Raw genomic sequence first — 72,089 nt, 5'->3', positions numbered from 1 at the left:
TCCTATCGTACTCCCCTCTGTTCAAGCAGAGGACACTGGTTTGGGACCCTACTTTCTCACCCTCCATCTGTATCAGAAATTCCACCATATTATGATCACTCATCCCAAGAGGATCCTTCACAAGAAGATTCTTAATCCTACCTGTCTCATTGCACAGAACCAGATCCAAGATTGCTCGCTCTCTCGTAGGTTCTGTAACACACTGTTCAATGAAACAATCCCGACAGCATTCCAAGAACTCTTCGTCAAGCCCTTACACGTCCAATTTGAGTCGACCAATCAATATGTAGGTTAAAATCCCCCATGATTATTGCCGTTCCACTTTTGCACGCATCCATTATTTGCTCGTTTATAGCCCTCCCCACCTCTAAGTTATTATTTGGGGGCCTATAGACCACGCCTACCAGTGTCTTTCTCCCCCTACTATTCCTTATCTCCACCCACAACGATTCCACGTTTTGCTCCTTGGAGCCTATGTCGTCTCTCACTACCGTCCTGATATTATCCTTTATTAACAAAGCTACCCCACCTCCTTTTTCTACCTGTCTATCCTTCCTAAATGCCTGATAACCCTGTATATTCAGTTCCCAGTCCCGGTCACCCTGCAACCACGTTTCTGTGATGGACACTAGATCATATTCATTTGTATGGATTTGTGCCATGAACTCATTTACTTTGTTTCGAATGCTTCGTGCATTCAGGCAAACTGTCTTTATGCCAGCCTTTATCTGGACCCGGTTTGTTGAAGCGCTACTAACATCTCCCAAGCCCTCTCCTCCTTTAGCTAGTTGTTTATTCACTATACTCCTGGCATTCGAGTAGACACATCTCAAACCTATGGTCTGACCTCTCCCCTTCTCTGTTCCCAGTCCACCTGCCCTCTTGCACTGCCTATAACCCTTCTCTGTTTGCGAACTACCTTCCTCACTCTCAGTCACGTCACTTTGATCCCCTCCCCCCAACCTATCTAGTTTAAACTCTCCCCAGTAGCCTTAGCCAACCTTCCTGCCAGGATATTGGTCCCCCTGGGATTCAAGTGCCACCCGTTTTTAGTATACAGGTCACACCTGCCCCTAAAGAGGTCCCAATGGTCCAGGAACCTGAATCCCTGCCCCGTGCACCATTCCCTCAGCGACACATTCATCCTCCACCTCACTCCATTCCTTTCCTCACCTTCCCGTGGCACAGGCAGCAATCCCGAGATTACTACCTTTGCTTTCCTCCTTCTGAGCTGTCTCCCGAATTCCCTATACTCTTTTTTCATGTTCCCTTCCCCCTTCTTACCCACATCAGCGGTACCAATATGTACCGCTACCTCCGGCTCCTCTCCCTCCCACCTCAGGATTTCTGGGACTCGCCCAGCGACATCCTGGATCCCAGCCCCAGGGAGGCAGACCACCATGCGAGACTCCCGCCTGCCTCCGCAAAATCGCCTGTCCGTCCCCCTGACTGTCGAGTCCCCGATTAATACCGCCTTCCTCCTCCTTTCCTTTGCCCTCTGAGTTACACGGCCGGGCTCCACCCCGGAGACACGGCCACTGCTGCTTCCCCCAGATGGGCTGTCCCCCCCAACAGTACTCAGACAGGAGTACTTGTTATGTAGGGGCACTTCCACCGGGGTGCTCTCAATCGCCCGTGTTTTATCCTTCCTGGCTGTCACCCACTTGGCCTCCTCCCGTGGCCTTGGTGTGACCACCTGATGATAGCTCTTGTCTATCACCTCCTCATTCTCCCTCACCTGCCGAAGATCGTCAAGCTGCAGTTCCAGCTCCCTAACACGGTCCCTCAGGAACCGCAGCTCGACACACCCCTCACAGATGTGGATGTCCGGGAGGCCAGGTGCCTCCAGGACCTCCCACATACTGCACTGCGATCAACACACTGGCTTAACACTCATATTTCACCCTTTCCTCCAAGGTACACAGAGATAAGTAAATTATAAATAAAAAAAATAAGAAACTCACCCCTGCTCGCCCTTTCTGCCTGAACCCGATGAGCCAAAGCCCCTCAGTTCTCACTCAGCTCCCTCTCACTCCGCTGCCCGCTCCCAACGCTGCACGTTAGATAGTGGGGCGTGCCTTTTAAACCTCCGGTGCACTAAAAAAAAGTCAAAAGACCCTTCCCAGTAAACCCCGCTGCCACTGCCGGATTCGCGCCAAAATGTAAAAACAATTAAATAAATAAATAACACCCGCGAAAAAGTACTTTAACTTAAATCTTACCCCAAAAATCCTGTCACCATTCACACCTCTGCCTTTCTCTAAAGCAGTAAGAAGTTTAACAACACCAGGTTAAAGTCCAACAGGTTTATTTGGTAGCAAAAGCCACACAAGCTTTCGAGGCTCTGAGCCCCTTCTTCAGGTGAGTGGGAATTCTGTTCACAAACAGAACTTATAAGACACAGACTCAATTTACATGAATAATGGTTGGAATGCGAATACTTACAACTAATCCAGTCTTTAAGAAACAAAACAATGGGAGTGGGGAGAGCATCAAGACAGGCTAAAAACATGTGTATTGTCTCCAGACAAGACAGCCAGTGAAACTCTGCAGGTCCACGCAACTGTGGGAGTTACAAATAGTGTGACATAAATTCTGATTCTAGGATCGCATGATAAAGACTCAGGAGGAAAAAAGCAGAAATATTTATGTGAAATAGTGTGACATAAACCCAATATCCCGGTTGAGGCCGTCCTTGTGTGTGCGGAACCTGGCTATCAGTTTCTGCTCCGCGACTCTGCGCTGTCGTGTGTCGCGAAGGCCGCCTTGGAGAACGCTTACCCGAATATCAGAGGCCGAATGCCCGTGACCGCTGAAGTGCTCCCCAACAGGAAGAGAACAGTCTTGCCTGGTGATTGTCGAGCGGTGTTCATTCATCCGTTGTCGCAGCGTCTGCATAGTTTCCCCAATGTACCATGCCTCGGGACATCCTTTCTTGCAGCGTATCAGGTAGACAACGTTGGCCGAGTTGCAAGAGTATGTACCGTGTACCTGGTGGATGGTGTTCTCACGTGAGATGATGGCATCTGTGTCGATGATCCGGCACGTCTTGCAGAGGTTGCTGTGGCAGGGTTGTGTGGTGTCTTGGTCACTGTTCTCCTGAAGGCTGGGTAGTTTGCAGCGGACAATGGTCTGTTTGAGGTTGTGCGGTTGTTTGAAGGCAAGAAGTGGGGGTGTGGGGATGGCCTTGGCGAGATGTTCGTCTTCATCAATGACATGTTGAAGGCTCCGGAGGAGATGCCGTAGCTTCTCCGCTCCGGGGAAGTACTGGACAACGAAGGGTACTCTGTCCACTGTGTCCCGTGTTTGTCTTCTGAGGAGGTCGGTGCGGTTTTTCGCTGTGGCGCGTTGGAACTGTTGATCAATGAGTCTAGCGCCATATCCTGTTCTTATGAGGGCATCTTTCAGCGTCTGGAGGTGTCTGTTGCGATCCTCCTCATCCGAGCAGATCCTGTGTATACGGAGGGCTTGTCCGTAGGGGATGGCTTCTTTAACGTGTTTAGGGTGGAAGCTGGAGAAGTGGAGCATCGTGAGGTTATCCGTGGGCTTGCGGTACAGTGAGGTGCTGAGGTGACCGTCCTTAATGGAGATGCGCGTGTCCAAGAATGCAACCGATTCCGGAGAGTAGTCTATGGTGAGCCTGATGGTGGGATGGAACTTGTTGATGTCATCATAGAGTTGTTTCAGTGATTGTTCACCATGAGTCCAAAGGAAGAAAATGTCATCGATGTATCTAGTGTATAGCACCGGTTGAAGGTCCCGTGCGGTGAAGAAGTCTTGTTCGAACCTGTGCATGAAGATGTTGGCATATTGAGGTGCAAATTTGGTCCCCATGGCTGTTCCGTGTCTCTGGATGAAGAACTGGTTGTTGAAGGTGAAGATATTGTGGTCCAGGATGAAGCGGATGAGATGTAAAATTGCATCTGGAAACTGGCAGTTGTTGGCGCTGAGCACTGAGGCCGTTGCAGCAATGCCATCGTCATGGGGGATGCTGGTGTAGAGTGCTGAGACATCCATTGTGACGAGGAGCGCTCCTGGTTCAACTGCTCCATGTGTGCCGAGTTTCTGTAGGAAGTCCGTCGTGTCGCGACAAAAGCTGGGGGTTCTTTGTACAATGGGTTTCAGGATGCCCTCGACATAGCCGGAGAGGTTCTCGCACAGGGTCCCATTGCCCGATACGATGGGACGGCCGGGTGTGTTTGCCTTGTGTATCTTCGGGAGGCAGTAGAGATCTCCAACGCGGGGAGTACGTGGGATGAGAGCACGGAGGGTGTTCTGAAGGTCCGGATCAAAGGTCTTGATCAGAGTGTTGAGTTGACGGGTGTGTTCTTTGGTCGGATCTGCAGGTAACTGTCTGTAGTGTTCCTCGTTGTTGAGTTGTCGGTACACTTCTTTGCAGTAATCCGTTCTGTTCAGTATGACGATGGCCCCTCCTTTGTCTGCTGGTTTGATGACAATGTTGCGGTTGGTCTTGAGAGCGTGGATGGCGTTACGTTGTGCTTGGGTGATGTTCGGGGCTGTCTTGTGAGTGCGGCTGATGAATTTGGTGTTGACGCACCTCCTGACGGCTTGGGCATACATGTCAAGTCGAGGGCAGCGGCCTTCCGGAGGAGTCCAATTCGACTCTTTCCTCTTCGGATGCACTGCGGATCTCTCTGTCGGCTGTTCCAGTTCATTGGCTGTCTCATTGTGTTCTCCAAGGCGGCCTTCGCGACACACGACAGCGCAGAGTCGCGGAGCAGAAACTGATAGCCAGGTTCCGCACACACAAGGACGGCCTCAACCGGGATATTGGGTTTATGTCACACTATTTCACATAAATATTTCTGCTTTTTTCCTCCTGAGTCTTTATCATGCGATCCTAGAATCAGAATTTATGTCACACTATTTGTAACTCCCACAGTTGCGTGGACCTGCAGAGTTTCACTGGCTGTCTTGTCTGGAGACAATACACATCTTTTTAGCCTGTCTTGATGCTCTCCCCACTCCCATTGTTTTGTTTCTTAAAGACTGGATTAGTTGTAAGTATTCGCATTCCAACCATTATTCATGTAAATTGAGTCTGTGTCTTATAAGTTCTGTTTGTGAACAGAATTCCCACTCACCTGAAGAAGGGGCTCAGAGCCTCGAAAGCTTGTGTGGCTTTTGCTACCAAATAAACCTGTTGGACTTTAACCTGGTGTTGTTAAACTTCTTACTGTGTTTACCCCAGTCCAACGCCGGCATCTCCACATCATTTCTCTAAAACAACAAAGAGGACTATCCCCCCAACTAACTGACTTTTATACAACTTTTGACCCTCCCAGTAAACCCCGCGGCCACTGCCGGTTTCGCGCCAAAATTTAAAAATAATTAAATAAATAAATAACACCCGCCAAAAAGTACTTTAAATTAAATCTTACCCCAAAAATCCTGTCACCAGATCACACTCCGTCTGCTATTTCCGTGCCCATGTCTCCAATCTATCTATATGCTGTTGCATCTCTGACAATTCCCGGCGCAAACCTACTGACCAGACCACCCACATTTTACTCCAGATCCTTTATATATTTTGAAAACAACAGAGGTCCTCGCACTGAAACTTGCGGAACACAACTAGCTGCAGATCTCCATTTTGAATAAAAACCCTTCCACCACTACTCTCTGTCTTCTATGTCTAAGCCAGTTCTGTATCCATCTCGCCAGTCCATGAGATTTCTTGCACTAGACTGTCATGTGGGGCCTTGGCTAACACAAATTCTGAAACATAAGACAGATTTGGCAGATATCTTCCTTCACAATAGACTTGAATGCATTGCTATGAACAATAGATTGAAATGTATCATCCATGTACTCCTGCAGTAGATTTTGATGTGTCACTATGAAAAAAATGATTTGCATAGAAAACAGAAATGTTCCTCTGCAGTAGAATTGTATGCGTTATTATGGATAACATCTAAACATGGAACACAGAGATCTTCTTCCAAAGGACAAAGGAATTTTATATTGTGAAAAAAATCTTCTGAATATAACACCTGCAGGCCCTTCTCAAATGCAGCTAAGAATGCAATTGTGGACAATAATGTAGATGGATGCATAAATACATATCCAACTGTGCTCCAGATGGTCGTGTAATTGTGAACAATAAACTGCAATGGAAGGCGCACATGTTCTCATACACGTTGTTATGGAGAAAAAAGTACCGAAGATGTTCTTCGTTCGTATGGCTGGTTGCTTTATTGTGAACAATGGAGAGGAATTTAAAAACGCACCAATTTTCAGTTGTTCCAATGCATCTTATTCTGAACAATATAATGTAATATGACACGGAACGATTTTGCATATTAAAGCTGGAGGTGAAACGATGAGAAAAATAAAGTAGAGAATGGAAACGGAAAGCTTATTCTATACTACTGACAGATCTCTTATTCTGAACAATCAGTGCTTCGAAGGTAATGTAACATTAAGGCCGTGTCGATGATCCGGCACGTCTTGCAGAGGTTGCTGTGGCAGGGTTGTGTGGTGTCGTGTCGTGGACAACCACGCAACCTCAAACAGACCATTGTCCGCAGCAAACTACCCAGCCTTCAGGAGAACAGTGACCACGGCACCACTCAACCCTGCCACAGCAACCTCTGCAAGACGTGCCGGATCATCGACACGGATGCCATCATCTCACGGGAGAACACCATCTACCAGGTACACGGTACAAACTTTTGCAACTCGGCCAACGTTGTCTACCTGATACGCTGCAAGAAAGGATGTCCCGAGGCATGGTACATTGGGGAAACCATGCAGACGCTACGACAATGGATGAATGAACACCGCTCGACAATCACCAGGCAAGACTGTTCTCTTCCTGTGGGGGAGCACTTCAGCAGTCACGGGCATTCAGCCTTGGATCTTCAGGTAAGCGTTCTCCAAGGCGGCCTTCACGACACACGACAGCGCAGAGTCGCTGAGCAGAAACTGATAGCCAAGTTCCGCACACATGAGGATGGCCTAAACCGGGATGTTGGATTTATGTCACATTATCAGTAACCCCCACAGCTTGCCTCCTGGACTTGCAGAATTTCACAAGCTGTTCTGTCTGGAGACAATACACATCTCTTCAACCTGTGTTGAATGCTCCCTCCACCCACATTGTCTGTACATTTAAGACCTGGCTGGCTGTAGAGATTTGCATTCTAATCAGTATTCTGTAATTTGATTTCTGTGTCTGTGCCCTGTTTGAGAACAGATATCCACTCCATCTGACGAAGGAGCTCTGCTCCGAAAGCTTATGGCATTTGCTACCAAATAAACCTTTTGGACTTTAACCTGGTGTTGTGAGACTTCTTACTATTTCAATCAGCCCATCACATTCAAACATGAAGTTGAAGCTTCGAATACTGTCTGTGTCAGTGTTTGTGGATTCAGTCCTTCTGTCGCTTTTTCACTTGTCTGAAGAATTTGAATTATAGACATTGTTTCATCATTCCTTTCTCTCAGCACATGTAACTTGTGAAACTTCAAGGGTCACAATCTAATGTCAGTAACAAAGAACTGTATCTTTATTCATCCATCATTTCCAATCTCTGAATAGATCACACACATTTCCAGAATGCAGGAAGCGCTCAATGGAAACTACTTCCAATTATTCCCCAATACAATTGTTCACACTTTACTGTGAACTACATTCCACTGACACTCCCAAAACAGCCATGGAAAAGTGACTGGTTGTTTTAAACATTGAAACTGAACTATATTAATTTCCGAATCCCTCACATTAGACAGAAATGGTGACCCTGTTTTGATGAGAGTGATCAGATTAACATTGAACCATGAAAGCAGCCTCCGTACTGAGATTAACCACATTTGCAGCAATTCCAGAGTATCAGAGACATTGCTCTGTGTATTGTGTGAATCCAGCTGTGAAATATCGGAACATTTTGAGATTCCACATTTCATCATTTATTAAAGTACATTGTTCCATCCCTTTTCAATCTAAGTTGTGTCAGTTTACATTTCCCTGAACTGAAACCTCTCAGTTTTGTCCATTTACAAAATATGAATAAATTTGCAATTTGATGTTTCCAGCGATGCTGCTGACAATGATGGATAATTGTTTGTGTCATTGGCCAGGATGTTTCGCATTCTGTCACATTAAATGCTTCAAAAAATATGACAAAACTGCAGATACCTTTCTGTGGCTGGGTGGGGAGGGAGGGGGGAGGGGGGTGACAGCATGCGTCTGTATCAATATATTTAAATCTCAAATATGTGTAGTTGTCGGCCATTTAACCCATCAAGCCTGCTCCACCACTCAGACACACACTCACAGAGACATAAACACACAGAGACAGACACTCACATACACAGAGACACACACTCAGAAACACAGACACACACAGACGCACACTCAGACACACATTCACAGATAGACACACTCTCAGAGACACAAACACACGTAGACACACACACAACAGAGACACACACTCAGAAACACAGACACACACACACACTCACAGAGACATAAACACACAGAGACAGACACTCACATACACAGAGACACACACTCAGAAACACAGACACACACTCAGACACATATTCACAGACAGAGACACTCTCAGAGAAACAAACACACGTAGACACACACACAACAGAGACACACGCTCAGACACACAGACACACATTCACAGACGCACACACACTCAGAGACACAAACACACGTAGACACACACACAACAGAGACACACACAGACACTCAGACATACACACACACACACACACACACACATTCACAGAGACACAGACACACATACACAGACACACATACACGCAGTCACACATTCACAGACACACATTCACAGATGCACACTCACGGACACACACACACTCATTCACAGAGACACCCACAGTCAAAAACACACACACTCACAATCACATACATTCACTCACACACAGGCACACATTCACACACACGTGCACACAGAAATACACACACAAATGCAGACACACACAGAAACACATTGAAATACACACACGCTTAAACACACACAAACACATGCACACAGTTGGAAATACTCTCACACACACACACAGAAATACAGAAACATAAGCGCACCGACGCTCACACACACTCATTCCGTTTTTTTTTTAAACTCCTCAATGCTCCAACTAAAAAGTAATGGGATCTGACCTCGAGATGGGGGTGGCACGTTCGCACAATGGTTATCACTGCTGCCTCACAGCGCCAGGGTTCGATGGAGAGATCCAAACTCACACCACCCCCTGATGTGGCAAAGGGGACACCAGGCCGAGCTACAGAGTGGATGCAAAGAACAGCGGCGTGTGTTTGATTCTGGTGATGCACACACTCCGAGCCGGTATTGAATAATTCTGAGGCAGAGATACATCAGATTGAGACTATATGACACATTGGGCCTTTAAATCTCCCATAACAATCCCTCCTCTCTTTCTCTAATATGATCTCCCTGTGTGTGAAGAGAGGGATCTTGGAGTGAGTGTCCACTGATTCCTGAGGGTAGCAGGAGAGCTCGATAAGGTGGTTTCGACCGGCAGACAGAATACTTTCCTTTACTGGCTGACGTATAGAATACCAGAGCAGGGCAGGTTCTGCTTGAGCTATATAAAACACTATTTAGACCACAGTTAGGATCGTGTATGCAGCTCTGGTCGGAACTGGAGAGGGTCCAGAGAGAATTATCCCCGTGTCTGAGTGGGTTTACTCCGGGTGCTCAGGTTTCCTCCCACAGTCCAAAGATGTGCAGGTTAGGTTGATTCGCCATGGTAAATTACCCCTTAGTGTCAGGGGGATTAGCAGGGTAAATATGTCGGGTTACAGGAATAGTGCCTGGGTGGGATTGTTGTCGGTGCAGGCACAATGGGCCGAATGGCCTCCTTCAGCACTGTAGGGTTTCTAAATTTACAGAGGAAGTTATCAATTGTGCTGCTGTGCAGAGGGACCTGGGGGCCCTTGTGCATGAGACGCAAAAACCCAGTCTGCAGGTGCAACAGGTGATCAAGAAGACAAATGGGATGTTGGCCTATATCGCAAGGGGGATAGAATATAAAAGCAGGGATGTCTTGCTGCATCTGTACAGGGCATTGGTGAGGCCGCAGCTGGAATACTGTGTGCAGTATTGATCCCCTTATTTGTGGAAGGATATATTGGCCTTGGAGGGAGTGCAGAGAAGGTTCACCAGGTTGATACCAGAGATGAGGGATGTTGATGATGAGGAGAGATTGAGCAGATTGGGTTTGTATTCGTTGGAATTTAGAAGGCTGAGGGGGGATCTTATAGAGACCTATAAGATAATGAAGGGGCTGGATAGGCTAGAGATGGAGAGATTCTTTCCACTTAGAAAGGAAACTAGAACTAGAGGGCACAGCCTCAAAATAAAGGGGGGTCAGTTTAGGACAGAGTTGAGGAGGAACTTCTTCTCTCAGAGGGTGGTGAATCTCTGGAATTCTCTGCCCACTGAAGTGGTGGAGGCTACCTCATTGAATATGTTTAAATCACGGATAGATGGATTCCTGATCGGTAAGGGAATTAGGGGTTATAGCGATCAGGCGGGTAAGTGGAACTGATCCACTTCAGATCAGCCATGATCTTATTGAATGGCGGGGCAGGCTCGAGGGGCTAGATGGACTACTCCTGCTCCTATTTCTTATGTTCTTATGTTCATATGTACAGATTTCAAAAGCAGGGAAGCCATTTCAGGGAAGTTATTACCATTACTTCAGTTTTATCAACATCAACTTTGTAACCTGAGTAATAGCCAAACTTTATAATATTCTCATTTCAGAAAGAATATGGAAGTTGTAGGATCTGATAACTATCGCAGGATGTCACCAGAATATGTCAATTTGTGCTGTTGTTCTCCAGCTAGAACACCTGACTGTCTGTCACCATTTGTGCTCAGGATTCTATGCATATAGTGAACAGAAGGGGGGACAGAGGACAATCCTGTCCTGTCCTCCTCTTGAGTCCAAAGACTTCAGAAATATGACCATTCCCTCTGACAGAGGCCTGTGGATTTGAATAAAGGATCTGGACCCATCTTACAAAGTTGGGTTCAAAACCCAGGCCGTCTGAAGTCTGAAATAGGTACACCCATGATTCCTGGTCAAAGGCCTTTTCAGCGTCGGAAGATAAGACCATGGCCTCAACTCCACGACCTTGGGCATGAGTCATGATGTTAAGGAGCCTGTGGAGATTGTCCCCAGAGTAATGCCCTGTTCTACTAGTTTAGTCTGGGTTTATGATCTCAGTTATCATCCTATAGATAATATAGATATGATTATCTACATAGATAACATAGTGCAGATATTAGATATTGAAAATTGAGTACAGTGACACAAGAAGCAGCACTCAGCAGCTTTTGATGGACTTCCTCACAATGGCCTCTGAGTTGTTCTGAAAGCAAACTATCAAGAGCTCTACGCGCCGTTGTGAGGGAGTCCATCAGAAGCTGACGAGTGCTGCTTTTTGTGTGGTTGTACTAAACTTTCAATTTAGTTCAATCCATTTTAAATTATTTTTCTTCCTTTTGGAACAGCAAATTAGATGATACAACCTCATAAACACACCATCACTCAGCTCAGTAATGACAGGGGTGAGGGATCTCTTGCTGCATTGAGTTGTTGATAGTGTTGAGATTGTTGAAGGGTCCAGTGCCTGGAGCTGGGAGCGGACACAAACTCCCCGTCTATTCAAACTGGCCACTGCAGCCGCTTGGGGACACCACTGCAGGCCGCCGTGTGATTGGCTGCTGGCTGCTTTGTGATGTCACCTGGAGACAGGTCATCACCCCTGGTTATTTAGCTTTTTGTTTTATTTTTAAATTGTTTTTGATACAAAAATGGAAATAAATGAATATAATCTGAACCATTTTATGCTGCAGGGTGATATAGATTGGGACCGGAATATTGAAGGGTACAAGATGTTTGGGAAGGACAGGCAGTGAGGAAAAGGTGGAGGAGGTCGAGCTCTATTAATTAATGATGGTGTTAACACAATAGAGAGGGATGGACTAAGCTCAGGAAACCTGGATGGAGAAATGGTTTAGGAAGAAATTTATGAGAAACGATAAAGGGAAGAAGTCTCTTGTGGGATTGACAGGCCCCTAAACAGTAACCACACAGGAGGAACAAGGTATAAAGGAGTTCGTCAGAAAGAGATGGCAATTATCATTCCGGGTTTTAATCTAGATAAAGACAAAAATCAGAAGGACAAAGGTAGCCTAGGTGAGGAATTGATAAATATTTTCAGGATAGTCGATTAGAACAACATGTTTTGCCACCTATGAGAGAGCAGACTATACTCGACCTGGGAAAGTATACAAATAAGGATTAATTAATGACCTGATAGTGGAGGCACCCTGAGATAACAGCCATCATAATGTGATGGAATTTAGCATTCATTTTGAGGGAGGATCTGAGTCTAATATTCTAAACTGAAATAAGCTTAATATTTCACAATCCACAGACTAGATATATTCAAACAAGAATGAAAAATTCCCAGGGAGGGCCCACGAGGGCCCACCCTCTGTGGTTAGTTAGAACAGATAAACACAGTATCAAAGTTAAAGATAAAACATATTTGAGTGACAGATCAGAAGATTTGGCAGAATATCAAAAAGAGTAAAGAATGACTGAAAGATGAATAGGGAGGGGAGGTTATTTCCAAATTTGCGAATAATGGAAAACTAGGTGAAAATCTGAATTGTGAGGAGGATGCAAAGATGTTTCAAGGGGATGTGGAGAGGCTCAGGGAGCGGCCAAAGAATTGCCAGCTGGACGACAAGGCGGGAAAATGTGAGGTTATCTAATTTTGTAGAAAAAGCAGAAATTAAGTTAATTCCAAAGATATTTTGATGTCTTTGTTGATGAGGCACTGAAAGCGAACGTGAGAGCAGTTAAGATAACACATGGTATGTTAGACATTATTCTAAGAGGATTTGAGTTGAGGAAAAAGGTGTCTTCCTGCAATTATATGCAGCCTTGCTGAGACCAACCTGGAGTATTGTGTACAGTTTTGGTCTCCTGCCCGAAGCAAAGATGTACGTGGCATGTAAAGAAGGTTCACTAAAATAGGTCCAGGGACAGATGGGTTGTCCGATGAGGAACAAAAATACTTTATTCTCAGGTCTTTAGAAGAATAATAGCTGAACTTATTCAAACCTACACTATTTTACGGGGTTCAATAGGCCAGATGTAGAAAGGATGTTTCCCCTTGCTGGAGGGTCTGAAATCTGGGACACAGTCTGAGAATAAGGGGCAGTTATTTAGGCTGAGATGAGGGGTATTTGTTTTCCATTAGAATGCTGGTGAATCAAGGAATGCAGGGATAATGCTGGAAATGGTGTTGAAGCAGAGGATCAGCCATGGTCACATTGTATGATGGAGTGGATTTGAAGGACAGAATGGATGACTCCTGCTACTGTTTCTTAACGTTCTTATTGCAATAGGAATGGAAGGTAAGAGTAAGAAGGTTTTGCTGCAGTTTTACACGACCTTCATTAGATCACAACTGGAGTAATGTGTATAATGTTGAGCTATTTACATAAGAAAGGATAGAATTGTATTAGAACCGTTCAGACAAAGTTCACTCGGCTGATTCCTGGGATGGAGAGGTTTATTTTACGAGGAAAATTTGAGCAGATTGGAGCAATATCTATGAAAGTGCAGAAGATTAAAAGGTGATCGCATTGAGGGGATGAGACAGGGTGGTTGCTGAAAGGCTGTTTCTTCTTGTAAGAGAGACCAGAACAAGGGAACAGATTTTAAAATGTAATTGTCAGTCCCTTAAGACTGAGATGAGGAAAAATTTATTTTTTAGATGGTGGCTGGTCAGTGGAATTCTCTTCCCTGGAGACTCGTGGCGGCAGAATCATTGAATATATTCAAGACTGAGTTAAGGATGCTTTTGATTGAGAAGCGAATCAAGGGTTACGGGGAAAATAGTTGAGACTATAATTAGATCAGCTGTGATGGAGTATGCTCGAGGGGCTGAATGGCCTTCTGCTGCTCCTAGGTATTTTGTTCTTATCCCAATACGTCCTTCAGACTGCTCTCTGTGACCAGTGATGGATAAACAAGCTCTATGTTTTGTCCTCACCAGAGGCTCCCCTGTGCCCATTCATTAGGCCACCCACTCAACCCATCTCACCAGCAGTAATTACCCACTCTGCCCCCAGGCCTTCCTGATCCAGCACTTCATCTTCCATTGGTGCAAGGATGGCAAGACCTGGATGTTTCCACTCTTCTTCACTCATTCCCTGATGATGTTTGCTCTCTTTCCAAACACATAAATTGTTACTCACTCATTAGACACATGCAGTAGCCCAGGGTTGTCCAACGTGTGGACCAAGGGGCGAATGTGACCCTCGAAGCCCCTCAATGCCGCCCCCGGAGCGAGTTTCCAGAAGCTCAGTCACACATTTCAGTTTGAATGGAAGAATCTGCATGGAGCTGCTCCTCCAATCACATCCCGTTTCTTTCCCATGTTTGCTGCTGATCGGTTTTTGAGCCGATCTGCAGCAAATGTGGGAGAGAACCAATTTGTGATTGATGAGGATTAAACTCTAATAATCATCTTTATTTATTACTCATTATTGTGCTCAGCAAGTTGCTTCTTTTCATATCTCAGTTTAGTTTTTAATTGAAATTTCTGCTGTGCAAAACTTTATCATTCTGAAATTTACTCATCGGCCACTTGAGTGAGAAAAACATTGACGAGTGTTTGCCCAGTGAATATGTTGGTCAACCCTGCTCTAGCTATGCTGGTGCCAGCCTAACGGACATGTCTCTGACAGTCAATGCTGCTGCCTTTGCATTGTAAGAGTTTCAACAACACCAGGTTAAAGTCCAACAGGTTTATTTGGTAGCAAATACCATTAGCTTTCGGAGCGCTGCTCCTTCGTCAGATGGAGTGGAAATCTGCTCTCAAACAGGACACAGAGACACAAAATCAAGTTACAGAATTCTGATTAGAATGCGAATCCCTACAGCCAACCAGGTCTTCAAGAGACAGATAATGTGAGAGAAGGCAGCATTAAGCACAGGTTACAGAGATGTGTATTGTCTCCAGACAAGACAGCCAGTGAGATTCTGCAAGTCCTTTGCATTGCCAGTGTCTGGGTGGAGATGTTCTTTCCACAATTTCCCTCTCATCCTTCTTCACATATCAGGCTGTGCTGCACTCACGGTGGCAGAATACATCAGGACATTGATCCTTTTCCACTCTGTAACCACGTGTCTGAAACCTGCTCATCTCCCAGCAATCTCCATCCAGACTGGCTTGTACCGATGGGATAATCTCCTCCCCTCTTGAGGGAACAGGACCTCCCTCTGAGCCTGAGCAGCCCATTGCCTGAACCGGGACTGCCCCCTGCCCAGGCTGCCTCAGTGGGCAGCTCCCCCTGCCTGCCAACCGTTAATTGTCCGCCTCTGACAATATCACCTTCATAACTCTGCCTAACCTGCACACACGGACACACCACCCATTTCCAATCCCCATGCTGGGACTTCAGAGCTTCTGCTAAAATCACAGCCATTATCTTCAACCTCGCCACAAACTGCATTCCCGGGCGGCATTCCCAGGCGGCACGGTAACACAGTGGTTAGGGCGGCACGGTAGCACAGTGGTTAGCACTGCTGCTTCACAGCTCCAGGGTCCCGGGTTCGATTCCCGGCTCGGGTCACTGTCTGTGTGGAGTTTGCACATTCTCCTCGTGTCTGCGTGGGTTTCCTCCGGGTGCTCCGGTTTCCTCCCACAGTCCAAAGATGTGCGGGTTAGGTTGATTGGCCAGGGTAAAAATTGTCCCTTAGAGTCCTGGGATGTGTAGGTTAGAGGGATTAGCGGGTAAAATATGTGGGGGTAGGGCCTGGGTGGGATTGTGGTCGGTGCAGACTCGATGGGCCGAATGGCCTCCTTCTGCACTGTAGGGTTTCTATGTTTCTATGTTATTCCCAAACCACTGACCATCCCATGTCCCTCCCGTGCCACTCCGAGTAAGGACATGGGGATCCTGTGATTATGGTCCTGTCCCATCATCACTTTTATCATTTAATCATTCCTGTAATTCCAGTTTGTCCTTTCTTTGTTTCTTCCCCAGCCACCCACCGCTGTCACTTCAAACCTGTCAATTCACTGCCCGTTCTCAGTCCCAATGGAAGCTCAAACCTTACCCCTGTTTCTCTCTTCACATGTATTTCGCGAACCTGCTGAGCATTTCCAGTTTATTTATATTTCATTTTCAGCATTGAGTATTTCCTCATTCTACAGAAATGCAAGTTGTGTTTTTGGAATGTCTGATACAATACATTATTATTGTTATTAACAGTATTATTTAAAACACTGGGGATTGAGCCTGATTCCTGTTATTCCTCTCTCTGGTCTCCAGTCTGTATACGAACGCTCTCACAGATTCTTGTGCTGAGGATCTCGCCTCCGCTCTCAGTACAAACCAGTCACTGAGGTTTCTGGACCTGGGATCAAACTCCTTCACAGATCAATCTGTCCCTGCTCTCTGCCGCCTCATAGTGACCTGCAGGAGTCTGAAATGGATCTCGTGAGTGTTAAGTTTTAGTGTAACAATTAAAATTCAAATAGATTTCAAGTATAAATGGGCCTGAATCTTCCAAGCAGCAGCAATGGTAAGCAGATTGTCGGTATGTGTGGTCGGTATGTGTGAAAATTCCCCCAACCTGAAACTGCTGCATATTTCTCCCAGAATCTTCAGCACTGCGACCCTGGGAGCTCCATCAGAGCAGACTCGAGTCGAGGAAGAGCGAGCACAGGCCCTATTTACAGCACAGTGACTCCAAGGTGATCCATCAGAGCAGAGTTGGGGAAGAGAGAGCACACACCTTATTTACAGCACAGTGACCCCGGGGAGCTCCAGCAGAGCAGAGTTGGGGAAGAGAGAGCACACACCCTATTTTCAGAACAATTACCCCAGGGAGCTCCATCAGACTGTTTTTTTACTGTTCAGAAAAGCATGGATGTTAGGGAACTTGGGGAAATAAATATTGATGTCTTGAGGAGTATACATATTACAGAGAAGGAGGTGCTGGAAGTTTCAAAGCGCATCAACGTCGATAAATCTGTGGGACCTGATTAGGTATATCCCAGGACGGTGTGAAGGCTAGGGAGGAAATTGCAGGTCCCCTAGACGAGATATTTAAATCATCGATAGTCACGGGTGAGCTGCCTGAAGATTGGAGAATGGCAAATGTTGTGCCTTTGTTTAAAAAGGGCTGCAGGGAAAAGCCTGGAAACTACAGGCCAGTGAGCATCACATCTCTGATGGGTAAATTGTTGGAAGGCATTTTGTGGGACAGGATCTACAGGCATTTAGAGATGCAAGAACTGATTCGGGAAGGTCAGCATGGCTTTGTGAGTGGAAAATCATGTTCACAAATCTGATTGAGTTTTTTGAAGGGGTAAGCAAGAAGGTAGATGAGGGCAGTGCAGTTGATGTGTCCATGGACACTGATTAGATGCTCTGACTGTGACTGTTAATGTATGAAATGAGAGGGGAGAGATACAAAATGGTACACTTGGAATACTGTGTGTGCAATTCTGGTCACCCTATTATAGAAAGGATATTATTAAACTAGAAAGAGTGCAGAAAAGATTTACTAGGATGCTATTGGCACTTGATGGGTTGAGTTACAAGGAGAGGCTGAGTAGACTGGGACTTTTTTCCTTGGAGCGTAGGAGGCTGAGGGGTGACCTTTTGAGGTCTATAAAATAATGAGGGGCTTAGATCAGCTAGTTGGTTGATATCTTTTCCCAAAGATAGGGGAGTCTAAAACTAGAGGGCAAATTTTTAAGATGAGAGGGGAGAGATACAAAAGTGTCCAGAGGGGTAATTCTTTCACACACAGGGTAGTGAGTGTCTGGAACAAGCTGCCAGAGGCAGGAGCAGAGGCGGGTACAATTTTATCTTTCAAAAAGCATTTAGATAGTTACATGGGTACTATGGTTATAGAGGGATATGGGCCAAATGCGGGTAATTGGGATTAGTTTCAGGGTTTTTTAAAAAAAGGGTGGCATGGACAAGTTGGGCCAAAGGGCCTGTTTCCATGCTGTAAACCTCTGTGACTCTATGATTGGGTCCAGTCAGACTGTGGGAGGTGGAGTATGGGGATCAGTGGGAAGTGATTGGGGACTCGGTTGTGCTATTCAGGTATTAGCCCAGGTGGTGAGCTGCCTACCATTACCTGAGTAACTATCCAGGTAAACTTTGTGGATCTGTCCCAAGTATCTGACTCTAACTGCAGCAGGGGAGTTCCCCAATAGTAGTTAATACCCCTGGGACAATTCCCAGGTAGATCAGTGCATCAGCACATCCACAGGGTCCCGATGCTCATCTTCGGATCTGTGGCTGGTCTCTGGCAATCCAGAGACCAGAAGATTTGTCCCATTAACTCCAGTCTCCTGTTATTTACTCTGTTGTTCATTCTGTTTATTTCCTGTTTCATCTTTAATCTGTTTCAGGCTGTTTGGCAATCAGTTCAGTCCAAATGGGAAGAGACAGGTGGAGTCGCTGCAGGGATCCAGACGGGGACTGAGAGTGACAGTGTGGACATTTCAATCTATAAACATTGCTGCTCCACCGGTTACAGTGAATTCCTGAATTGTGGAGTTCTTCGACAGCTCCTTCCAAACCCTTCATTCCTGCCCCTCTCCCTCCCTATTCCATCAGCCCCCCCAGTCTGGCAGTGACTTCCCTGCTTACCTCGTTTCCCAGCTAGAAAACTGTTGTAGTTTTAGTCTCCACATTGAAGGAAAGATTGCTGCAAACCATTGTTTAAGCAGCAATGTGTTGTCAGTGGTCTCAGCAACAGAGTCTTCAACCTCCTTTCACAAGGGAGCAGCAGAGATCATTCTCCAGAGAGACAACAGTGTGTGTGTGATTCTGACAGTACCCAGCAGGGGCAGATTGGTCAATCTTGTCAGAGTTTCCTCTCTGTCTCTGTGAATGAATTAAAGGCTCCACCAGCCTCTCCTCAAAACCTCTTTCACTATCTGGTTATTAAAGTGATACAATGCCACCATCTGCTGGTGGCTCCCAGCTACTGCAGGGGCTGTTCTTCGTGAGCCTCAGACAAGTTCAGTAAGTCCCATGTCTGCATCTGGGACCCGCTTTCTGCAGCGTGAATATTGAACAATATTGACAGGGATTGAAGTTTGCAGCAGGAACCCCGGCTGGTGAATTAACCCTTTTATCACCAGTCACTGTACATGGACTCTATTCCCTTATTCCCTATGGGAGATATTGTCTGGAGGTTGTAGTTGGGGATGATCTCAGACTGTAATGTGTACATTTGGTGCAGTTATCAGACACTAATTCCATTCAGAATGGGAGTGGGTAAACTCTGCTGCACTCTGTAATTCCTGTGTCAGACATTGTCAGTTTTAATCTTACACAGTGGATCAGTTTTTTTTTAATGTTTCCAAGATAATTCTCTCAATCTCACAGACTGATACTTTGAAAATTGGAAATACAAACATTTTCAGACACAATTACAACCTTGAATCACATTTTGCCGTGTTCGAAAAGAAAATAATTTCCAAACAAACTATTCCCCTTTTGCAACTCTTGCTTTCCAATTTCACAGGTTTCGGTGAGACAGAGAGCAGCTCAGTTGGAATCCAAATGCTCTCATTCCACTCTCGCCCCCCTCCCGTTTACCCTGCCAATTATCAACCTCAACAAAAGTTCCCACATATTTATCTGGGACAGTTTCAGTGTTGAAGTAGGGTGACCATTCCTTAACCCACAACACATTCACACGGTAAATGTTGCTTGAATTATTTCTGGAACTGTTCACATCTCAAATGCATAGGTTGATTGACGTGATTCCGTTCCAAAGATGGAATGCGTTTCTGTTTTATAATCTCAATCTCTCACAGGCACTGACATCCCCACGTAAAAACACACAATCACAAGCATAATCTCACACAGACACTCGCACAGAGACACAATCATGGAAACTGTCTCACACGGACATTCACATGCACACATCTGCACATCCTACACACATCCCTCCAGATGCACACACTGACACCCACACACTCATTCACACACTGACAAACTTATACATATGCTCACAGGGACAGAAAAACACACCCTCTCGAACACTCACATACAAATCCACATACTGACACACAGAGAGACTTAGAGAGAAAAACACAGAATCTCTGTTAAATACACACAACACGCAGCCATACACCCACAGAAACACATCACAAACCCATGCATTACAGCGGTTAATGAATTCTCAGCACCCCATCACCAAATGAAATTGAAGTTGGACGACAGTGATAACATTTCCTCTGAAACCGACATCCCTAGAATGAAAGCAACACAGCAACACTGGCGCAGCATTGCACAGGATCGGAGCCTCGGAAATGCAGTTTGCTCTTTCCTTATTCCTTATATCTCACTGAGCAGATGCAGAGCGAGAGCATAGAAAGATAGAATTCACAATTTCACTCTGTCCCCGCACACTCACCTCAGCTTTATTTAATTTCTGAATGTATGATTTATTTTGGATTATCCCAAAGATCTCAGGACAGATGCATGATGTCAGATATTACCATTATTTTTCAAACTGTTTATTTTACCATGACAAATGTTGCTGCTCTGTAATTGTAATGGATATTCCTAATTTTATCATCTGTATAACTGTAGTTATTTACAATTAAATACATACTGGTTATTTAGTTAAATGCTAATTGTGAATCATTGGAATGCTGAAACTAATACGTACACAAGCTAATAAAGAGCGGGGGACTAGTGCAAAGATTGTAGCTAACAGTGAGCGTAAAACTGAAAGGACCATAAGATACAGGAGCAGAATTCAGCTATTCTGCTCATCGAGTCTACTCCACCATTTAATCACAGCTGATAAGTTTCCAAACCCATTCTCCCGCCTTTCCCCCATAACATTTGATCCCCTGACCAATCAAGAAAGTGACTACCTCTGTCTTAAATGCACTGAATGAGAGAGAGAGAGAGCGAGGGGGAGGGTAGGTGAAGAGCGAGTGAGGGAGGAGAGAGGGGGAAGAGTGTGTAATGGGGGAGCACGATGGGAGATAGTGTGAGGGGGGAATAGGTGAAGAGCGAGTGAGGGAGAGAGATAGTGAGAGGAGAGAGAATGATGGGGAGGATGAGAGGACAGAAAGTAAGGGGAGGGTGTGACGGGGCGAGAGCGACCTGGAGTGAGAGTGAGGGGGAAGAGAATGAGGTGTAGGGAGTGAGGGGGAAATTGAGGAGGAGGGAGTGACGGGGAAGAAATTGAGGGGGAGATTGAGTGGGAAGAAAGTGAGGGAGCACCTGATGGGGAGTAAGTGAGGGGATGAGAGGCTGAGGGAGAAGAGAATGAGAGGTAGAGGGTGAGGGAGAAAAAGGTGAGGGTGAAGTCAGTGAGGGGGAGACAGCGCGAGGGTGCAGGGGAGAGAGTGCAGGGGAGGGTAGGTGAAGAGCGAGTGAGGCCGGAGTGAGGGTGAGGGGGGGGGGGCTGGGGGGGGAGAGTGTGAGGGCAGAGCATGATGGCAGATAGCGTGACGGGAGAGGGAGTGAGAGGGGAATAGGTGAAGACCGAGTGAGGGAGAGAGATAGTGAGAGGAGAGAGACGGAGAGAGAGTGATGGGGAGAGTGAGAGGAGAGAGAGTAAGGGAACAGGATGTGAGGGGTGAGAGCGTGACGGGGAGAGAGTGAGCTGGAGTGAGAGTGAGGGGGAGAGAGAATGAGGGGGAAGACAGTTCGGAATAAAGTGATGGGGAGGGAGTGAGGGGGATGAGGGGCTGAGGGAGAAGAGAATGAGAGGTAGACTGAGAGGGAGAGAGGGTGAGGGAGAAAGAGTGAGGGGGAGGCAGTGAGAGGGAAGAGATTTTGGGGAATAGAGTGAGATGCAGAGATTGAACGGGAGATATTGTGAGGGGTAAAGAGGGTAAGGAGGCGTGATTGTGAGGGGGAGAAAGTGAGGGCAGATAGAGTGAGCTAGAGTAGGTGAAGAGTGAGTGAGGGGACAGCGCGATGGGAAATCGATAGATTGAAGAGAGGGGGAAGGGGGAGTGAGGGGAGAAGGTGAGGAATGAATGAGGGAGAGAGCGTCAGAGGAGGGAGAGTGACAGGGAGAGTGTAAGGGGAGAGAGTCTGACGGAGAGAGGGTGACAGGAGATAGAGTGAGGGGGGAGAATAAGAGGAGAGAGAGTGACGGGCAGAGAGAGAGTGAGGGGAAGCGAGAGAGTGACGAGAGAGATTGAGGGAGTGAGATTGAGAGGAAGGGGGAGAGAGTGAGGAGAGTAAGTGAGGGGAACAGTGAAGGGAGACAGCGTGAGCAGGAGAGAGGCTGAGGGGATAGTAAAAGAGAGTGAGGTGGGATAGTGTGATAGCTGACTGAGGGGAAAGACGGTGAGGGGGAGAGAATCGGGGGAGTGAGTGAAGGCGAAGAAAGTGACGGGGAGAAAGTGAGGGGGAGATAATGGGGGGAGAGAGAGAGACTAAGGGAGAGACACTAATGGGAAGAGTTTGAGGGCAGAGACTGAGGGGGAGAGAGTGAAGGAGAAGGGATTGAGAGAATGAGGGGCAAGAAATTAAGGGGGAGAATGAGGGGGACGAAAGTGATGTGGAGAGAAGCTGAAGGGAGAGAAAGAGGGGAGATTGAAGGGGAGAGAGTGAGGAGGAAGAAAGTAAGGAGGAGATAGGGCAAAGAGTGAGGGGGAGGGAGTGTGGAAAAAATGAGGGGGAGGAAAGTGAGGGAGAAAAGGGGGAGGGAGTGAGGAGACGAGAGGCTGAGGGAGACGAGAATGAGGGGGAGAGAGGGTGGGGGAGAGAGAGTGAGGATGAACAGAGTGAGGCAGGTTCAGTGAGAGAGTGAGGGGAAAGATTTAGGGGAATAGAGTGCGGTGGAAGAGATTGACCGGTAGAGAGGGTGAGGGGGGAGTGATTGTGAGGGGGGAGAAAGTGAGGGTAGATAGAGTGAGGGTAGAGGTCGTGAGGGGGAAAGTAGGTGAAGAGTGAGTGAGGGGGGAGATAGGGAGGGGAGAGAGTGAGGGGAGACCACGATGGGAGTTCGAGTGAGGGAAGTAAGGGGAGAGGGACTAACAGGGAGAGAATGTGAGGAGTGAATGAGGGAGAGAGAGTCAGAGGAGTGAAAGTGACGGGGAGAGAGTAAGGGGAGAGGGACTGACAGGGAGAGAGTGAGAGGAGCTAGAGAGAGGCGCAGATTAAGTGAAGAGCGAGTGAGGGAGAGAGTGTGAGTGAGGGTTGTGAGCAAAGGGAGATGGAGTGAGGGGAGAGAGATGGGCAGAGTGAGTGAGGGGACAGCGGAGGGCGAGTGAGGGGGAAAGGGTGAGGGGAGACAGTGACAGGGAGATAGATTGAGGAGAAGAGAGAGGGAGATGGCGAGAGAGTGAGGGGAGTGAGTGGGAGAGGCTGAGGGGATGGAAAGTAAAGGAGAGTGTCTGAGGCGGGATAGTGTGATGGGAAAGACTGAGTGGCAAGACAGTGAGGGGGAGAGAATAAGGGGAAAGTGTGAGGGGAGAGAGACTAAGATGGAGAGTAAAGGGGGGAGTGTGAGTGCAGAGACTGAGGGGGAAGAGTGAAGGGGAAGGGATTGAGGGGGAGAGAATGAAGGGCAGTGAGTGAGGGTTAGAGAGAGGGTGAGGGGGAATTAAGTGGGGAGGAGACTGAGGGAGAGCCTGTGTGCGGGGGCATGAAGCGGAAGAAAGTGAGGGGGAGGGAGTGAGGAGGAGAGAGGGTAAGTGGGAGGGAGAGAGGTTGAGGGGAGAGAGAGTGAGTGGGAGAGTGAAAGGGGAAGAGTGGGGAAGTGATTGAGGGGGATAGAGTGAGTGGAATGGTGAAGTGGAGAGTGTGAGGTGATGGGGGAGATAGAATAAGGAGTTGAGATTGAACGGATGATATTGTGAAGGAGAGATAGTGTGAGGGGGAGTGAGTCTGAGGGGAGAGAGTGAGGTTAGGGAGGGTGAAGGGTGAGAGAGTACGAGGGGGAGAATAGGTGAAGAGCGAGTAAGGGGGAGAGAGTGAGAGGAAGAGAGGAGAGTGAGTGAGGGGGAGAGAGCATGAGGTGGGAGAGAGTGAAGGGGAGAGAAAGTGAGGGGGGAGAGAGTGAAGGGGGAGAGAGTGAGGGGGGAGCCGGTGAAGATGAGTGAGGGGGAGTGAGGGGAGAGATTGTCAGGGAAAGAGTGACGGGGAGAGAGAGGGGAGAGTGAGTGAGGGGGAAGTAAGTGAAGAGTGAGTGAGGGGAGAGTGAGTGAGGGGAGAGTGAGTGAGGGGGAGAAGAGAGAAAGGGTGAAGTGGGAGGGGGTGAGAAGGGGAGAGAGGGTGCGTGGAAGAGGGTAAGGGGACAGAGGATAAGGGAGAGAGATTGAAGGGGAGAGAGGGAGTGAAGGGGAGACAATGAGGTGGAGGAGGAGGGAGGGGGGAGAGAGAGGGAGAAAGGGAGGAGGGGAGTGAGCACGATGAAGAGAGGGTGAGGGGGAAGGAAAGCTGTGGGTCACTTTTCCACGCACTTTCCTGCAGTCCTTCCCCGCTGCTCCATTTGCTTCGATGTTGCATCTTGTATAAATGTCAGAGAAAATCCCAATGTGATTTGTTGTTTTAATGGTGGGGGGAGGGTGGAAGGGGCAGGGTCTGGAGATCACTGGCTCCCTTTACCCCCTCACTCCTTCCAGTCGTGTCTGGGACAGTTGTGGGGCTGGAGAGTTCTGGTTCACTGGGGGAGGGGGGGAGAAGACTGTTCTCTGTCCCCGAGGTTTATGATGTGGAGATGCCCCTTCAGGGGCAGCGCTCCGAAAGCTTATGGAATTTGCTACCAAATAAACCTGTTGGACTTTAACCTGGTGTTGTGAGACTTCTTCCCGAGGTTTAATGCAGCCTCTGTGACTAGGCCTCAATTCAAGGCCTAATCTCAGAGGGCCCTCAGAATGTCCTTTTGTATTTGGTTCATTCCCGAACAGTGTCAGTGCTGAAGTGGGAGACCTCGATGGTTAAAAACAAAATAATTCATTTAATTCAGGATGTGATTGTGGGTGTTCCTGCTCTCTCTCTCTCTCTCTCTCTCTCTCCCATCGTTCTCCTTTGCTTGTGAGTTATCAGTGAGAGAAATGGGAAATGGAGGGTAACAGTGAGAGAGGGGGGAACTGGAGGGTAACAGTGAGGGAGGGGGGAACTGGAGGGTAACAGTGAGGGGGTGGGGGGATGGGGGGAACGGGAGGGTAACAGAGCAGTTTGCTTGTGGGATCTTGCTGTGTGTATTTTCCCTGCAGCCTATGCTGCTGGGAGACCGTGGTTCCGCTCCCCAAATTCAGTGTACTGACAACTGACTGTGATTGCTTCCATCTCCCACCACTGCCCCCAGCCTCATTTCTCAATGTGAATCAGTGATCAACACAAACAGTGGTCACAGGGTGACATGATTTAAAATGGTCAGACAGAAACCTTTCAGAGAGCATTTCAATCCAGATTCATCGTCAGAGAGAGAGAGATTATCCAGAGCAGGCGAGAGAGAGAGAGGAGGGTGATGGGTACGTACAGAGATAGGGGGAGATAAACCGGCAGAGAGAGAGAAAACAGAGATAGATCATCAAGTGCAGTAGAGAGAGAGGGGAGGGGGGTGGATAGGGGCAGAAGTGGTGGGGGTAAGAGAGAGGGGGAATTAGAGAGAGAGAAACAGAGAGGAGTGACTGTGCTGGAAGTGGAAGGTTCCCTGTTCATATCAAATGTACAAACAGCACCAAACCTGGAATGATGTCCCTTTATTTAAACTGGGGAGGGGTGGAAGGAAGAGGCGGGGAGGGGGAGAGAGGGAGAGCTGTGGCTCCCTCATTGCCCACTCACTTTACCCCAATCTCCCTTAAATATCACATTGTACCTGGCCATGTTCAGACTCTGTGTCTGTGTGGGATCTTGCTGTTCACTCATGCTCTGTGCCTCCTCCCTGCCCCATATTCCTCACACTCCAACAGTGTCCACATTTTAAATATAAAAGATTGAGTGAAAGGAGGGTGTGATATCGAGAGGAACAGGGTAAGGCAGAGCTGCAGAGAGGATGTTCGATCGAGTTCTCACAGGTTCTTGGAATGAAAAAGGCTGCGATTGGGACCTGGTTTAATTGGCCAGTTGGACAGTGCCTGTGTTTTACTCTCAGTAATGTCACGGTGCTGTGTGAGAGCTCAGGGCAGCGCTTCAATTTACTTTTACTGAGTTTCTGTTTGTAACATTCTCAGTCTCCCTCTCTCACTGCGAAGCACTCGGGAGGGAGAGGGAGCTGAAATTCACATTCCTGAGCCTGGGGAAAGGCGTGTTCTCCATCCTAGAGTCCTACATGTGTTTTTAGACAGGGTGGTGGGATTTGTGGATGGAAAGGGTTGTTCAGTTTCACTAGGGGTGGGGGAGGGGATGCGGTGGGAGAGGGACTTGTTCTTTGTACCTGAGGTAGGCCTCAATTCGAAGCCTGTAAGACTAGGCCTCAATTCAAGGCCTCTGTGACTGGAACTCAATTCAAGGCCTGTGTGACAAGCCCTCAATTCAAGTTCTGTGTGACGAGGCCTCAATTCAAGGTCAGTGTGACTCGGCCTCAATTCAAGTTCTGTGTGACTAGACCTCAATACAAAACCTGCAGACAAGGCTCAGTTTAAGGCCTGTATGACTCGGCTTCAATTCAAGTTGTGTGTTACTAGACCTCAATTGAAGGCCTTTGTGATGAAGGCTCAATTCAAGGCCTATGTGACTCGGCCTCATTTCAAATCCTGTGATCCATTGTGATCCATTGTGCCATCCACTGTGATCATGGCTGATCATGCTTTCCTCTGGGTGCTCCGGTTCCCTCCCAAAGTCAAAAGATGTGAGGGTTAGGTGAATTGGCCATGACAAATTGACCCTAATTTTGGGGGGATTAGCAGGGTAAGTGTGAGGTGTTACGGGATATGATGGGACTGTTGTCGGTGCAGGCTCGATGGGCTGAATGGTCTCCTCCTGTTCCTATTTGCCACGTTTTCCTTGTGATGAAACTCAGAAGAGGTTGTAGTCGGATCTATTTTCCCAAAACACAGATCCTTTAAGGCAGAACCAAACAAAGAGAAAAAAAAAACATCGAGAAAATCAGTCTGCTTCTTAGCTTGCAGGTAAAGTGCTTCCAAAAAACGTAGCTGAAAGCCTAAAGGAAAAGAACCCTATCACCTGACTGCGACAGCTTAGCTGCAGCCCCCCAATGACATCACTCAAGCTGTAAGCTGCATGGCATTTACATTGCTTTAATGTACACTCACATGACAATGTCCAAACAGAGAGTTCCCATTAGATGCAATTGTACTGTTCTAAAAGTGTTTGTGATTTGCAGTGATTGAAGGGGGAGGGGTCTGGAATGGGGTTGCTTCGGTGAGACTGCAATTAATGTTGCTGCAACTGAAAGATACCTTTATACTGACAAAGACCCTGAAACTAATGGGGGCCCTGAATCTAATAGGCACAAAATCTAACATAGACACTGAAATATTGTTAACGCATCCTAACATAAACAGATCCTCCAATTCTAGCTGAAAACTGCCACACCACATCGCTGCACTAAAGAGATATCCCCAGATTAACATCATTCCAAACGTGCCCCAATATAGATACTCATCAAGATGTTACCATAGTGACAGGTCCCAGCCCTACTCTCTGAAAACACATAGCGCTCTGACCCATGCTCTGCCAGCACAGTGCTGGCACCTTCCATGCTTTGTTTGATTAGCGGCAATCCTCCGCCCTGCTCTGCTACCATCATTTTGCCTGCATTCCATCTCTATTGCAATAGAGATATTCTTCAGCCAGTTCTGTTACCATTATGACAGGCTCTGCACCCCAATCCCCCCCCCACCCCCCACTCTGTAATTCCCCTACCATTCCCCCCCCCCCGCCCCAACCTTTCCTATCATAGATTAAAATGCACCACATGTTCTATTAGTTCAGGGACAGTTGGTGCACATGGACAGTGACATGAACCAAACACACGCTGTCTACAACTTAAAAGAATTGGTCCATTTACAAGTAAAATCAGATCTTGACTTCATGGGAAATTTCAATTATTCATCTATTTGAATCATTGGATAGATTTCACAATTCTACTGACGGGATATATTAGCATAGTTTTCAACTGCTGCCTGAACTTTGTCTGTGTTATTGCATAGATGCAAGTGTTTGTGCAGCAACTAAGAAGTTGAAGCATGGTGCCCAATTTTATGATAAAATAGCCCACAGCAATATCCGTAATCTGGAGAAATGTCATGCGTGTCTGTCTCGAAGAAAACACCAACAATGCCCATAACAGAATACAATTCGCTGATGTAGCAAACAGTAAAATGATGGATTTCCTCCTATTCTCCATTTTTGGGTCGAGGTGAGTCTTCTCAATGCTCTGAGCACGGAGTCTCTGACGGTGAAGGTATTGAGCATTATAATCAGGATAAATGGAATACAAGGTGTTAAAATATATTGCAGCAATTCGATTGATGCCCATATAGGGGAGCTTATCAAGCCGCCTGTAAGTCTACAAAGCCATAGTCTTTTTATAAATGCATATGAACCTGTGAACGTAAAACACCAGAACATGTTTTTTAAACAGCTCAACCCAGTTACTGTTCCCAGAGTCACCGCTGCGGATTTCACGGTACAGTGTTTACTTCTCAGCTTTCCGCAACATCTGGCCACAAATCTATCAAAGGTGACAGTCACAGTGAACCAGACAGAACAGTCCGTGGCTGTGTGAACAATTGTACATTGGATATTGCACACTTTGAGAGAGTGCAGCAAATAATAAAAAAATGTAAAAGGTAAACATGCGGAATCTGCTTCATTTTCACGTCAAAAATAATGACAAATAGTTCTGCTGTTGCCATGGCCACTAGCTAGCAGGTGACACATTTGGAGAGACCACATGTTCCACGTGTTAGTATCAAACCAATAAATAGGTTAGTTGCAAGAAAGTGAAATACACAGTCACATAGACAATGGACATAGAACAAAGTAAACACTTTATTTAAAAAGTTATTTTAATGTTCAGCGTTACTGCTCCATTCACTGTTGCCTCGGAATATTGCACCTGAACAAAAGAAAATAAACTCTGCCGTGTGCGTGCATGTGTGTGTGTGTGTGCGTGTGTGTGTATGTGTTGTGTCGGAAAGACCAGAGACAGGACATGTGCGAGTGTGGGTGAGAGATTGTGGGGATGTGAAAATGAGTGTGATTGTACGTGTGAGAGAAAGGTGTGCAAGAGAGAAATGTGTGTGTGTCTGTGAGCGTGGGAAAAGACAAAGAGAGTGTTTGTGTGTGTTTGTGAATCTTGGCTTGCATGTGAAATTGGGAGTGCATGCATGAGTGTGAGAGGGATATAGACTTGGTGTTTTGTCTGTGCTTGTTTGAGTGTATCTCTGTAAGTGAGTGAGGTGGTTAGTCTGTATTTGTGTGTGGGAATGAGAGATTCGGTTTGTGGTTGTGTTGCATTGAGGGAGTGAGTGTGTTGCAGAGAAAGCTTGAGTGTGGCTGTAACTGGAACAGAGAGTGAGTCTCTAGATTGTTCGTGTGCATCTGTCTGAGTCAGACAGTGAGTGATTACGTGTGGGGTAAGAGAGCGACTGGGCTGGTGAGCGGGTGAGTGTGAATTTGATGGGGGAGTTGGAGAGTGTAAATTTATACTGTAGTGAGAGTGTGAGTGTTGCTGTGTGTGGGAGTGAGGGAGCGAATGTGTGAGCGGATGAGTGTGCATTTTGAGGGGGAGTTGGAGAGTGTAAATTTATACTCTAGTGAGGGTGTGAGTGTTGCTGTGTGTGGGAGTGAGGGAGAGAGTGCGTGAACGGGTAAGTTTGTATTTGGTGGGGGCGGGCGGTTGGAGAGTGTATGTTTATACTGTAGTGGGTGTGTGAGTGTTACATTGTGTGGGAATGAGGGAGTGAGTGTGTGTGTGGCAGCGGAGTCACAGAGTATGCATTAGTCAGAACACTGAATACAGGAGTTGGGGCTAATTGTTGAAGTTGGACAAGACATTGGTAAGACCACACTTGGAACACTGTGTACAGGTCTGGTCACCCGAATCTGGAAAGTATATTATTAAACTGGAAAGAGTGCAGAAAAGCCTCACTAGGATGCGACGGGACTTGATGTTTCCAGTTATAAGAAAAGGCTGGATAGACTGGGACTTCTCTCTCTGGAGCGTAGGAGGCTTAGAGGAGATCTAATAGAAGTCTATAACATAATGAGGGGCATCGATCAGCTGGATAGTCGATATCTTTTCCCAAAGGTAGGGGAGTCTAAAACTAGAGGGCACAGGTTGAAGGTGAGAGGAGAGAGATGCAAAAGGGCCCGGATGGACATTTTTTTGACACAGAGGGTGGTGAGTGTCTGGAATAAGCTGCCTGAGTTAGTAGTAGAGGCAGGTACAACTTTGTCTTTTAAAAAGCGTTTAGGAAGTTACATGGCTAAGATGGGTACAGAGGGATATGGGCCAAATATGGGCAACTGGGACTCGCTTCGGGGTTTAAGAAATGGCGGCATAGACAATTTGGGCCCAAGGGCCTGTCTCGATTCTGTAAACCTCTATGGCTCTATGACAGGTGTGCCATATGACGAGAGAATAAGCCGGTGAGGATTAGATTCCCTTGAAGTTAAAAGAGTGAGAGGGGATCTCAGAGAAATTTATAAAATTCAAATAGCGTTAGACAGGGTTGATTCCGAAAGAATCTCTGTAATGGCGGGGGGAGTCCAGAACTAGGGTCATAGTTTGTGGTACGGGTTAAACCTTTCAGAGCTAAGGTGAGGAGACATTTCTTCACCCAGAAGGTGGTGAGCATGTGGAGTTCAGTACAACCGATTGTAATTGAGACCAAAACTTTGTCTGATTTCAGGAAGAAATGAGATGCAGCTCTTGCGGCTGAAGGGGACAAGGTATGTTGATGGGGCGGGGGGTGGTAGGTGGGGAGGGGGGAGGAGGGAGGGGGGAGTAGGGAGGAGGGAGATGGGGAGGGGGGGGATCATGATATTGAATTTGATGATCAGCCATGATCGAAATGAATGGCGGAGCAGGCTCAAGGGGCCGAATGGCGAACTCCTCCTTTTGGTTTCGATATTTCTCTGTTTAGCGCTTTTGCCTGAAATTTACCTTGTAAGAATCTGGTCATGTTTTTTTCTTTCATAACAATGCCATGGACTCATCGGAACGATCCCCTAAGTTCCTTACATGTGCCAGATCATACATTGCAAAAAATTATTTCTGTCCTTGCAGAATCGAAGTTTCACATTTGGTTTTCCTTTTGGGAAGCCATTCACCCGGTTAAGTTTGGGATTTGCAGCCTCACAGGGGCGGCACGGTGGCACAGTGGATAACACTGCGGCCTCACAGCGCCAGGGACCCGTGTTCAATATCGGCTTCGGGTGACTGTCTGTATGGAGTCTGTGCATTCTCCCCATGTCTGCGTGGGTTACCTCCGGGTGCTCCGGTTTCCTCCCACATGACAAAGATGTGCGAGTTAGGATGATTGGCCATGCTCAATTGCCACTTAATATCAGAGGGACTAGCAGGGTAAACATATGGGGTTACAGGGATAGGGCCTTGGTGGGATTGAATATCATTGAATTTCACTTCAATGTATCTCGAAGCAATTGACTCTGTTTTTTTGTTAATTATTTGAACTCTCATCAGTTATCTTGCTTCAGGATCCTGGTCTCAATTGGTCTCAATTCACCTCAAATTGACGCTCCAACGTTTTGCCATTCGGCCCCAGAATTAATCGCCCCTCTCATATTCCTCCACGTCGAACATTTCCGCTAGTTTGTGTTAATGCCAATGCATTTTCAGACTCTGTCATCTTACTTCCACTCTCTCAACTCACTTACACTCGGACCCCCCTCCAAAAGAAACCCCACACCCCATTTTTAGGTGACCTTGGTGAATGGATGTCTGGATTGAGGTTTGCGACAAAACAGGCTTAGAGATTTAGCCTGAGTGGCGACATACGATAGGGCAAGGGGAAAGTGAATGGTAATTTTTCTTGGGGGGGGGAGGGGGGTGGGTGGCGGGGTTGGGGGGGGGGAGTGGGAGGGGACGTTGGGGGGTGGGGGGCACTTGATGGTGGGTGGAGTCGATGATTCAAATATGCTGATCCCGAATGCGGTTGGCTGTCCAATCTGTCTCAGGGAATATACCGTTTTGATGTCAAATACAAAATGGTGACACATGATGTGCCTGGAGAATGCAGGAAAAAAAGTGTGCATTCCTTGCCACTCTCTCGGTGCTCCTCTCGGATCAGTGATCAGCTGTCAACTGTCGATTTGTCTCGGCAATGCAGATAATTTGCTGCAGCCAAACTGTTTGTTATCAATAACTATATTAAATATTGTTAAACTAGTCACGGGCCAGTCAACTGATCATTGTTGTTTTGGAAGCCCCAGAATCCAAAAATCAAAACGGGTTAACGTATCCTGTTTGTTTAGTGACAGAAATTAATTTCATTCTCCATGGATTCGTGACAATTATGCCTCACGGGAGGGCGTCATTGTTTCATTAATAAGGGAGTCACCTCGATAAGTTATGAACTGGTAACAGCAGCAACAGGAAACGGTGGCTCAAGTGAGAGTTATGGGAGGGATTGGAACTGTAGTTTGAAAGATGACAACAATTGATCCAATTCTGACAGCAATAATTTGGAACGGTTCAGCAATGGATGAGAATCTGAGAACAATAGTTTGGGATGAAACAGCAATGGATCAGGATCTCAGAACAATAGATTCGAATGTTACAACATTGGAAAGGGGTTTATCACTGTGGCTTCACATTGCCGCTACAGCCAGGTGGATGAATACACGGATCGAATACGCACTTTATGTTATTCAGTATTTTTATTTTCCTGTTCTCGCTCTGATTGGTGCTCCTTGTGATTTTCTCTGTCCACTTTTTAATGGTATACGTAACGATGATCTGTGCTGCTGTTCCTTTATCTGTAAGTTGGATGAAGGAACGATATCTATCAATTATAAATTTGCTAATGATATTAAAGTAGGCAGTGAAGTAACTGTGAGGACACTAATGAAGAGTGTGAGCATATTGTACGTTTGAAATTTAATCCTGGGTTTATAATTGAACATGTCGAATCCAACACTTTGTTGTGAATTTGATTTCTGAATTTTCTAAAATTTATTATGTCACCATTTAAAGAATACTATACCATTCCGTTTCTCCATCCAAAATGGATAAATTCACATTTAATTACATTATACTATTTTTATCTATGTTACATTGCATTCCCTATGTATTTGCCCACTTAATCAACTTGTTTAAATCACCTTGAAGCCACACAAACACACGCCCACCCACATACACACCCACCCACACACACACACTTGTGATGGTTCTTCAGCGGGATTTGGACAGGCTGTGTAAATGGGCAAGGACATGGCTGATGGAATATAACGTGGATAAGTATCCAGTTCTCCAATTGTGGTAGAAAATACAGAGAAACAAGGTAATTATGCAATGGTGCAAAATTGGGAATAGATGATGTCCAGAAAGTTCTGGGTGTCCTTGTTCATGGCACTCTAAAAGCGAGCATGCAGGGACTGCAATCATTTAGCAAGGTTAATGGTCCGTTGGCCTTCATCGCAAGGGGATTTGTGTAAAGCAGTAAAGATGTCTTGCTGCAATTGCACAGAACCTTGGCCAGACCAGACCTGGAGCATTGTGTACAGTTTTGTTCTTCTTAACTCAATTAGGATTTGCTTGCTCTAGAAATCTGCATTAAAATTTATTTTCTCATTGTGAGATATAATATTTCCACTTATTAAATACAGCATCTTCAGCAACGTCACAGTGGGGGAGTCCCTGGGATTTTTAACTGGACTCCTCAGATGTGAATTCCTTCAGATAGAAAGTTAGAATTCATGAATTGAGATTAAATTGAAACTGGCCAGTATATTCTGCTTTCTGTTAACTCCCCTCTCACCTCATCAATCTCTCTCTCTCACCCCATCTGCTCGTCCCTTACCCAGTATCTCACTCCCTCAACTCCTTTATTTCTTCCCCCTCTTACTCTGTCCTATCACACTATTCCTTCGCACCCTAAAACCCTTCTCCCACTCACTCACTCTCCCCCTCACTTTCTGTTCCCTCACATTCTCCCCAACTCTCTTCCCGTTACACTCTTTATCCGTCGCTCTATCCTCCTCTTGCGCTATTCCGCCTTGCTCTCTCCATCTCACTCTCTCCCCCTCACTCTTTTTCCCTTCGCATTATTCCCGCACTGTGCGATGCGTCAAAGTCGCCCCTCACAGTCTTCCCTCACTCTGTCTCCCGTCATACCCACATGCACACATGCATGCACACACAAACGCACTGAGACAAACAAACACACATACACTCACGCTCACACACATACAAACACATATATTGGCACACACAAGAAGACACATACACACAAACACACACGGGACACACAGAGCTGCACACACAAGCACAAACTGAGACAGAGACACACACGCATGCACACACACAATCACATGAACACAGACACAAACACAAACACACACCGAGAAAAACACACACACCCAGGCACACGCACAGAGATACACTCATAGAGACAGACACACGCACACAGACAAACACAAACACTCAGACACACGCACTGAGGCACACACAAACACACATGGACACACAACACTGAGGAACACACACAGATACTGGGACATACACGCAGGCGGGCACACACGCACACAAGCACAAACGCACACAGATGCATACACTGACACTGGGGCAAACACACAGCAACGTGCAGCACGCACAAACATCGACATGTGCACACACACAGGCACACAAACACTCTCACACACAGACACACACACATACATAAAAACACACCAAGACACGCGGCCAGACAAACACAGACGCATAAACATACACACGCACACACAAACATACACGCACAAACATACACACATGCGCGCGCGCACACACACACACACACCCCTGTGTCAGTGGGCATTTTCTGAAGTGTGAATATATCCCTTCTGTCCCTGAAAGGGTCAGCGTCCCTCATGAAAAGCATGATGTTTTTTTAAAAAAGGAAGCCCCTGATCTTGCTGAGCAAGATCGCACAAGATGCACTCAAAATTGTAGAGTGCGTTTGAAATGTGGGGAATTTGTATACAGAGGTACAGAGTGAGGCAGAGTGAGGCTGGGGCAGTGAAATCCGCATCCAGTTAGCCTCAGAATTAAATGGAGACCCTGTCCCCCATTTAGGCCCCCCGCACCTCAATAGCAGCTTGTAAATCTCCCTCTGCCTCTAACACACTACATCCAGCCGCTTTTATCTCTCTCCCTGATTATTTTTCTCTGTCTTTCCCGCTCTCCCTCCATCTGTTTCTGCAATATTGCTGTCATGTAGAAAGCCACACACTTGTCCTCTTCACACAGCAACATCCCAGAAACGGCAACATGCTGACAGCAAACAACCCTCCTCGGTCCAATAGATACCCCGAAATGTTAAATTAATAACCTCCCTATCCGCTGTTTTCAAGTTTAGGAACTGTTTAAATCAATACATTCAGGCGATACTTTGTTTCTGATATCTTTATGCTGGGTTAGGTCAAGTTCAGCTCTTGTCCTTCGCAGCCTTCCCCTCGCCCTGTCTGACCTCCTTGGAGAAGTCAAGCTCTGGTTCTTCTGCTCTCTCTCTCTCCCTGCGCCGCGCACATCCCTCCAATGACGTTCATTCCTGCAGACAATTCCCTTCACCTCCTCCCCCCATGTCACATCTTGCTCTTCTTGAGCTGGATATCTGTCATATCTCTGCTCACAGGCCACCATGTTCCTGTCCCTATGGATTTTTTTAAACTGTTGTTTCAATCAATGTACTGAGCAATCGATACAAACGGATATTTCAGCATTTTCTTTAACTCTGTTCTGAATTTGGGCTGAGCGGCCACATAAATAAAGGTGTTTGTGCAGCAGCTTAAAATCTGCAGCATATAGGCGACTGCCTCAAAGATATCATAACCACTGCCATCTAAAAAGAGTTCTGGCACATCAAGCATATATAAAACATAGAATAACCACAGAATTATGAAGTTGCTGGATATGGCAAAGAGTAAAATAATAGACTTCTTTCTACTCTCCATCTCTGGGTCACTGTGTTTGTCTCCCGCGCTCTGACCCTTCAGTGACTTGCGAGCTCGGCTGGCCATTAGAATGCGTCGGAAAATCAGAGCGTTAAGGATCAGAATTACTGCGAATGGGATCATTGGAGTTAATGCTGTTGAAAAGTTAGCGAACCCCTGCCACCTAGGATCAGTGAAATAGATTCTCTTATTTTTACAGTACCACGATACATTGTTGATTACTTTACTGGGTTCAAATCTTAAGTAATGAGGCACATTTTTTAGACAGAGTAGAATGGTTGTTGTAGCAAGAACCGCAGCCGCCGTTTTTTCGGTGCAATATTTAGCTTTCAGCTTCTGGGAACCAATGGCGATAAATCGATCAAAGGTGAACATGACGGTGAACCAGACAGAACAGTCTATTGCTGCACGGCGAAGGACACTGACAACGCTGCACACGGGGGTCAAGTCCAGGAAACACCGTGGGTAATAATAGAAAGGGAACCGCCGCAGTATGATCTCAAAGATAATAACCATCAGATCCCCGGCTGCCATGGCCACCAGGTAGCGAGTGGTGCAGCTGGAGAGGCCACACTTCCCCCGGAGCAGGACCAGAATCGCCATTAAATTAACTGTAGACAGAGAAGGGAACAGAACATGGAAATGACACAGCAACTCTGATCAACATATTATTTCATGGCGTAGGCACGCCTCTGATAAGGCCAACACTTTGTGTGAAAGCCCAGTTGTCTTTGAGAAGGTGATCGGCCTTCTTGAACTGACAGTGAGGTGGGTGATGGAGGAGGGGAAGAGTTACAGATAAGAATTCAAACTGAGGATGCATGAGTCCCATAGGTGGATTGCTTGGTTGGTATTGGGTACTTGAGACTTGCAGTCTCCCCTCTTAAAAGTGAATGTTAACTCTTCATTTGATGGTAACTATGACGTATATCGCCAATCATAAATCATCCAACCCCCCCCCCCCCACCATTCGTCCCAATCGTCCTCTTACTATCTGTTATTCAAACTAAAACTGTGATATTCTCTTACAGCAGGAAGCCATTATTTTATCCTGCTCTCTCTTTGCTTCTCTTATTTGAGTTGTTTGTAAGTTCTCTTCCCTTTCTACAGTTAATCTGGTCCTTCGTCATGTTAACATCCTCGATCTGTTTTTACGTTTCCTTACTGAACTTAATCCCTGTCTTTTTCAGTATACAGTGAGCTCTGTAATTGTTCTCTCTGCCTCTCCCTTTGCTGGGAATAAACATTGACTGTGGCCGAATTATCTCTGAGATGATGATGGCCCATTCCAGAGATGCTGCTTCTGCTGTTCACTGTTCATTGCAGCTGATCACTTGGACACTGCTGATAGTAAACATAATTGCGCAATATACAATTTTCAATGCCATTATTCCTTTCTACTTTAATAAAAGCAACTGATTCAACAAACCATACCATCATTAATAAACCACAACTCTTACAAATATTGATACACTCTGAAAATATTAATAAACCTTATCAACATTGAAACATATTGCCAAATAAATAGCCTGACTTCTTGCATTGATAATGTTAGAAAGATGAAGAATTGACTTACCTATTGTAATTAGTTTCAGTAGGATTAATAAAACTTTAAATGACACGGAAGTCTCGCCATCTGTTCTGGCCCCATCTATAAGTAAACTCCATCACCAACCATTTAACTTCGAACTTTCCTGCGATGACAGGAATTGTTTCAATTTCAAACTCCCCAAAACTTCCCTGGATTCCTCTTCCTGCTCTTTCCAGGTAAGCGAGTGGCCCTGAACCAGGGTCTGGATCAATATTGTCCCTGATAGATCCTCGCATGGCTCTTATTCCCGCTTCCATTCCTCACTCTCCACAAGTCGTGGAAAACCACATTCTTGAATCTGCTTTTCTCTACTCCCCGGTAGGTCTCCTGTTGTGCTGAGCAAACTCATCTCATTCCACTCCCACAAACAATGTGATAATGTGCCATCGCTGCCAGACTGGTTGAGATGTTTCCACATTTGCTGTTTCAATCCCTGTTTTTCAGCATCAGCGGTATTTTACTTTAATGTTTTTGTGATCTTGAGGGCTCTTGAAAGGATGGATACCAAGTGGGAGTCTCCTCTTGTAATGGAGACTACAAATGGAGGTCCCAAGTCAAAAGAAGAGTTCTCTCTTAGTTTTGGGATGTTTAGAGATTATTTCTATCAATCACAGAAAGTGAGTTGTCTGTCAACTCTTGTCCTCAGAAAGCCGTAGCTGTTGTGACATTCAATATATTGAATGCTGATTTCAGTAGATTTATTTGATAAATGAACGACTAAAGTGTTAGTGCCAGACGGGAGGAAATTCGAATTGAGAAAAAGTCATGTCACTCGTGATCTTATTGAATAGTGGGGAAGGTATGAATGCACTACTCCTGTTCCATTCTCACATGCTCTGATAGTCACAATCAGCACAATTTCCCGGTGACTCAGAGCCCAAATTTTGCATGGTCAGTGTCCCCTCCAGTTAGTGCCAATCTAACACACAATCACAGATACCTGTATTATAACTTTCCCTCAGAAACTTTCCGTGGTCTGATATCGAGTTCAACAGTCCCACTGTGGGACTCAAGAAATAATCGCTTTATAATTCATCGGAATTGTGACCACAGATTGATTTTCCGGGCAGGAACCAGAATTAAATCATGCAAGCGATTGGGAAAATATCACAGATATCTGCACAATGGTCAGCATCAGATCAGCGTATAACACATTAAACAGCATATGGCACATTGAACAGATTAAAAACAGGCACAGACTCACACATAGATTCACACAATTTCAATGGATGTGTGATTTACCAGGAACACCAACGACAGCAATGACCGTATAGAATATTTTCTCGACCCATTGCATTGGACGATGCATTGTATTCCGGATAGAGGTCAATTTCTCTGTATACTGGTGGAAATCTGCCTCAGATAAACTTTGAGTTGTTTTCAGGAAGCCTTTAACTTATACTCTGCGGAATGTCCACTGGGTATAGAAATTACATCATTATTCAGTGTTTTTTTGAAATTTTGAACAAACAGATGACGCCACCTGTGTTAAGTCCCTGTTGTTCTGTCCTATTTTTGCTCTGTTTTTAAGTTGGAAATAAAGTCCCACGTCATTTCTCATGAGTGCTAATTTGAAGCTGCATTCACTCAAAGTTGGTCATTTTCCAATGAGCAACATGACGCACATCTGTCGTTATTTGGGGTGAATTCTCGCAGCCACCGTATCCAATTCAGCAAACACTGGTCAGACTGCACCACATCAGAGTGTGTTTATCCCCCTTACTGTTCTTTCCTCGATTAACATTTGTTATTCGTCATAATTGGTAAATTGACATTCAGACTCTATACTTTTATCCACACAGAATCTGAAGTTTTCTCATGTTATTTTGGAACGGTTTCCCGTCATTCTTGGTTGTCCCATGAATGACAATATCCGATTACATTGAAAGGGTCAAAATATGACGTGTCTGTAAGATTCGTTCTCTTTTCTCTCAACTCCCATTGGTATGGGCGCAAATTATTCAGTTTATTCTCAGACGACAACTCCGTCATTCCTGGAAACAGCCGAGTAAATTCTATGAACTGCCTGCAATGCAAGTTTATTACTAGATAAATATGATAAATTGTCCGCAACAACTCTGGATGCGGCCTCACCAATGCACTGGCCTGTTGTAGCAGGAGTTCCCTCGATGTGAGCTGCAGTCCTATTTGAGTGAAGGTCAGCATTCAATTTTTTGCTGTATATGTACGATGACATTTCCTGATCCATGAATGAAAAAAACAAGCTCTTCTCCACTGCAATTTTCTGTAGTCCCTCTGCATTTAAACAACAGCCCGTGTTTCTGTTCTTCTGACAAAGTGTATGACTTACAATTGTCCCAGTTTGTCCTCAATATGACATTTCCTGCACATTCCCTGACACTTTTAATATCCCATCTGCCCTCCTCACATTTCCCTTAGTCACTTTGTGAGTGTGAGCACAACTATGTGCAATGCACACGGCCTCATCATCTAAAACATACGTCATATATCGAACTTCTGAAGACTTAGGGAAACTTTATTTGATCACAGCGGCAAAACAATAGTTTTATCGTCCTAATTGGAGAGCAGTTATCCGGATTTTTATGTTTGATCCTCTCTCGCTGCTAATGTATTACCACCACTCTTGTGAGCAAACAGCTGGCATGTTTTTTAATGGCATGGGTTTATGAACTATGTACAATAGTTGAGTGATTCTCCTTTAGTCCACGTTGATTCTTACAGCCTCTGTGAGCATCAAGAGATTTCTTAATCCTATTTTCCGCATCACAAAGTGATGCTGCCTCTGTTACCTTTTTTCGTAAGTATCTTGTTCGTCCTTATATTATAATGGAAATATTCAGTTTTTCAATCGCATGATTGATTCCACCATTCTGTCCGAGGTCTGTGCTGGCACGTTACATTTTTCCAACTTATATGGATGATTGAATTGAGGACAGTGAAGATAGGAGGTCGAGATTCGCACTTAACACAAAGGTATGGAAGATAATATATCGTGAGGGGGGCATGAGGAGATCGAATATAGATCTAGAAGAGTTGTGTGTGTGCACAATCTGGAGGTGGAGAGTGAGGGAGGAAAGTGTGAAGTTCTTCTCTCTGGAAGGAAAAATCAAAAAGGGAATATTACTTAGAGGAAGAACAGCTGCTGAATCGCAAGTTGTAGAGGGATTTGGGTCTTCCAGTGCATAAGTTGCAAGACCTTAGCACACAGGCTCAGAAAGTGGGTAAAAAGGCTGATAGAGAGATATGTTTAATTATCAGAGGAACTTAACATCGAATAAGGGTGTTATGCCTTAATTATACAGTGATTGGTGAGATCTCATCCCTAATATTGTCGGTCTTACCGCATCAGGGTCCCAGTTTCGAATATGGGGTTGGGTGACTGTGGGGAATTTGTAAGTGTGGGTTTCCTGCAGCTTTCCCCCAGAGTCTAAATATGAGCAGGTTAGGTGAATTGGCCATTCTATATTGTCCCTTAGTGTCTGTTCCAAGGTGTGTGTATTACAGAGATATCGGGGTAAATACGTGAGTCTAAAGGGGATAGGCCCTCGGCGGATTCTCTGCTGGAACAGATTTATGTTTTACCTGCGCATATGAATCACCGAGTATCACTTTGCAAAATTGCAACCTCACATTGCTCAGGATCACGGGTCAGGTCTGATTGTTGAAATAATTACTCAGAGGCCGCTGTCCCTTCACCACATTCCCTTTATTTACAATCTTAGTTGCACTCTTAAAAGTGCTTCAGGTACAAAGTCAGAATCCAGATGGTCAGTAGCCCTGACACTCCTCAACATATATACAGGCAAGGTTCCCTGATTGAGCGGACAATCATCAACTCAATCAGGGAGCTGAGACATCAAGAGACAAACCTCATGTGCCTCGTTGAGGTCGGTACACCCCTCCCACCTTAAGTCCAAAGAACCTCAGTGCTTCACGCCCCGCATGGCTCCCTTGTCGTGTTTCGGCACCGGTCTGGTTCCGCCGACAGTGTCTGACATGGGTGGCGCACATCGAACAGTCACTCCTCTCTGATGAAGCGAGTGCCAGAGTGCTGGTTCACTCCATTCCTCAGGAGGCAAAGGAGTATCCGTGGCTTCATGTGCCCTGTTCATTTCCGGCTGCAAAATCCTAAATACAAATGATGGAGAGCCCGGTCCGGGATGGTGGCCGGCTGGCCATAGCTGGCTTCGGCATGAACTGGGCTTTGGAGGCCTACACCTGGTCCAGACGATTTTTACTGGATGGCCTCACCCACGCATATTTTATTGGATGCCGGACCCCCTTAGACACAACTGTACCCTGCGGGAACCTTGGCGTAATTTTTCAGCCAGTACTTTTTCACCTGCCTCCAATTGTCTCCCATGGCTGCTGGTGCCATGGCCTCCGCTTTGAGCTTCTTGCTGCGTTTCCATTCTTCTACCACCAGTTTCAGGAAGATCAAAGTTGGAGTCGTCTGCCCATGAGCAAATCCACAGGCACTATTCCCATCATGGTATGAGGGTTTTCTCCGATATCAAGTAACATTTGGGAGAGCTTGTTGTCTATTAAGGCTGCGGGATGCTTTCTTTACAGCAACTTTTAAAGTCTGGACCGCTCTCTCCACTCGGCTGTTCGACAATGGATGGTGTGGTGCCATTCTGATATGTTGAATCTCATTCAACTTCATGAACCTGGTGAAGCCCTGGCTGGAAAAGTGATGTCCCGTTGTCAGAGATCAGCACCTCCGGGATCCTATGCTTGGAAAAGGAGGTGTGAAGTTTCTCTCCAGTTACCGTTGTGGTCGCCGGGTGCACCCTATGGATGTCCACGAACTTGGGATCGGTCGCCAACATGACTAGAGACATTGAACCGATGAATGGGCTGCATGATCCATGCACAGCGGAGTCCATGGCCAAATCATTTGCACGGGTGTAGGCGAGCTGCTGGTGGCAACACTTGCCCTAGCTGGCATTGTTGGCAACAACATACAAGCGCCACAATGTCCGTGTCCACTCCCAACCACTCAGCATAGTTCCTGGCCAGCATCTTCATCCTGAACACTCCTGTGATTTAGTTCAGCCAGTATGGAACAGCGGTCCTGACACGGAGAAACCAATTGTGCCACACAGAGCAGTATTCCATTTTCTACAGTGAGCTGCTCTCTTCTCCTCCGATCAGGGTGGAATTGGCGTTGCACTGGTCTTTCCATTTCTCCCATTAGCACTAACTGTTTCACTTTTGAGAGGACCCAGGCTTTTGCATCCAAAGTTCTATGTCATGTGCAGCCACAGGACGGATATCCAGAAAATTCATGGTCATTCCTGTATCTTCTATTTGTGGCACCATCAGTGGTGTGTCTGCTAAAGCAGGCGATACATGACCACTGCGTTTGCTACGTAGCCTCCCAGCCGGTGTTCCAACGGATAGTTGTCGTTGGACAATAATATATCCCTCGCTGTACACGGGCTCATGCTACCGGTAGCACCGCTTTGTCCTCTCAGAATAGTCGCAATATCGGCTCGTGATCGGTGACAATCACAAATGTCCACCAAAAGATGTATTGATGGATTTTATTTTGCTCCAAATATTAACACCAACCCTTCTTTATCAATATGGGCGTGCGTTCGTTCTGCTCTGGCGAAGGTCCTGGAGGCATTTTTAATTGGATGTTCCTTTCCACTGATCTATCTATGTGCTATTACCATCCCAAAGCCATACAGGGATGCTTCACAGGTTAGCCCAAACTCTTTTCTAGGATTGGAGTGTTGCATGACACTCGACGATGACACCTGTTGCTTTATTTTTTTAAAAGCCAGGTCCTGGCGGGGTGATCCTTCCCAAGCTGGACTCCTTTTTAACAGGTGACAGATAGATTGCTGGTTTGGTATAAATTTGCACAGCATCTCAGTAGCCGTGACAGTCCTCAATATATTACCTCAATCAGGGAGTTCATAGTCTAGGAGGCCAAACGCATGTGCATCATCGAGATCATTACCGTTGTGATTTCCCTGGGAAGAAGGTAGCAACACTTTACCACCTGTATTGTCAACATGGAGAAATGACCAGTCATGTTGTATGGAACAATTGCCGGTTAGATTGAAGTAGTAAGTATCGATTAGTGTCACCATGAGTAAATTTAGATTGGAAGCAAGGCCAATAATGATTTCATCATTTATACTTTTAGGGTTCGGTCTGTGATCTCTGGTGGATTATTTCCAGGTGTCTTCAGGTACACTGAAGATGAAAGTCCAACCGCGTCTGATAAGCAAATGTAACTCATATGGAATGCTGTGTAGGCTGATTTTCTCACCATAGCATCTCTTATCCCATATCCAGAAAGGACTTACACATCTAAGATCCAGAGCTTTATTCTGTATAACCCCGTGCTGTACCTGCCCTGGGAATGATTGATGAGGACGGTGTCGATGGAGATTCACTCCGTATCCACCGCCGTTCTGTACCTGTCCTGGGAGTGATTAATGGGACATTGCAGAGCGAGCTTTACCCTCTATCTAACCCCGTGCTGTACCAGTATTGGGGATGTTTGGTAGGGACAGTGCACAGGGAGATCTCTACTCTTATTATGACCACACTCTAATCACCTGAGGTAACTGGCCACCGACGACTGCAGTTCTTAAGACGAGCAGCAGATTTTCATATTCAGTGCAGCACGAAGTGGATAATTCTACTTTATTGCTGACGGATCGCACAGTTTTGGTAATTTCAGACCTCCTGGATTTGCAAATTCAAAGCTTCAGCTTTTCAGCATGCTGTAAGGATTGTTTTTCTCCAGAGCGTTCTCAATGTTTCCATCTTCATAAACCTGCTCAGCAACAGCTGCGTTTTTCTTTGTCGCAATGATGAATAGATTCTGCACAAAGCAAATCTCAAACTGCAAATTTCCTCATGATCGGAAATCTGATGCAATCCCATGTAAAAACATTTACTGTCATGTCGTTTGGGTACATTTCCATCACCTGTATGATATATTCACCCCAATTCCATTGGAAAGTATTTTTCTGCTTAAAAAGCAAGATTTGTTCAGACCTTTCAGTCAAAATATTTTAAAATGTCACTCCTTCCCAGCTTTAATGTGTTGAAGTTTGAGGAACATTTTCACCATTTACAGGCCAGGCGCTCAGTATTCCAAACTCATGGCCGGTGTTTCAGCGCGGAATTACCCGGAGCCTGTTGAATTTTAAATGTGGGGCTCTGCTTCTGGCAGTTGCAACTTCAGTGAACTAAAATATATTCCTGAATGGCCGTCAATCTCGATCTGTTTAACCGGTGAGAGCAAGTCATAAATTATCGAAAGAAAAAAATCACAGTCGAACTCGCTTTGTGATTGATGCATTTGCCTCTGTAACAGCCATAGAGGAGCTCCATTTCACAGGCCTCGGTGAACTCAGTTGTATTTACCTTGCGTTTCCTCTCTGTAAGCAGGTTTTGTGACATCATTCTCCCAATGATTTGGAATGAGCAAAAGTTGTCGGAAAAAGTCTTGCCTTTGCAGTCACGGCCATTATAGTTATCCTCTCAGTAGCTACTCAATGAAGGACAGTCCGTCCTTTCGGAGTTTTCTTTTTCTTCCCAGACGTGTTTCACTGTAATCAGCAACACATTAGAGACCGTCCTGCCACATTGTTAAATGACATTTATAGCAGCTACGATGTTTCTTCTGGCCGGCAGCCACCTGCCACTCTGGAATTTTCTTGATGAATAGCTGTTTTCCTGAAAAGTGCAGTATTTGCGTCAATTGTTTGCGAAGCCAGTTATTAATTTGCGCAGAGAGCTGTTGATGGACTGAAAGCAGATGAAAGAGAGGAATGGGCACAGCTGAAATCGAGGTGTCTGCTCCTCTGTATAAGAACACAAGAACATAAGAACTAGGAGCAGGAGTAGGCCATCTGGCCCCTCGAGCCTGCTCCGCCATTCAATAAGATCATGGCTGATCTTTTTGTGGACTCAGCTTCACTTACCCGCCCGGTCATCATAACCCTTAATTCCTTTACTGTTCAAAAATGTATCTATCCTTGCCTTAAAAACATTCAACGAGGTAGCCTCAACTGCTTCACTGGGCAGGAAATTCCACAGATTCACAACCATTTGTGTGGAGAAGCTGCTCCTCAACTCAGTCCTAAATCTGCTCCTCCTTATTTTGAGGCTATGCCCCCTAGTTCTAGTTTCACCCGCCAGTGGAAACAACATCTCGCTTCGATCTTATCTATTCCCTTCATAATCTTATATGTTTCTATAAGATCGCCCCTCATTCTCCTGAATACCAATCAGCATATCCCCAGTCTACTCAGTCTCTCCTCGTACGCCAACCCTCTCAACTCTGGAATTAACCGAGTGAATCTCCTCTGCACCCCCCCCCCCACCCCCCCCCCCAGTGCCAGTATATATTTTCTCAAGTAGGGAGACCAAAACTGTACACAGTACCCCGGGTGTAGCCTCACCAGAACCTTATACAGCGACAACATAACCTCGCTGTTTTTAAACTCCATCCCCCGAGCAATAAAGGACAACATTCCATTTGTCCTATTGATTACCTGCTGCAGCTGCAAACCAACTCCTTGAGAATACTTGACAACGCCACCCAGGTCCCTCTGCACAGCAGCATGCTGCATTTTTACCATTTAAATAATAGTCCATTTTGCTGTTATTCCTACCAAAATGGATGACCTCACATTTACCAACATTGTACTCCATTTGCCAGACCCTCGCCCACCCACTTAGACTACCTATATCCCTTTGCAGACTTTCAGCGTCCTGTGCACACTTGGCTCTTCCACCCATCTTAGTCTCATCTGTGAATTTTGACACACTACACTTGGTCCCCAACTTCAAATCATCGATATAAGTCATAAACAATTGCGGTCCCAACACTGATCCCTGAGGCACACAACTAGTCACTGATCGCCAACCAGAAAAGCATCAATTTACCCTCACTCTTTGCTTTCTGTTATTGAATCAATCCTCTATCCATGCTAATACATTACCCGTAACACCATGCACTTTTATCTGCTGTAGCAGCCTTTGGTGCGGCACCTTGTCAAATGCATTCTGGAAATCCAGATACACCACATTCACAGGTTCCCCATTGTCCACTGCACATGTAATGTTCTCAAAGAATCCACCAAATTAGCCAAACATGTCCTTCCCTTCATTAACCCTTGCTGCGGCTGACCAATGGGGAAATGTATATCCAGATGACTCGCTATTTCTTCCTTGCTGATAGAACAAAGAACAAAGAACAATACAGCACAGGAACAGGCCCTTCGGCCCTCCAAGCCCGTGCCGCTCCCTGGTCCAAACGAGACCATTCGTTTGTATCCCTCCATTCCCACTCCGTTCATGTGGCTATCCAGATAAGTGTTAAACGTTCCCAGTGTGTCCACCTCCACCACCTTGCCTAGTAGCGCATTCCAGGCCCCCACCACCCTCTGTGTAAAATATGTCCTTCTGATATCTGTGTTAAACCTCCCCCCCTTCACCTTGAACCTATGACCCCGCGTGAACGTCACCACCGACCTGGGGTAAAGCTTCCCACCGTTCACCCAATCTATGCCTTTCATAATTTTATGCACCTCTATTAAGTCTCCCCTCATTCTCCGTCTTTCCAGGGAGAACAATCCCAGTTTACCCAATCTCTCCTCATAACTAAGCCCCTCCATACCAGGCAACATCCTGGTAAACCTCCTCTGTACTCTCTCCAAAGCCTCCACGTCCTTCTGGTTGTGCGGCGACCAGAACTGGACGCAGTATTCCAAATGCGGCCGAACCAACGTTCTATACATCTACAACATCAGACCCCAACTTTTATACTCTCTGCCCCATCCTATCAAGGCAGGCATGCCATATGCCTTCTTCACCACGTTCTCAACCTGTGCCGTCACCTTCAAGGATCTGTGGACTTGCACACCCAGTTCCCTCTGCGTATCTGCACCCTTTATGGTTCTGCCATTTATCGTATAGCTCCCCCCTACGTTAGTTCTACCAAAATGCATCACTTCGCATTTATCTGGAATGAACTCCACCTGCCATTTATTTGCCCAAATTTCCAGCCTATCTGTATCCTTCTGTAGACTCTGACAATGCTCCTCACTATCTGCAAGTCCTGCCAATTTTGTGTCGTCCGCAAACTTACTGATCACCCCAGTTACACCTTCTTCTGGATCGTTTATATAAATCACAAACAGCAGAGGTCCCAATACAGAGCCCTGCGGAACACCACTAGTCACAGGCCTCCAGCTGGAAAAAGACCCGTCCACTACTACCCTCTGTCTTCTGTGACCAAGCCAGTTCTCCACCCATCTAGCCACCTCCCCCTTTATCCCATGAGATCCAACCTTTTTCACCAGCCTACCATGGGGGACTTTGTCAAACGCTTTCGTAAAGTCCATATAGACGACATCCACGGCCCTTCCCTCGTCAACCATTCTAGTCACTTCTTCAAAAAACTCCACCAGATTAGTGAGGGATGACCTCCCTCTCACAAAACCATGCTGACTATCGTTAATGAGTTTATTCCGTTCTAAATGCGCATACATCCTATCTCTAAGAATCTTCTCCAACAACTTCCCCACCACGGACGTCAAGCTCACCGGCCTATAATTACCCGGGTTATCCTTCCTACCCTTCTTAAATAACGGGACCACATTAGCTATCCTCCAATCCTCTGGGACCTCACCTGTGTCTAGTGACGAGACAAGGATTTGCGTCAGAGGCCCAGCGATTTCATCTCATCTCCCTGAGCAGCCTTGGATAGATTCCATCAGGCCCTGGGGATTTGGCAGTCTTTATATTCTCTAACAAACCTAACACTTCCTCCCTTGTAATGGAGATTTTCGCCAACGTTCAACACTCCCCTCCCCTCCGAGACACTCCCAGTCAACACATCCCTCTCCTTTGTGAATACCGACGCAAAGTATTCATTTAGGATCTCCACTACTTCTTTGGGCTCCAAGCATAATTCCCCACTTTTGTCCCTGAGAGGTCCGATTTTTTCCCTGACATCCCTTTTGTTCCTAACGTATGAATAAAATGCCTTGGGATTATCCTTAATCCTGTCTGCAAGGCCATTTCGTGACCCCTTTTTGCCCTTCTAATTCCCCGTTTGAATTCTTTCCTACTTTCTTTGTACTCCTCCAGAGCTCCCTCCGTTTTTAGCTGCCTGGACCTAACATACGCCTCTCTTTTATTTTTGACCAGTCCCTCAATTTCCCTGGTTATCCACGGTTCTCGAATCCTACGCTTCCTATCCTTCTTTTTTACAGGCACATGCCTGTCCTGTAGCCCTAACAACTGTTCCTTAAAAGACTCCCACATGCCAGAACTGGATTTACCCTCAAAAAGCCTCTCCCAATCAACAGCTGCCAATTTCTGCCTAATCCCACTAAAGGTAGCCTTCCCCCAATCCAACACCTTACCCTTGGGACACCACTCATCCTTTTCCATCACCATCCTAAAGCTAACAGAATTGTGGTCACGATTTGCCACATGTTCCCCTACCGAAACTTTGAAGACCTGACCGGGCTCATTCCCCAGTATTAGGTCCAGTATAGCCCCCTCTCTAGTCGGGCTATCGACATATTGTTCCAAAGAACCCTCCTTTAGTCATTTTACAAATTCCTCGCCATTCAGAATCCCAGCTCTCAGCGATTTCCAGTCTATACCAGGGAAATTAAGGTCTCCCACTACAACAACCCTATTTTCCCTGCACCTATCCAGTATCTCCTGACACGTCTTTTCTTCCACTTCCCTTGGGCTGTTGGGGGGCCTGTAGTATACCCCCAACATAGTGACTGCGCCCTTCCTGTTTCTAAGCTCCACCCAGAGTGACTGGTTACACGACCCCTCTGAATTGTCCTCCCTCTGCACCGCTGTAATATGCTCTCCAACTAATACTGCTGCTCCCCCACCACTTTTGGCCCCTCCTCTGCCTCGCCTAAAACATTTGTACCCCGGAATATTCAGCTGCCAGTCCTGTCCCTCTTTCAACCAAGTCTCTGTCACCGCAACCACATCCAAATTCCTCGTGAGCATTAGGCCCTAAGTTCATCTGTCTTACCTGCTCCGCTCCTTGCATTGAAGTATAAGCACTCCAGACCTCCAGGCCCAGTGAGGCCATCCTCCCCCAGAGTGCTCTTCTTCTTTGCCAGCCTTGTCCCAGCCCCAAGCTCATCCCCAGCCTCTACATTTGTAGACCTAATATTTTGATCCCCACCCCCCTGCCATACTAGTTTAAACCTCCCCCCCCCCCCGAACTGCACTAGCAAAACTCCCAGCCAGGATATTCGTGCCCTTCCAACATAGTTGTGACCCGTCCTTCTTGTACAGGTGCCATCCTCTCCTGAAAACTTCCCATTGATCTAGGAAAATGATTCAAAATGAAAATACATTCAAGCATTTTCCCTACTACAGAAGTTAAACTAACCGGTCGAAAGTTACCTGCCTTTTGTCTGCCTCCTTTTTGAAACAATGGCGTCACATTTGCTGTTTTTCCATCTGCGGGAATCACCCCAGAGACCAGCGAATTTTGGTAAATAACCACTAGTGGATTTGTTATTTCTCCCGACATGTCTTTTAGTACGCCGGGATGCATTCCATCAGGACCAGGACACCTGTCTACCTTTAGCCCCATTAACTTGCCCAACATGGCCTCTTTCGTGATAATGATAGTTCCCAGGTTCTCACCTGCCATTGCCATCCTGTCATTAATTTTTGGCATGTTATTCGTGTCTTCCACGGTTAAGACTGATGCAAAATACCTGTTCTATGCCTCAGCCATTTTCTCATTTCCAGTTATTACATCCCCCTTCTCATCCTCCAAAGGACAAGTGTTTACTTTAGCCACTCTTTTTCGTTTTATGCATTTGTAGAAACTTTTGCTGTCTGTTTTTATATTCTGAGCTAATTTATTCTCATAATCCATCTTACTTTTCTTTATAGCTTTTTTCGTGGCTTTCTGGTGACCTTTAAATATTTCCCAATCCTATCGGTTCCCACTAATCTTTGCCACTTTGTATGCATTTTCTATCAATTTGATACTCTTCTTTATTTCCTCAGCTATCCATGGCTGATTATCTCTTTTTCTATAGTCCTTCATTATTACTGGTATATACTTTTTCTGAGCACTGTGAAAGATCGCTTTGAAAGTCATCCACTTTCCTCAATTGTCCCACCATAAAGTTTTTGCGCCCAGTCTATTTTAGCCAATTCCTCCCTCATCCCTTTGTAGTCTCCTTTGTGTAAGCACAAGACACTGGTACTGTATTTCAACTTATCACGCTCCATCTCTTTTTTAAATTCAACCATACTGTGATAGCTTCTTCCAAGAGGATCCCTAACTGCAAGATCATTAATTATTCCCATCTCATTACACAAGACCAGATCTAGGATAGCTTGCTCCCTTGTCGGTTCCATTACATACTTTTCAAGGAAGCTATCATGGATACACTCGATGAACTCCTCCTCAAGGCTGCCTTGACCGACCTGGTTTGACTAATTGATGTATAGATTAAAATTCCCCATGATAATTACTGTACCATTTTTACATTCATCAGGTTTTTTTAAATTTCTCGCCCCACCAAGAAATCATTATTTGGTGGCCTATGGACTACGCCTATCAGTGACTTTTTCTCCTTAGTATTTCTAATTTCCACCCAAATGGATTCAACTTCTTTTTCCATAGAACCTATATAGGATACAGATAGGCTGGAAATTTGGGCAAAGAAATGGCAGATGGAGTTCAATCCAGATGAATGTGAAGTGATACATTTTGATAGAACTAACGTCGGGAGGAGCTATACGATAAATGGCAGAACCATAAAGGGTGTAGATACGCAGAGGGAACTGGGTGTGCAAGTCCACAGATCCTTGAAAGTGACGTCACAGGTGGAGAAGGTAGTGAATAAGGCATATGGCATGCTGGCCTTTATAGGACGGGGCATAGAGTATAAAAGTTGGGGTCTAATGTTGCAGTTGTATAGAACGTCGGTTCGGCTGCATTTGGAATACTGCGTCCAGTTCTGGTCGCCACACTACCAGAAGGACGTGGAGGCTTTAGAGAGAGTGCAGAGGAGGTTTACCAGGATGTTGCCTGGTCTGGAGGGGCTTAGTTATGAGGAGAGATTGGGTAAACTGGGGTTGTTCTCCCTGGAAAGACGGAGGATGAGGGGTGACCTAATAGAGGTGCATAAAATTATGAAAAGCATAGATAGGGTGAACGGTGGGAAGCTTTTTCCCAGATCGGTGGTGACGTTCACGAGGGGTCATAGGTTCAAGGTGAGGGGGCGGGGGCGGGGGACGTTTAACACGGATATCAGAAGGACGTATTTTACACAGAGGGTGGTGGGGGCCTGGAATCCGCTGCCAGGCAAGGTGGTGGAGGCGGAAACACTGGGAACGTTTAAGACTCTTCTAGATAGCCACATGAACGGAGTGGGAATGGAGGGATACAAAAGAATGGTCAAGTTTGGACCAGGGAGCGGCGCGGGCTTGGAGGGCCGAAGGGCCTGTTCCTGTGCTGTTTTGTTCTTTTTTCTTTGTATATCATCTCTCATTACTGCCCTGATGTCATCCTTAAATATCAGAGCCACACCACCTCCCTTACCATGTGTGTACCGCTGTAGAGCGATGAAGATTTGTAGAGAAAAGATCTATACACATTCAGAACTGAATAATCTCATTAGCGATAGACAACATGGTTTTGTACGAGGGAGGTCATGCCTCACAAATCTGGTTGAGTTTTTTGAGGAGGTGACAAAAATGATTGACGAGGGAAGGGCCGTGGATGTCGTCCACATGGATTTTAGTAAAGCATTTGACAAGGTCCGTCATGGCAGGCTGGTGCAAAAGGTTAAAGCTCACGGGATCAAAGGTGAACTTGCTAGATGGGTACAGAACTGGCTTAGCCAGAGAAGACAGAGGGTAGCAGTGTAGGGGTCTTGTTCTGATTGGAGGCCTGTGACGAGTGGTGTTCCGCAGTGCTCTGTACCGGGATCTCTGCTATTGGTGATATATATAAATGATTTGCAAGTAGATGTAGCTGGACTGATTAGTAAGTTTGCGGACGACACAAAGATTGCTGGAGTTGCAAAAGTGATGAACATTGTCAGAGAAAACAGCAGGATATAGATAGGCCAGAAAATTGGGCAGAGAAATGGCAGATGGAATTTAATCCAGATAAATGCGAAGTGATGCATTTTGGTAGATTCAATGCAGGGGGGATGCTGTACAATAAATGGCAGAACCATCAGGAGTATAGACACACAGAGGGATCTGGGTCTGCAAGTCCACAGATCCTTAACGGTGGCAGCACAGGAGGAAAAGGTGGTGAAGAAGGCATATGGCATGCTTGCCTTCATTGGACGGGGCATAGAGTATAAAAGTTGGCGTATGATGTTGCAGTTATATCGAACGTTGGTTCGGCCACATTTGGAATACTGCGTCCAGTTTTGGTCGCCAAACTACCAGAAGGACGTGGAGGCTTTGGAGAGAGCGAAGAAAAGATTTTCCAGGATCTTGCCTGGTTTGGAAGGTATTAGCTATGAGATGAGATTGAGTAAACTCGGGTTGTTCTCCCTGGAAAGACGGAGGTTAAGGGGCGACCTATTCGAAGTTTATAAAATTATGAAGGGCATAGATAGGGTGAACAGTTGGAAGCTTCTTCCCAGGTCAGAAATGACAAACACAAGGGGTCACAAGTTCAAGGACTGGGGGGAGGGGGGGGGAGGGCAAGATTCAATACAGATATGCGGGGGACGTATTTTACACAGAGGGTGGTGGGGGCCTGGGATGCACTACCAAGCAAGGTGGTTGAGGCAGACACGCTAGGATCATTTAAGACTTATCGAGATAGCCACATGAACAGAATGGGAATAGAGGGATACAAACGGATGGTCGAGTTAGGAACACATGATCGGTGCAGGCTTGGAGGGCCGAAGGGCCCGTTTACTGTGCTGCATTGTTCTTTGTTCTTCGTTCTTTGAAGGTTTGATCAAATGTTATTGACAGCTTTGTCGCACAGAACTGTTCAAAGATAGACAACTTGTCGAAATGGGAGGCTGAAATTTTCCGAAATAGAAGAGTTGAAACTCCAGAGCCTGCAATGCAAATGCAGTGGGATGTCTTATTCAAAACTGTCCCGCACTGTGATGGTTTCAATGGATTTGAGTAAAACAATAAGAGTGCATGACGGTATTCTCTCCCCCGTCTTGCCAGCAATGTGATAGCACTGCGCGAAGAATCATCAGTTAAAATAAGGTATTTTTCAGAGTCAAAACGGGCCACTAAGTTGGTGACAGTAACTGACGGTTTTCTTTAGAAATATTCTCTTTCTGCGTCGCTCCCGAGGAAAATCTGATGCCTTTTCATATTCGAGTATATAACGTGGCAGCATGGAAGCTAAATTTTCTGTTACAACTAATTAGCTCCAGAAGGATTTTAACTCTGTGCCGTTCCTTGGGGTTCGCGCTTCTTTGATGACCTTTTCTTCATCCACAGCTCTCTCATTGGTCCTTCAGAGGATGAGGAAGGATCCAAAGACGGTCTCCCCTCCCTCTCATTACCAGCCATCTTGAGTGCATATGCCCACGCCTGACTTTATGGTGCACGGAATGTCATTGAAAAGTGTATTGGTGAAGCTGACTACATTAAAAAGAACTGCTGCTATGATCGACCAGGAGTTAGAGCGTTCCCTCAAAATACCTACGAACCCATTCCAAGAAGTAAAGAGGGCCTTTGAATAGCTCTCCATTACTTCTGTGAACCCATCACATCTCTCCCCCACTCCTCACCCCACCATTTACTGAACCCATTTCCATTTTGGGCGGCAGAGATGGCAGAGTGATTAGCACTCCTGACTCACAGTGCCAGGGACGCAGGCCCAATTCCGGCCTTGGGTGACTGTGTACATTTCTGTGTCCACGTTCGCCCTGTGTCTGCCGAGGATTCCACTGGGTGCTGTAGTCTCCTCCCACACTCCAAAGGTTTATATGGTAGTTGAATTGCCATGCTTAATTATCTCTTAGTGTCCAAATATGTGCAGTTTAGGTGCATTAGCCATGCTAAATTGTCCCTTTGTCTCCAAGTGTGCAGGTTAGTTGAATGAGCCGTGAGAAACGTGTGGCGTTAGGGCATGGGATTGGGCTCGTTTGGGCAGCCGGTGCAGACTCAATATGCACGGTGGCACAGTGATTAACACTGCTGCCTCACAGCGCCAGGACCTCGGGTTCAATTCCTGTGTCGAGTTGGCACATTCTTCCTGTGTCTGCGTGGGTTTCCTGCGGGTGCTCCAATTTCCTCTCACACTCCAAAGATGTGTCAGTTAGGTTGATTGGCCATGCTAAATTGACCCTAGTGTCAGGGGGATTAGCAGGATAAACATGTGAGCCTGGGGGTGATTGTGGTCACCGCAGATTGGATGGGCCGAATGGCCTCCTTCTGCAATGTCGGCACTCTATGGATTACTGCCACATGTGTTGGGGTAGAGCGATAAGCAATGTTTCTTGCGCACTGCACAGACAATGCCAACAGCTCAGAGAATCCATAGAGGAGAAGGAAATGACAGCGTGTAGAATACAGTGTTACATTCATAGCTAGAGTGCAGCGAAAGATTAGCTTAATAGAGATAGACAATTCAAATGTCTGATGGCAGGAGGAAAAACGCTGCTCTTGAATTGTTCGGGGCGTGTTCTCAGACTTTTGTATTTTTTTCCCGACATTATAAGCTGGAAGGTAGTATGCCTGGTATGTGTGGGGTCCTTGGTTATGCAGGCTGCTTTTCCCGAGGCATCAGCAAGTTTTGACGGAGTTAATGGTTGGGAGACTGGCTTGTGTGATGGACTGGGCTACGTTCACATCCCTTTGTTGTTTCTTGCGATATTGGTCAGAGCAGGAGCCATACCAAACTGTGATATATCTGGAAAGGATGCTTTCTTTGGTTAATCTGTAAAACGTTCTTGAGAGTCATGCCGGATGTGCCGAATTTCCTCAATGTCTTGAGAAAGTAGAAGCGTTGGTCAGCTTTCTTAACTGCGTGGAGTGACGAGGAGAGGTTGTTTTTGATCTGGACACGTAGGAACGTGAAGCTGTCGACCATTTCCATTTCATCCCCGTTGATATAGAGAGGGGCATATCATCCACTACGCTTCCAGAAGTCAATGACTATCTCCTTCATTATACTGATATGGAGCGAAAGATTATTGTCGTCACACAAGTTAACCAGATTCTCGACATCTTTCCTGTACTCCGCCTCATCCTTTTTTGAGATCTGACCCACTACACTGGTATCATCAGCAAACCGGAAAATGGACTTGGAGCAAAATGAAATTGAAGGTTCCGTGACACTGTGTGACGCAGGGCGGAACGGTGGCACAGTCGTTAGCACTGCTGCCTCACAGTGCCAGGCACGTGGGTTCGGTTCCGAGCTTGGGTCTTGTCTGTGCATCGTTTGCACGTTTTCCCTGTGTCTGCGTGGATTTCCTCTGGGTGCTCTGGTTTCCTCCCACAACCGAAAGATGAACAGATCAAGTGCATTTGCCATCCTAAATTACCCCTTAGTGTACTCGAACAGGCGCCGTAGTGTGGCAACTAGGGGATTTTGAGAGTCACTTCATTACAGTGTGAATGTAAGCCTACAAGAATGTAAGACTAATAAGTAAACTTTAACTTTTAGTTCAGCTCTACCCTCGTCAATATGTTGTCGATCTCTCACTCAGTTCCAGAGTTGGCAATCACTGACCCATGTGAGGACCACACAGTCCTGGCGGAACCCTGGAGGGGTACATAAGGTCAAGACTCCGAGTGCTCCGACCAGAAGTGTGACACCAATCTTAACCATGGATGGTACCGATTTAAAAGGAAATATAAAGGGAGAATTGCAGAAACGTCATTAAATAAACGAGGATCATAAGACCATAGAATATAAAAGCAGAATTTGGCCATTCGGCCCATCGAGTCTGCTCCACCATTCGATCATGGCTGACGTATTTCTCAACTCCATTCTCCCGCCGTTTCCCCATAACTTTTGATCCCCTTACCAATCCAGAACCTATTGATCTCTGTCTTAAATACACTCGATGACCTGGCATCCACAGCCTTCTGTGGCAATGAATTTCACAGATCCACGACCCTCTGATTGAATTTCCTGCTCATCTCGGTTCTAAAGATTCCATTTATTCTGAGGCCGTACCCTCAGATCCTAGTCAGACCCATTAATGGAAATATCTTCCCTACATCCACTCGATCCAGGCCATTCCGTCATTCTGCAAGTTGAAATGAGCTCATCCTTCATCCTAAACTCGATGAAGTAGAAATCCAAACGGGTTTACTTACTCTTGAAATGATCAATTCATATAGGAACATGGGAACAGGAGTCGGCCATTCAGCCCATCGACCCTGCTCGGACATTCAGTCAGATTATGGCTGAGATGTGGCCTAGCCCCATGTAGAATCTATACAGTGCATAAGGTGGCAATTCGGCCCATTTTGTCTGCAGCGACTCTGCGGAAGTGTATCCCTCCCAGACCCTGTCCCCGTAACCCTATGTATATACCTCACTAATCACTCATACTACACATCTTTGGACACCAGGGGACATGGCCAATCCACGTAACCTGCATATATTTGAGTGTGCTAGGAAACCGGAGCAACTGGACGATAACCACGCTGACACGGGGAGAACGTGCAAACTGCACACGGACAGTGACCCAAGCTGGGAATCGAACCAGGATCCCTGGCGCTGTGAGGCGGTAGAACGAAATATTGTGTCACTGTGCATTTCATTACCTGCTCTCAGACCATAGCCCTTGATATCCCTGCTCATTATAAGAAAAATCTCAGACTTAAACAGAACAATTGAATCAGCATCCACTGGGGTTTGAAGAATTCCAAACCTCCACCATTCTCTGCTTGTAGAAATGCTTTCTAACATCTCTCCTGAAAGGCTTGAGCCTTCTTTTTTATATTATGGCCCTTATTTCTTGATCCTTCAGCTCGTGGAAACAGTTTATTCTCAACCACCCGGCACTTCCATGTAAATATTCAATAGACTTATTTCAGTTCACCCCTCAACCTTTTGAATTTGGGAAAAATAAGGCTTAATTTGTCTAATTCCTCCTCGTACCTTAACCCCTGAAGTCCAGGTACCATTCTTGCAAACCTGCATTGAACTAGCTCCAGGACCAAAACATTCTGCCTAAAATGGAGTGCCGTACCTGCTGCAGTACTCTAAGTGGGTCTAACTAGGTTATTGTACAACTACAGCATAACATCTGTATCCCTATGCTCCAGCCCTTTCAGGCAAAGACAGCATTGAATTCAAACAAACTTCCCTGAGAATGTCGTCGTGAGCTGCCCCCTTGTTTCGATGCAGTTTTTCTGAAGTGGTCTGTTACCGTGTGGCTCACCAGTTCAGTTCATTGGACACGGAAGAGGTCACCAGTTGGCTGTGAGTCTGGAGGCACGTGTAGGTCAAACCTCGTCAGGGCAGTAGACTTCCTTCCCTGAAATACATTAACGAACCAAAGATGCATTGGTTAGATAGATAGGCCATTGCAAATTAGTGTTCAAAATGTGCAGGTTAGGCAGACTGGTGATGCCATGCTGCACCTTAGTGCCCATAGATGGGCAGGTTAGGTGGATTAGCCATGGTGAATGTATTGAGTTACAGGTACGGTAGAGGAAAGGGTTTGGGTAATATACTCTGCCAGCCACGGTGCAGACACGATGGGCTGAATGGCCTCTTCCACTCTGTGGGGATTCCCTGATGCTTCCATCATCAAACCATGTGTGTTTTAAACCAGTTGGCATGGCGAATGTGGCTAAATTCCATTTCCACTCATATTAATTAGTTGCATTTAGATTTCCCCAGCTGATGTCCTGGATTGGAAGCAGTGTGGCCTGAGTGTTAACCAGGATCCTGATATTGACAGTCCAGTAAAATGGCGGATGCCACAATCACCCCACTATTTACCTTCCGCTGGTCTCACCGTTGTTGTCTGAATACCTGCACTATCCGATCTACAGCACGGTGGCACAATAGTTTGTACTGCCGCCTCACAGCGTCAGGGACCCGGATTCGATTCTTGGCTTGGATCACTCTCTGTGCGGAGACTGCACGGTGGAGACTGCATGTTCTCCCCGTGTCTGTGTTGGTTTTCTCCGGGTGCTCCGGTTTTCGCCCACAGTCCGAAAGACATGTTGGTTAGATGCATTGGCCATGATAAATTCTCCCTCAGTGCACACGAACAGACATCAGAATTTGGCGATAAGATTATTATCACAATGACTTCATTGCGGCGTTAATGTAAGCCAACTTGTGAAAATGATTAATAAACCAAATGAAAAAATAATTATTATAAAATTATAGTAAATATCTGATTGTTGTTTCAGCTCTGGTGGATGGAAGATTGCCGAAACTGCAGTTCCAGAGGGCCGCTGCTCTTCGGGTGGACAAACCTGGTTAAATGGTAATCTCAGAGCTGATGTGATCAGCTTTGTATTCACTGTCCAGCGGCTGTTCACATCGACAACATTCTTTATGACTTATCAATCTGATTTCAGGTACCCATCCCACCGTGGGAGAAGGAGAAGTCAAGAGGACAGCCTGCATCAACTGGAGGATAGAGAATTGCCACCGAGCCCATGAGATAAAGATCAGAAACTGCAGCACTTACTTTGTCTATGAGTTGAAGAAATTATATAATTGCTATGTCGATTGCACAGGTACACTGACCATTTTCAAATGCCGGGAAGATTGACCGTGTGGTGTTGAGCCTGAACAATATGAATACAATTCATTTATTGTTGACTTTAAAAAAGTAAAAAATGAAGAATATTTTTCTCCATGAAAGCAGAGCGGAAAAAAACAACAGCGCTCCAGAATATACATTTGTTGATGAACATGTTGACTCAATCTACCTGATGAACGAAGGATACAAAACCAGAACACTGACTGATCTCGTTTTGAGCTGATGTTGCGCTCTGATCTGTCATTATGCTTGCCATATCAAATTAGTTTCCCCAATGTACCATGCCTCGGGACATCCTTTCTTGCAGCGTATCAGGTAGACATAGAAACTATGCAGACGCTGCGACAACGGATGAATGAACACCGCTCGACAATCACCAGGCAAGACTGTTCTCTTCCTGTTGGGGAGCACTTCAGCGGTCACGGGTATTCGGCCTCTAATATTCGGGTAAGCGTTCTCCAAGGCGGCCTTCGCGACACACGACAGCGCAGAGTCGCTGAGCAGAAACTGATAGCCAAGTTCCGCACACACGAGGACGGCCTCAACCGGGATATTGGGTTCATGTCACACTATTTGTAACTCCCACAGTTGCGTGGACCTGCAGAGTTTCACTGGCTGTCTTGTCTGGAGACAATACACATCTTTTTAGCCTGTCTTGATGCTCTCTCCACTCACATTGTTTTGGTTTCTTAAAGACTTGATTAGTTGTAAGTATTCGCATTCCAACCATTAGTCATGTAAATTGAGTCTGTGTCTTTATAAGCTCTGTTTGTGAACAGAATTCCCACTCACCTGAAGAAGGGGCTTAGAGCTCCGAAAGCTTGTGTGGCTTTTGCTACCAAATAAACCTGTTGGACTTTAACCTGGTGTTGTTAAACTTCTTACTGTGTTCACCCCAGTCCAACGCCGGCATCTCCACATCATGACTTCCAATGTAGCCAGGGAGGATACAAAGATTTCTCTCAAGGCCGCAGCAATTTCCTCCCTTGCCTCTCTCAGTATTCTGGGGTATATCCCATCAGGCCCTGGGGACTTGTCTACCTTAATGTTTCTCAAGAACCCCAATATCTCCTCCTTTTTAATCTCAACATGAGAAAAACTATCTACACACCTTTTCCCAGACTCATCATCCACCAAGTCTTCTTTGGTGAATATTGACGCAAAGTACAAATTTAATAGCTCTCCCATTTCCTCTGGCTCCACGTATAGATTCCCTCCCTTGTCCTTGAGTGGGCCAACTCTCTCCCTGGCTATCCTCTTGCTCTTTATATATGCATAAAAAACCTTGGGATTTTCCTTAATCCTGCTGGCCAATGCTTTTTTGTGACCACTTTTAGCCCTCCTTACTCCTTGCTTAAGTTTATTTCTACTTCCTTGTATTACACACTTGCTTCGTGTGTTCCCAGCCTCCTAGCCTTTACAAATGCTTCCTTTTTCTCTTTGACTAGGCTCACAATATCTCTCGTTATCCAAGGTACCCAAAATTTACCATACTTATCCTTCATCCTTACAGGAATGTGCCGGTCCTGAATCCCTATCAACTTCCACTTGAAAGCCTCCCACATGCCAGATGTTGATTTGCCGTCAAATATCTGCCTCCAATCTACATTCTTCAATTCCTGCCTAATATTATTGTAATTGGCCTTCCCACAATTTAGCACCTTAACTTGAGGAGTACACTTATCTTTGTCCATCAGTACCTTAAAGCTTACTGAATTGTGGTCACTGTTCCCAAACTACTCCCCGATTGAAACATCGATCACCTGGCCGGGCTCAATCCCCAATACCAGGTCCAGTATGGCCCCTTCCCTAGTTGGACTATCTACATACTGTTTCAAGAAACCTTCCTGGATGTTCCTTACAAACACTTCCCCATTCACGCCCCTAGCTCTAAGTGAGTCCCAGTCAATATAGGGGAAGTTAAAATTTCCCACGACAACAACGCTGTTACTTTTACACCTTGCCAAAATCTGCTTACATGTCCGTTCCTCTATCTCCCGCTGGCAGCTGCGGGTCTATAGTAAACCCCCAACATTGTGACTACACGCTTCCTATTCCTGAACTCTATCCATATTGCCCCACTGTATGAGCCCTCCGAGATGTCCTCCTGCAGTACAGCTGTGATATTCTACTTAACCAGTAGTGCAATTCCCCACTCCTTTTTGATCCCCCTCTATCCTGCCTGAAACATCTGTATCCGAGAATGTTAAGCTGCCAATCCTGTCCTTCCCTTAACCAAGTCTCTGTGAGGGCAACAACAGCATAGTTCCTAATACTAATCCAAGCTCTAAATTCATCTGCCTTACCTGTTACACTTCTCGCCTTGAAACAAATGCACTTCAGTGCACCAGACCCTCTCTGATTATCAACCACACCCTGCCTGCTCTTTAACTGAGTCTTAATGGCCCTACTCTCTGGTTCCTCTTCGGCTAATTCACTTTTGCTTTGGTTCCCACCGCCTGCCAAACTAGTTTAAATCCTCCCGTGTGACACTCGCATAGCTCCCGGCCAGAATAGTTATGCCCTTCCCGTTTAGATGCAACCTGTCCTTCTTGTGCAGGTCGGACCTGCCCTGGAAGAGACCGCAATGGCCCAGATATCTGAAACACTCCCTCCTACACCAGCTGTTTAGCCACGTGTTGAGCTGCGCTATCTTCCTATTCCTAGCCTCACTCGCACGTAGCACAAGGAGTAATCCTGAGATGAAAACCCCAGAGGTCCTGCTTTTTAACTTTCTCCCTAACTCCCTAAACTGCTGCTGCAGGACCTCATCTTTCTTCCTACCTATTTCGTTATTACCAATATGTACCATGACTTTTGATTGTCCACCCTCTCTCTTCAGAATGTTTTCTGCCCGTTCAGAGACATCCTGGACCCTGGCACCAGGGAGGCAACATACCATCATGGCGTCTCTTTCACGTTCACAGAAGCGCCTATCTGCACCCCTAACTATTGAGTCCCCTATTACTTTTGTTCAAGTCCTCTTTTTCCCTCCCTTCATCACAACAGAGCCAGCCGTGATGCCACTGCTCCTGCTGTTATCCCCTGATAGGTCATCTCCCCCAACAGTTTCCAAAAACGGTATACTTGATAGAGAGGGGGATAGTCAAAGATGTTCCCAGCACTGACTGCCTGACCCTTCTAGCGGTCATCCATCTATCTGCCTGCACCTTGGTTGTGTCTGCAGTGACTGAGGGGAGTGGGGTGCAGTGTCTGAGGGGAGTGGGATGTATTGACTGAGGGGAGTGGGATGTACTGACTGAGGGGAGTGGGATGTATTTACTGAGGGGAGTGGGATTTAGTTACTGAGGTGAGTGGGATGCAGTGACTGAGGGGAGAGGGATGTAGTGACTGAGGGGTGTGGGATTTAGTGACTGAGGAGAGTAGGTTGAGATGATTGAGGGGAGTGCGATGTAATGGATGTGGGGAGTGAGATGTAGTGACTGAGGGGAGTAGGATGTAGCTTCTGAGGGGAGTAGGATGTCGTTTCTAAGGAGAGTGGGATGCATTGAACTAATTTAACCAACAGCTTAGCGATTGGCATGGTTTCAACTTTGTGATCTCCCATTTCTCCTCCCTTGTCACAGATCCCAGCACAACAACAACTCTGGGACTCAATAAGGCCTCAGTCCCAAAATCCACTGACCCAGGTTCACCAATCCCAACAGAATCTCCAACCGCAGGTATCAATCTGCTGCTAGTTTATTTTTTTCTCGGTTCAATTTCCACAAAATATAATGCTGCAATTCCAGACTCGGTTGAGTGGATGTGGTGGCGAAAGGCTGTGGTTTCCTACTGCCATCAGTTGCTTTATTCCTCCGCCCTGAGTCACAGAGTAAAGAATGGCCATGATTGGAGTCTGACATTGTCACAAGAGGCGGATATTTAAAGTGTTAACATTGGCGATACGGCAACTGTGTGAGAAAAGTGGAGATGAAAAACGAAGAAAATAGAACGTGAATTGACTGGGAGGAATAGTTTTTGATAGATATTACATCGTACACTAAACTCTTGATGTTTACAGCTTATTGATTTGGGTTGTGTTGGGTTTAAATACTGAGTACCAGATGATAAATGTGGAGGTAACTTCGATGACAGAACTCGACGAAGAAATAGCGAAGAGTGTGACTATGTACAAGGTGAGACTGCAATGCAATGAGGGCCAACACGAGAGAGATCACATCCTTCCTCTGACAGTCTGCATTCCATGATCACTATGTGCATCTCAGAATTATTAAACATTCCCGTAGTCCTCCTCTCTCCATTCCCACTCGCGCCACTTAACAAGCTGAAGGCAGACTGAATGGCCTCCTACTGATGAGCTGAATGCTTTGCCGAAAGACGGACAGAGCTGGAACTGGACAGAAATGATCCCTCTCTCTCTCTCTCTCCAACTGTCTCTCTCGCGCTGTCTGTCATTCTCTCTCCCTCTGTCTTTCTACTTTCTTCTCTGTCTCTCTGTGTGTTTCTCGATCTGTATATTTCCTGTCTATCTCTTTCACCATATCGCTTCCCATTTCTCTCTGTTTCTGTTTCCGTTTCTCTCTCTCTCTCCCTCTCTCTCTTTGTCTGCCTCTCTGCTAATTTCTCTCTCCCTTTCTCCCTCTCTCTATTCCCCCTCTCCCTTCTCTCTATCTGTCTGTCTCACCCTCTCTATATCTCTCTCTGTGTCTCTATTAATCTTATTCCCTTGGTATGTCTATCTTTATCTCTCTCTCTCATTCTCCCTCTCCGCTTCACTCTTTATCGCTCTGTCCATCTTTCGGTCTTTGTCCATCTCTCCCTTGCTGTCTCTCTGCCTCCATTTCTCTCTCTCTCTCTCCCTCGCTCTCCCTCTTTCTCCCTCTCTCTCACTCTTTCTCTCTCTCCCTCCTTTCTCTGCTCTCACACTCATGCTTTCTTTTCTCTCCTTTCCATGTGAAGCGGATGTCCAAGGATCAACGTGCAAAGGAGCCGATCGATTGGAATCGAGTGGATGTTCAGTTCTCGGATTTGGATGTGCCTGATTCCTGAGGGAGATCCACCTTCTGAGTCAGGACCCGCATCCGATGATCTCGGTGGGATTTCAAGACTCGTTTCACAATGATTCAACCTGAACTTCAGCTTGTTTCATACAAGCAGAGGGTCCACCTTCAATTATAAGCGTGTTAACCTTAAACCCATATTGATTCAATTTTTACTGCAGGGAGCGGGAGCTTTAAATATTTGTTTCTTAACTGTTTGAATAGGGAATTAAAATCCAATTTTTAAATAATGCTTTCTGGTCAGTTGAAAGCAAACTGGCACGACATTTCTGTCCAGTTCCAGTGATCTATTGCTTACTGAGGGAAGCTGATGTAAGATCTCCGCTTGTCTGGAGGCCTTTGTGATTCAGAGAGTTGTCAGCCCTCAGAAAAGGGACAAGGACAACAGATAGTCCTTGTGGTAGGATAACTTTTCCTTAAATGTCATCACTTGAATGAAGGTTTCTGCAGAATGGGGACATTATTTGACAAAGAAATTTACAGAAGGATCACATTTATTGATGTGTGACGAGATGCCAAAGACTAACAGCATTTTTGTGCAATTAAACCATTGCATTCTGTTGCTGACAGATCTTGTTTGAAATCGGTGCTCAATAAAGCTATGTACACGGTGGTTCAATGTATCCAACAGTTTCTCAATTTGAGTGGAATGTTTGTAGACCCTGGTCGTGAGAAATGGTGCGACATGCACAGGATGCTGTCTGGGCTGCAGAGCTTTAGCTATGAAGAGAGAATGAATAGACTGGGGTTGCTTTCCTCGGAACAGAGGAGACTGAGGGTAGACATGATTGAGATGTGTACAATTCTCAGGGGCAAAGATCGAGTAGACAGGAAAAAATCTCTTCCCCTTGTTGAAGGGATGAGAGAGAGTGTGGGGGCGGGGTGGGGTGTTGCAGTGTTGGGAGGGGAGAGACTTAGATTGTTGGCATTTGGAAACGGGCAAAGCTGAATGATCAAATAAGCTAATGGAAGGACATCCATGTTTGTTCGATCAACAGATCAGGGGATTTTTAGGCTATTTTAACAATTGAATAAATGAGGAGGAATTGGTGTTCGTCAGAGGATGTTCGTTGAGTGAGAACAATGGGCTGTTCACATCACATCAGAAACGCAGAGTAAAAACACATTCATTAACACATGCAAACAAGGCAGGAGGAAGAGTAAGAAGTAGGACTGTTTCTTTCCTGTTCAAAATTATGATCATTGTGAGATGGCAAGGGCCTAAATACTAACTGCAGTTCACCGATTTAGATAGCAAAACAACTACGGAACTCTCTGTGCTTACTGTTAAAGTCAAGCATCACTGGTGAACAGAACTTTGATAAGCATCAGGTGGGGATAGCCTTGCCTGATACTGACACTGCAATGTTATGCGCGTGATATAATCTATTAATACTCTGTCATACTCAGACTTCCCGATTTTTAAATATTCAATGCGGAAACATTACTGACACAATTGGGACTTGTCACTGAGATGGTGCTTTGCCAATTCGAAATTATATTCTCAGAACATCATTGCAGTGCGGAGGGGCGAGTGGGTGCTGTTTGTGTGTATGTGTTTCTTGCTGTGTGTGTGTTTGTGTCTGTATGTATCGTGTATCTCTGTTTCTTTGTGTGTATGAAAATGTGTGTGTTTTGGTGACTGTGTGTGTGTTTGCGTGTGTACGTGTGCATCTGTGTGTGTGTGAATGTGTGTGTGTGTGTGTGAGCCTGTGTGTGTGCTTGTGCGTGTGTTTGGGTGTGTGTATGTGTATCTCTGTGTGTGTATGTGTGTTTGACTGTGTGTATGTGAGTGAGTCTTTTTTGTGCTTGTTTCTGTGTGTGTGAGCCTGTGTGATTGAATCTGTGTGTGTAAGTGAGGATATGTGTTTCTATAAGTTTGTGCCAGAGAGACAGTCTGTGTGTGAGTGAATGTGTGAATGAGTGAGTGAGTCAGTGTGTGTCTATGAGTGAGTTTCTGCATGTTTCTGTGAGTGAGCGTGTGTGTATGTGTGTGGTTGCAGGGTGGTGCTGGGCATTGTATGGACACTTGATTGTATCAGTGGATGTGCGTTCAATGCAATACAAGGATTGTAATACTGCAGCAAGCATTCTTCTCGCGTGATCTTCTCGAAGGCAGGTCTCACCCACATCACCAGGCGCAGGTCGCAATCCACCCCACGCCAAACTGGGATTGGACCCGGTGCTGTTGACAGCAATGGTTTCCACACGGTCCATCCAACCAACTGGCAAACCAGATGCACACGGAGTCTGGTCTTGTTGCGGCATGATCGACATCGACAGGCTTGTTGTTGCCTGGACCTATGGACAGTGGTTAGCACTGCTGCCTCACAGCGCCAGGTACGCGGGTTCAATTCCGGGTCAGTGTCTCTGTGGAGTTTGCACATTGTCCCTGTGTTTGCGTGGGTTTCTTCCAGGTGCTGTGGTTTCCACCCAAAGTCCAAAGAGGTGCAGGTTGGGTGGATTGGCCATACTAAATTGCCCCTTATTTTCTGGTAGAGTAGCTCGGGGAAATATATAGTGTTATGGGTATAGGGCCTGGGTTGGATTGTGGTCGATGCAGACTCAATGGGCCGATTGGCCTCCTTCTGCACTGTGGGGTTCTATGATCATGTGACTGACCACAAAACATTCCAACTCTTACCTCCTACCACTGGTGGATGTTGGAAAGATTCATAAGTTGTTACTCCGTCAGTTTGTCCGCGCTCTGAAAGCACATTTCTTGGCCATCAGGTTCTGCAGTGAGACTTGTATCTTAGAATCTTAGAAACCCTAGAGTACAGAAAGAGGCCATTCGGCCCATCGAGTCTGCACCGACCACAATCCCACCCAGGCCCTACCCCCATATCCCTACATATTTACACACTCATCCCTCTAACCTACGCATCCCAGGACACTCAGGGCAATTTTACTATGGCCAATCAATCTAACCCGCACACCTTTGGACTTGTACTTGTAGATTCTGGCTTAAAGATGGGGACGCTGCACATTGCATCACAGGCTCCTCATGCAGCAAAAAATTGTTCTCCATCAATTAATTCTAAAGCCCTGGGCCTCAATGACAAGGCCACCATCTAATGATCGAAATGGCGGTTTTGTCGGGCCGCCAAGTCAGTGCTAAATGAGGAAGTGAAGTTAACACTGCACTCATTCAGACAAGTGGAGCATATTCCACCCTATTCTTTCCTTGTGACTTGTAGATTGTGAAAATTAAGTGTGCAATGGGGAGGCAAGTTACTCACACGCAATATCCGATCTCAGACCTGACCTTGTTGCATGTGGCTATAGACTCCTTCACTGTCAGAAGAATTCCGATTGGAGATTAACACACTCTAATTATGAGCAAATATCTCCACGCCTGTAGAAAAGCAACTTACTGATGATGCAGATATACTGAACTAAAAAAAAACGTAAGGATGGGCGGCACGGTGCCACAGAGGTTAGTTAGCACCGCTGCCTCACAGTGCCAGGAATCCGGATTTCATTCCTGGCCTCGGGTTGCTCTCTCTGTGGAGTTTGCGAATTTTCCCTGTGTCTGCGTGGGTTTCCTCTGCTTGCTCTGGTTACCTCCCACAGTAGTCATGATATGGAGACGCCGGCATTCGACTGGGGTAAACACAATAAGAAGTTTACCAACACCAGGTTAAAGTCCAACAGGTTTATTTGGTAGCAAAAGCCACACGTTTTCGGAGCACTGCTCCTTCGTCAGGTGAGCGGAAATTATGTTCAGGAACAGGGCACATAAAGACACAAACTCAATTTACAGAATAATGGTTGCAATGCGAATACTTACAGCTAATCAAGTCTTAAAGGTGCAAACAATATGAGTGGAAAGAGCACGAAGACAGGACAAAGAGATGTGTATTGTCTCCAGACAGGACAGCCAGCGAAATACTGCAAGTCCAGGCAAGCTGTGAGGATTACAGATTGTGTGACATGAACCAATATCCCGGTTGAGGCCGTCCTCATGTATGCGGAACTTGGCTATTTTTTTTCTGCTCAGCGACTCTGCGCCATCCTGTGTCGTGGAGGCCGCCTTGGAGAATGTATTGGTGGACAGAGTACCCTTCGCCGTCCAGTACGTCCCCGGAACGGAGAAGCTACGGCATCTCCTCCGGAGCCTTTAACATGTCATTGATGAAGACGAACATCTCGCCAAGGCCATCCCCACACCCCATTGTGCTGTTCTGTATGCAATTAATTACTTGAATTCAAATCGCACTGTGCTAGGTCCTGAACTTCATTCTGCCTGAAATAAAAAACATGGAAATGAGAAGCAGGAGGAGGCCATTCTTCCCTTCGAGCATACTCCTTCATTTATTATGATCGTGGCTGATCATCAAATTCAATATCCTGATTCTCCCCGTTCCCCCATATCCCTTGATACCACCAGCCATATTTTTAATTTCTTCTTGAAATCAAACAACGTTTTGGCCTCAAATACTTTCTGTTGCAGTGAACTTTACAGATGTCCGAGTCTCTGGATGAAGAAATTTCTCTTCACCTCAGTCATAAAAGTTCTGCACCTTATCCTCAAACTATGACCCCCTAGTTATTGACTCCCCACCACTGGGACCATTCTTTCTGAATCCACCCTGTCTAACACTGTTAGATTCTGTAAGTTTCTCTGAGATCCCCTGCCGCACTTCTAAACTCCAATGAATATCATCCTAACCATCTTTTTCTCTCTGCATATTACGTAAATATGCATGATCAGTGCAGAAAAATGACCATTATGTTCGCGTACCCAATGTGGAATTTCAGAGTCAGTATAATGAGGAAGCATCCCCCTCCAGTCATAGAAATCATAGAAATCATAGAAACCCTACAGTGCAGAAGGAGGCCATTCGGCCCATCGAGTCTGCACCGACCACAATCCCACCCAGGCCCTACCCCCCCACACATTTACCCGCTAATCCCTCTAACCTACGCATCTCAGGACTCTAAGGGACAATTTTTTTTTAACCTGGCCAATCAACCTAACCCGCACATCTTTGGGAGCCAGTCTGGGACTTTATTTTCATGCCAGGGGTCTCACGATGTTACGTGCTGTGGAGACGTCAATCACCTGCCAACTCTTTTGCGTTACTCATATTTGTTTGCGTATGTTGCTCAATATGAACCTTTTTTGATCAACAGCAATGCACTCTGCGTTGAAGAGCCCATTCTCCTCACGATTTACTTAACCCCTGACAAACATATACACATGTTCAGAAAACACACACATACATACACACACTCACATACTCGCACGCACACATTCACCCACACAACCACACCCCCCCCCCCCCCACCGCCCCCGCCACACACACACACACACACAGACATAAGTGCACACATATAGTCATATAGACACAAGCATACACATTTTCATGGCCTAGTGGTATTATCGCTGGACGATTTATCCAGAAACTCAGCTGTTGCTCTGGGGACCCCGGTTCGAATCCCGCCACGGCAGGGGATGGAATTCGAATTCATTAAAAATTTATCTGGGATTAAGTACGTACTGATGACCATGAAACCATTGTCGACCGTCATGCATACCCATCTGGTTCACTAATATCCTTTCGGGAAGGAAATCTGCTGTCCTGGCCTAATCTGTCCTGCATGTGATTCAAGAGCCACAGCACTATGATGGACTCGAAACTGCCCTCCGAAATGACCTCGCAAGCCATTCAGTTTCAAGCGCAAATAGGATTGGGCAATTGATGCTGACCAGGCAGCGACGCCCATGTCCCACGAATGAATAAACACAAACACACACACACGTACAGACATATGCACAAATAAAATTAGACTCAGGCACACGCATTCACACTCACACATAAACATACAGGTATACACACACACACGCATGCATAAAAATACATGCACAAACGCACAGAACAATATGTTCCTGTGTGATAATCAAGTGTGTGCATTGTTGGAACCCGAGTTCTGAAAGAAAATCGCATCAATATTTTCATCATCAATATGTCAGTTTGGGGTGATCAGAATGTTTTAATTTAAAAATAAAGGTTTGGTCAATCTTTTCCCCAAGCCTGAACCAGAGTTTGAAAAGATCAAAAGTCATTGCTATCTTCATTCCATTTAGACACATTGCTTACTGAAGCCATAACATCACTATCTGAGCGAGAGAATGAAGATATTTTATTGCCAATCTATCTGAGGCAAAGTGGCATTTTGGGGAGGTAGTTTCTGATTTCGCCTTTATGTGAAGATAGGTTTCCTGACATCACGATCAAAAGGCTTCGCTCTATTTTTCAGTTTACACCCATTTATTTTGGACTCGTCCCATCAGAGGAGAAACGCCCTATCTACCCACAGGGCCAAATCTTTCCATTGTTTTAACCAATTCGTTTTGATCATTCCCCCCGCTTCCATAATCAGAGGAATACAGGAAACTTTGTTATACAACGTGTTAGTCTAACAAAGGGACTAGAGATGTCTACCGACATGAGCAGAAACACAGGGTACAAGGGCAGGGAGGTCAGACTTGGACGGAATAAAATGCTGGTTAGCCCGCGACTTCAGTACTGTGTGCAGCCCTGTTCACAACATTAGAGGAAGGGGGTGATACGCTGCAGCGGACACGGAGCACATTCACCTGGGCTGAAGCGTTTCATTTATGCAGAAATATTGGATAGGATAGTTATGAGGGACATGGAAAGGAAGGAGAGTGATGCACGAGTGTAATTAGTAAACGGGTCAAGAATGATAGGGCACAGTTAAGAGTTGAAGAATAAATAGGGAACAGAGGAGAGAATCTTTCACCCATCGGTTGGTGGGAGTCTGAAATTTAGTTCCTCAAAGAGTCATCGATTGAAGAAACACAGGGTGGCACGTTGGCACCGTGGTTAGCACTGCTGCCTCACAGCGCCAGGAAGCGTTTTTTATTCATTCGTGTCCATGGGCATCACTGGCTGGCAAGCATTTATTGCCCATCCCTAGTTGCCATTGAGAAGGTGGCCTTCCTGAATCACTGCAGTCCACGTGCTGTGGATTGGCCCCCAATGCCTTTAAGGAGGGAATTCCAGGATTTTGACCCAATGACTGTGAAGGAGCGGTGACATATTTCTAACTCAGGACAGTGAGTGTCTTGGAGGGGAACAGGCAGTTTCTGCCCTTGTCCTTCCAGATCGAAGTGATCGTGTGTTTGGAAGATGGTGTCTAAGGAATTGCTGCAGTGCATCTTATAGATGGTACACACTGATGCTACTGAGCGTCGCTGGTGGAGGGAGTGGATGTTTGTAGATGTGGTGCCAATCACGGGGTTTGCTTTGTCCTGAATAGTGTCAAGCTTCTTGAGTGTTGTTGGAGCTGCACCCGTCCAGGCAAGTGAGGAGCATTCCATCACACTCCTGACTTGTGCCTTGTAGATGCTGGTTAGGCTTTGGGGAGTCAGGAGGTGAGTTACTTGCCGCAGTATTCCTTTCCTCTGACCTGCTCTTGGAGCCACTGTGTTTATGTCGTGAGTCCAGTTGAGTTTCTAGTCAATGGTAACGCCACGAACGTTGACAGTGGAGGATTCGGTGATGGTAACACCTTTAGATGTCAAGAGGCGGTGTCTGGAGTGTCTTTGACTGGTAGT

The sequence above is a fragment of the Mustelus asterias genome, unplaced genomic scaffold, assembly GCF_964213995.1.
Source record: "Mustelus asterias unplaced genomic scaffold, sMusAst1.hap1.1 HAP1_SCAFFOLD_823, whole genome shotgun sequence".
NCBI classification, from domain to species: domain Eukaryota; kingdom Metazoa; phylum Chordata; class Chondrichthyes; order Carcharhiniformes; family Triakidae; genus Mustelus; species Mustelus asterias.
The sequence above is the reverse complement of the archived record's forward strand: the minus strand, read 5'-3'. Positions refer to the sequence as shown.